Below are 72,089 nucleotides of genomic sequence, written 5' to 3' on the forward strand. Positions count from 1 at the left end.
CCCTTGTTATCTCTATTTCTACGAAGTCCATAGGGTTCCACAGGATACCTTGGGTATAGGTGTGACGTCAGTCGCAGGGCACCAAAGAGTTAAGCTTTCAGCCTCCCAGGATGCACTAGGTCCCCCTCCTATACCCCGCCACCGGGCCAAGGCACCTCAGTTAGTTACCAAGCCATAGGCCGGAGGAGGAGAAGGAAGAGAGAGAACAAAGATCTGGACACATACAAGAATCACATTATCACCAGAGGGAGACGGAAAACCGGTGACCAGAGCAAAGCCCATCTGCAGCACAGGTGCGACAGGGCGGGAGTCCTGTGGCACCCTATGGACTTCGTAGAAATAGAGATAACAAGGGTAAGTTCTTACCATATCTCATATTTTCTACTTCAGGGTCCATAGGGTATCCACAGGATACCTTGGGGATGTCCCAAAGCAGTATCCTTTAAGGGTGGGGACGCTCCTGTGCAGAAAGGAGAATCCGCCGCCCGAAGGAAGCATCCTGAGAGGCGAAGGTGTCAAACCTGTAATACCTCACGAAGGTATGGACAGAAGACCACGTAGCAGCCTTGCAGATCTGAACTGCCGAGGCACCACGTCGAGCTGCCCACGAAGGACCCACAGACCTAGTGGAATGAGCCTTCAGAGAAGGAGGGACCGGTAGGCCTTCATGAAGATAAGCTTCAGAAATAGCCATACGGATCCAGGCTGCCAAAGTTTGCTTTGAAGCAGGCCAACCCTTTTTACGGAAGCCATAGAGGACAAACAAAGCGTCCGACTTCCTAAACGAAGAAGTGCGGTCAACATAAGTCCTTAAGGCCCGCACAACATCCAAAGAGGCCTCACCCACGGAAAGACCCGGTGAGTTAAAGGCCGGAACAACTATTTCCTCGTTAACATGAAACTGGGAAACAACTTTGGGAAGAAACTCGGGCCGAGTGCGGAGCACTGCCCTGTTCCCATGAAAAACCAAGAAAGGGGGTCTACAAGAAAGAGCCCCTAACTCAGAAACACGTCTGGCCGAAGCAATGGCCAGAAGGAAAACAGTCTTAGCTGTTAGCCATTTAATATCCACTGAGCCCAGTGGTTCAATCGGCGGTCCTTGGAGAGCCCTCAGGACCACAGCCAAATCCCAAGGCGCCACAGGTGGAACAAAGGGCGGCTGAATACGGAGAACACCTTGCATAAAGGTGCGCACATCCGGGATTGTAGCAATCCTACGGTGAAACCAGACAGATAGGGCCGAAACCTGTACCTTCAAAGAAGCAAGGCGAAGCCCATGATCTAGTCCCGCTTGCAGGAAGGCGAGAATCCAAGACAGACGAAACTCCCGCGGTGCATAACCTCTCGGTCGACACCACTGGAAGAACGTATGCCACACGCGACGGTATATCCTCGCGGAAGATGGTTTCCGAGCTCGTAACATGGTACGCACCACAGAGCTGGAAAACCCCCGGGACCTCAGCATGGCCGTCTCAACAGCCACGCCGTCAAAGACAGCCGAGTCAGGTCCGGGTGAAGACAAGGACCCTGAGACAGAAGGTCCGGTCGTAGCGGCAACCGCAGAGGACTGTCTACGGACAGACCCTGAAGGTCTGAGAACCAGTGCCGTCTGGGCCACACGGGAGCTATCAACAGGAGCGTCCCTCCTTCCTGTTTGAATTTCCGGATTACCCGTGGAAGAAGGGAGACCGGAGGGAACAGGTATGCGAACCGGAACGTCCACCGGACGGACAGAGCATCCACCAGAGACGCCTTCGTCTCTTGTGCGAGACCCGTACACCGGCAACTTGTTGTTGTGCCGGGACGCCATGAGGTCGATTTCTGGAAGACCCCACCTGTCCACCAGTAGTTGAAAAACGTCCGGGTGCAGGGACCATTCCCCCGGATGAACGTCCTGGCGACTTAGAAAGTCCGCCTCCCAATTTAGCACTCCCGGGATGAAGACCGCTGATATGGCCGGAAGATTGCGCTCCGCCCAAACCAGGATCCGGAGACCTCTACGAGAGCCGCCCGACTGCGAGTTCCTCCTTGCCTGTTTATGTAGGCCACGGTGGTAGCGTTGTCCGACTGGACCTGCACCGGGCGACCCTGGAGAAACCGCTGTGCCTGCTGGAGAGCATTGAAGACCGCACGGAGTTCCAAGATATTTATTGGAAGCTCCGCTTCTGTCGGCGTCCACCTGCCCTGGAACAAGTGTGGACCCGAAACTGCTCCCCAGCCCCGAAGACTGGCGTCCGTTGTCAACAGGACCCAATTTGGAACCCAGAACGGACGTCCCTTGTTGAGGTGGGTCATCTGTAACCACCACGCAAGGGACAGGCGAACCTCCGGGGTGAGCACAATCGTCTGGGACTTCAGAGACTGAGGCAGCCCGTTCCACTTGGACAGGATTAGGTGCTGCAGAGGTCTGGAGTGAAACTGGGCGTATTCCACCATGTCGAACACCGACACCATGGAGCCCAGTAACCTCATCGCCGAGTGTAAGGACACCCGGCGGCTGTGCAGGCAACTGCGCACCCTTGACTGTAAAGCAGAGATCTTGTCCTCCGTCACGAAGATCCTTTGCTGTCCCGAGTCCAATAAGGCTCCAAGATGCAGAATCCTCCGAGACGGGATTAGAGTGGACTTCTGCCAGTTGATTAGCCAGCCGTGCCGTTGCAGCAGTGCAATGGTCAGGTCCAAGTGGCGTAACAGGAGCTCTGGAGATCCTGCCACCAATAACAGGTTGTCCAAATACGGCAACATGCGGACTCCCTGCAGCCGCAGAGAAGCCGCCATGACCGCCATCACCTTGGTGAAAACACGTGGTGCTGTTGCCAGGCCAAAAGGTAACGCCCGAAACTGGAAGTGGTCGCTGCGGATTGCAAACCTGAGGAACTGTTGATGGCGCAAAATAATAGGGACATGCAGGTAAGCGTCCTGTATGTCCAATGACACCATGTAGTCCCCAGGTTCCAGCGCCAGAATGATGGACCGTAGGGTCTCCATCCGAAACTTCGGGACCCGCAAAGACTTGTTGAGTGCTTTGAGGTTGAGAATCGGACGATATGACCCATTGGGTTTCTGTACCAAAAATAGATTTGAATAGAAACCCTGGCCCCTCTGGGAGAATGGAACAGGCACTATAACTCCAGCCTGGAGCATAGTGTGCAATACTTTCCGCAGCTCCGTAGCCTTGTTCCGGTCTGATGGTAGACCCGTGGTGAAGAAGCGAGCCGGGGGTCTGTGCCGGAAGGAGAGAGCGTATCCGTGGGAAACCACCTCCAGAACCCAAGTGTCTGTCGTAGTGATCGACCAACACTGGGCGAACTGTAGCAGGCGGCCTCCCACCCTGGGATCCCCCAAAGGGAGGCCCGGACCGTCAGGCCGCAGGTTTGTCATCTGGCTTGGGGGCCGGACGTCTGGTACTCCATGCCTGCTTCCGGGGCTTGACCGATTTCTTAGGGCCAGCCTGTCGAGGAAACGACTGTGGTTTGGGCCTGCCCTGGGCCCTAGATGACCGAAAGGACGATGGTCCAGAACCAGAAGGAGCAGCGGCCGACGGGAGACAAGCAGATTTGGCTGCCGCCAGCGTGGCCACAATCTTATCCAGATCCGGACCGAAGAGAACTTCTCCGGTAAACGGCAACGCTTCCAGACCTTTCTTGGAATCTGCGTCCGCCTTCCAGGATCACAGCCACAAGGTGCGACGAGCAGCTAACGCTGCTGAAGAAATTCTAGACACCAGAGTACTAATGTCTAGAGCCGCCTCGTTGATGTAGGTGGCCGAATCACGGAGATTGCCAATCAACTCCGCCTGTTCGGCCGGACAGTCGGATTCAAAAGAAACCTCTAATGAATCCGCCCAGCGCTCCATCGCTCTGGCAACCCAGCAAATGGCCATAGCCGGCCGTGCTGCCCCCCCTGCAAGGGAATAAGCGGACTTCAGGCAGATTTCTACCTTGCGGTCCGTAGTATCCTTAAGGGAGGACATGGATGGCATCGGCAATGTGGCACTACGGACAAGACGGGTCACGTGAGAATCCACCTGTGGAGGGGATTCCCACTTAGCAAAATAATTATCCGCGAACGGATAAGCCACCGCCAGGCGTCTCTGCGGCTGGTATCTTTTGCCAGGTTGTTTCCACGCCTCCTCTAAATGGTCCACCAACTGACCCGAAAGAGGAAAGACTGTGGCATCGCCCTTCACATCTTTGAAAAAGGCATACTTAGATTTAGCCGCTGGGGGAACTTCGTCCTCAATCACCAAGGCTGTGCGGACCACCCGAATAAGTCCAGGAATATATACTTTGGACTTAGCATCAGCGTCCTTAGTATGGAGAGGTTCCTGATCGTAAGGATCCAGAATCTCCCCATCATCAGACGTCCCTTCGTCATCCTCATAAGGAGCGGACAGAGACGCCACCGGCCTTTTATGAGGCCGCATCACAGACTCCCCTTGCAACACATCCGACAAGTGCTGTACAGAACTCGTCAGGGAGTTAACCCACGCTGGCTCCTGAGAACCCGGGAGCGGGGGAAATAGGGAGACTGTGGGGTACCACCAATTGTCGTGGGAACCCATGCATGGGTGACGACACCACAGACTGCTGGGACAAACCCATCGGAGTAAACGCGGGCTGCGGAGCTAACTGGCCCACTAAAGCTGTTAACGCCTGAGCGAAACAAGCCCAGGGCGGCTCCTGTACCGGTGCTGTAACCGTAAGAGGCCGCGCCATGGACAAACACTGCCGGCAAAGGCCCTCCGCGCTACCCTCCCCCTCCGCTAACGGTACTTTGCACGTGGTACACTGTAGCCGGAGGGGAAAATCACTTTCAGACATGATGGCACCACGTATGTGACCTCTCTCACCAATTAAGTATTAAATAGGCGAGAGACCACCCTGCAGCACCGCACCGCAAGGGCTTTAGCAGAAAGAACAGGGACAGTAATAAAGCTGACAGTTTAGAGAAGAAAAGTTACAGGCAGCAGCGCTAGCACAGTCACATACAATGCAGAGAAATAACAATTCCTGCACTAACAGCGCTGATCACTCAACTACACAGACACAGGGCCTGGTAGGACACAGCGCTGCATACACAGACCTGAGCCACAGCGGAGGAGAGGTATGCGGGGGGACCCAGACCACGATGCTTCCATCCAGCGCTTCCAGCAGCGTTCACCATGCGTTCTGGAGAAGATGGCCGCCGAGGAGCAGAGAGGAGGCTGGCCTGGGGGAGGAGCGCTGCCACAGGACCAGTCGGCAGCATGCAGAGAGGGCTGTGTGCAGCGGGGGAGGCGCCGGCTGTAAGACAGGGAAGGCGCGCTCCCCTGGCATGCATTTAACCCCAGGGACGCCGCAGCGCTACCGCTCTGCTGCGGTCCGCTGTCCCAGGGGGTAGTGGAAAGCGCAGGTTGGTCGCCTGGCTCCACGCTGCAGCCAGTCCCCAGGGAGCCCCCTGCCTGGGGACTTAGGACCATGTGACCAGCGGGGACCCACCGCGGGACCCCGCTGCTTACCTTTGTCCCCCTTGGATCCGGCCATGGTCCGGAACATCTGGGGTCACCGCTAGCTGTGACCCCAGATGCTCACCAGCATCCCCGGATCGGTACCGGCGTTCTGGTACCGGCGGGGGTGTAGGGAAGACAGCATGGACGTCAGGACTGACTGTCCATGCTGTACATCCAGATGTGCAGCCACAGCTGCACTGAAGAAAGCTTCAGGGGCTCTTCTAGCCCCCACTCCGACAGGTGCACCCGACGCTGGCCGGGCACCAAACTAAACTGAGGTGCCTTGGCCCGGGGGCGGGGTATAGGAGGGGGACCTAGTGCATCCTGGGAGGCTGAAAGCTTAACTCTTTAGTGCCCTGCGACTGACGTCACACCTATACCCAAGGTATCCTGTGGATACCCTATGGACCCTGAAGTAGAAAGTAAGGTGACCCCTGATCTCAGCACTGTACACACCGACCAGACACACAGACAGGGACCGGGTAATAGTAATGTGACCCCTGATCTCAGCACTGTACACACCGACCAGACACACAGACAGGGACCGGGTAATAGTAAGGTGACCCCTGCGCTCAGCACTGTACACACCAACCAGACACACAGACAGGGACCGGGTAATAGTAATGTGACCCCTGATCTCAGCACTATACACACCGACCAGACACACAGACAGGGACCGGGTAATAGTAAGGTGACCCCTGATCTCAGGTACACACTGACCAGACACACAGACAGGGACCGGGTAAAAGTAAGGTGACCCCTGATCTCAGCACTATACACACCGACCAGACACACAGACAGGGACCGGGTAATAGTAAGGTGACCCCTGATCTCAGCACTATACACACCGACCAGACACACAGACAGGGACCGGGTAATAGTAAGGTGACCCCTGCGCTCAGCACCGTACACACCGACCAGACACACAGACAGGGACCGGGTAATAGTAATGTGACCCCTGATCTCAGCACCGTACACACCGACCAGACACACAGACAGGGACCGGGTAATAGTAAGGTGACCCCTGAGCTCAGCACTGTACACACCGACCAGTCACACAGACAGGGACCGGGTAATAGTAACGTGACCCCTGATCTCAGCACCGTACACACCGACGAGACACACAGACAGGGACCGGGTAATAGTAAGGTGACCCTGGAGCTCAGCACTGTACACACCGACCAGACACACAGACAGGGACCGGGTAATAGTAAGGTGACCCCTGATCTCAGCACCGTACACACCGACCAGACACACAGACAGGGACCGGGTAATAGTAATGTGATCCCTGATCTCAGCACCGTACACACCGACCAGACACACAGACAGGGACCGGGTAATAGTAAGGTGACCCCTGAGCTCAGCACCGTACACACCGACCAGACACACAGACAGGGACCGGGTAATAGTAAGGTGACCCCTGCGCTCAGCACCGAACACACCGACCAGACACACAGACAGGGACCGGGTAATAGTAATGTGACCCCTGCTCTCAGCACTGTACACACCGACCAGACACACAGACAGGGACCGGGTAATAGTAATGTGACCCCTGAGCTCAGCACCGTACACACCGACCAGACACACAGACAGGGACCGGGTAATAGTAATGTGACCCCTGCGCTCAGCACTGTACACACCGACCAGACACACAGACAGGGACCGGGTAATAGTAATGTGACCCCTGATCTCAGCACTGTACACACCGACCAGACACACAGACAGGGACCGGGTAATAGTAAGGTGACCCCTGCGCTCAGCACCGTACACACCGACCAGACACACAGACAGGGACCGGGCAATAGTAAGGTGACCCCTGCGCTCAGCACCGTACACACCGACCAGACACACAGACAGGGACCGGGCAATAGTAAGGTGACCCCTGATCTCAGCACCGTACACACCGACCAGACACACAGACAGGGACCGGGTAATAGTAAGGTGACCCCTAATCTCAGCACCGTACACACCGACAGGGACCGGGTAATAGTAATGTGACCCCTGATCTCAGCACCGTACACACCAACCAGACACACAGACAGGGACCAGGTAATAGTAATGTGACCCCTGATCTCAGCACCGTACACACCAACCAGACATAGATAAGAGGGGGAGCCCGAAGTGCTGAACAGAGGTATTTATAGACTGGATTCGGGTGGGTGGCAGAGCCCTCAGCCTAGGGGCAGTCTGTACCCAACATCTCATGCCCATATGGGCCCTTCACTGCTGTCGGGCACTGGATGATAGATGAAAAATGAGCCCCAACCCCCGAGAGAAGGAGGAAGCAGGGGTTACAGCTGAGGGGCAGCCATGAGGGTCTGTAATTAGTGCGCCACATGCAGAGGGCTGTGTAATGTCCAGTGACATGCCACAATGCCAGTCTCGTCCCCAAGGGTTTAATGCTGCATAATCAGGGCCTGTAGCAATCTGCCAAATATCTACACAGACCGGGAGCTCGTCCTGGGCTCAGGGAGACAACAAAGAGCAGGTCTGAAAATCCCGAACACTGTAGTAATCAGCAGAGAGGCGCCTGGCACAGCAACGCTATCACATTCAGGTTTGCTCATGTTTAGCAGAGAGGCGGCTGGCACAGCAACGCTATCACATTCAGGTTTGCTCATGTTTAGCAGAGAGGCGCCTGGCACAGCAACGCTATCACATTCAGGTTTGCTCATGTTTAGCAGAGAGGCGCCTGGCACAGCAACGCTATCACATTCAGGTTTGCTCATGTTTAGCAGAGAGGCGGCTGGCACAGCAACGCTTTCACATTCAGGTTTGCTCATGTTTAGCAGAGAAGCGCCTGGCACAGCAACGCTATCACATTCAGGTTTGCTCATGTTTAGCAGAGAGGCGGCTGGCACAGCAACGCTATCACATTCAGGTTTGCTCATGTTTAGCAGAGAGGCGCCTGGCACAGCAACGCTATCAGATTCAGGTTTGCTCATGTTTAGCAGAGAGGCGCCTGGCACAGCAACGCTTTCAGATTCAGGTTTGCTCATGTTTAGCAGAGAGGCGCCTGGCACAGCAACGCTTTCAGATTCAGGTTTGCTCATGTTTAGCAGAGAGGCGCCTGGCACAGCAACGTTATCAGATTCAGGTTTGCTCATGTTTAGCAGAGAGGCGCCTGGCACAGCAACGCTATCACATTCAGGTTTGCTCATGTTTAGCAGAGAGGCGCCTGGCACAGCAACGCTATCATTCAGGTTTGCTCATGTTTAGCAGAGAGGTGCCTGGCACAGCAACGCTATCACATTCAGGCTTGCTCATGTTTAGCAGAGAGGCGCCTGGCACAGCAACGCTTTCACATTCAGGTTTGCTCATGTTTAGCAGAGAGGCGCCTGGCACAGCAACGCTATCAGATTCAGGTTTGCTCATGTTTAGCAGAGAGGCGGCTGGCACAGCAACGCTATCACAATCAGGTTTGCTCATGTTTAGCAGAGAGGCGCCTGGCACAGCAACGCTTTCAGATTCAGGTTTGCTCATGTTTAGCAGAGAGGCGCCTGGCACAGCAACGCTTTCACATTCAGGTTTGCTCATGTTTAGCAGAGAGGCACCTGGCACAGCAACGCTATCATTCAGGTTTGCTCATGTTTAGCAGAGAGGCGCCTGGCATAGCAACGCTATCACATTTAGGTTTGCTCATGTTTAGCAGAGAGGCGCCTGGCACAGCAACGCTTTCAGATTCACGTTTGCTCATGTTTAGCAGAGAGGCGCCTGGCACAGCAACGCTTTCACATTCAGGTTTGCTCATGTTTAGCAGAGAGGCGCCTGGCACAGCAACGCTATCACATTCAGGTTTGCTCATGTTTAGCAGAGAGGCGCCTGGCACAGCAACGCTATCAGATTCAGGTTTGCTAATGTTTAGCAGAGAGGCGCCTGGCACAGCAACGCTATAACATTCAGGTTTGCTCATGTTTAGCAGAGAGGCGCCTGGCACAGCAACGCTATCAGATTCAGGTTTGCTCATGTTTAGCAGAGAGGCGCCTGGTACAGCAACGCTTTCACATTCAGGTTTGCTCATGTTTAGCAGAGAGGCGCCTGGCACGGCATCGCTATCAGATTCAGGTTTTGCTCATGTTTAGCAGAGAGGCGCCTGGCACGGCAACGCTATCAGATTCAGGTTTGCTCATGGTTTAGCAGAGAGGCGCCTGGCACAGCAACGCTTTCAGATTCAGGTTTGCTCATGTTTAGCAGAGAGGCGCCTGGCACAGCAACGCTATCACATTCAGGTTTGCTCATGTTTAGCAGAGAGGCGTCTGGCACAGCAAACGCTTTCAGATTCATGTTTGCTCATGTTTAGCAGAGAGGCGCCTGGCACAGCAACGCTATCACATTCAGGTTTGCTCATGTTTAGCAGAGAGGCGCCTGGCACAGGCAACGCTATCAGATTCAGGTTTGCTCATGTTTAGCAGAGAGGCGCCTGGCACAGCAACGCTATCAGATTCAGGTTTGCTCATGTTTAGCAGAGAGGCGCCTGGCACAGCAACGCTATCAGATTCAGGTTTGCTCATGTTTAGCAGAGAGGCGCCTGGCACAGCAACGCTATCACATTCAGGTTTGCTCATGTTTAGCAGAGAGGCGCCTGGCACAGCAACGCTATCATTCAGGTTTGCTCATGTTTAGCAGAGAGGCGCCTGGCACCACCAACGCTATCAGATTCAGGTTTGCTCATGTTTAGCAGAGAGGCGCCTGGCACAGCAACGCTATCACATTCAGGTTTGCTCATGTTTAGCAGAGAGGCGCCTGGCACAGCAACACTATCACATTCAGGTTTGCTCATGTTTAGCAGAGAGGCGCCTGGCACAGCAACGCTTTCAGATTCAGGTTTGCTCATGTTTAGCAGAGAGGCGCCTGGCACAGCAACGCTATCAGATTCAGTTTTGCTAATGTTTAGCAGAGAGGCGCCTGGCACAGCAACGCTATAACATTCAGGTTTGCTCATGTTTAGCAGAGAGGCGCCTGGCACAGCAACGCTATCAGATTCAGGTTTGCTCATGTTTAGCAGAGAGGCGCCTGGCACAGCAACGCTTTCAGATTCAGGTTTGCTCATGTTTAGCAGAGAGGCGCCTGGCACAGCAACGCTATCACATTCAGGTTTGCTCATGTTTAGCAGAGAGGCGCCTGGCACAGCAACGCTATCACATTCAGGTTTGCTCATGTTTAGCAGAGGAGGCGCCTGGCACAGCAACGCTTTCAGATTCAGGTTTGCTCATGTTTTAGCAGAGAGGCGCCTGGCACAGCATCGCTTTCAGATTCAGGTTTGCTCATGTTTTAGCAGAGAGGCGCCTGGCACAGCAACGCTTTCAGATTCAGTTTTGCTAATGTTTAGCAGAGAGGCGCCTGGCACAGCAACGCTTTTCAGATTCAGGTTTGCTCATGTTTAGCAGAGAGGCGCCTGGCACAGCAACGCTTTCAGATTCAGTTTTGCTAATGTTTAGCAGAGAGGCGCCTGGCACACCAACGCTATCAGATTCAGGTTTGCTCATGTTTAGCAGAGAGGCACCTGGCACAGCAACGCTATCACATTCAGGCTTGCTCATGTTTAGCAGAGAGGCGCCTGGCACAGCAACGCTTTCAGATTCAGGTTTGCTCATGTTTAGCAGAGAGGCGCCTGGCACAGCAACGCTTTCAGATTCAGGTTTGCTCATTTAATGTAACAAAAAACACTTTTTCCACCCAGAGAATTGTATTTAGTAACTTGCATTGCACAGGCAGCAGATCTGAATGTACGTACACCAGGACCTGGTCTCCGAGGTAGCTTTACAACACGTGCTAAGAGAGGGGTGAAACCAGACTGGGTGAGAGGGACATCACAAATCATCATCCAGCCTCTCAGGGGTCAGGTGGTGTCTCGCAGCTCTACGAGCAATGTAACTGGAAGGGGTTAATGTGATACACACTGGAAGGTGCCTGCTAGAGACTCCTAGACAGACAACTAGCCATTCACCTCGAGTGACCAGTGTCTGACTGAGCGCCCTGCAAACCCTAAGCTTCCTCTCCAGTGGTCTCGTTCAGCATGAGGAGGGAACCGGTAACCCCGATGCCCCCAATACAAAGCCCCTCCACTTGCAGTGAAATAACTGTAGACGCCAAGTCATATTACTCAGGAAACACAAAATTAAGACTGGTAACAGCCCAGAACGCTGACTCTTGGCATCATAACTTAAAACGTCCCTGGAAATTGGTCATAAAAACAGAAAGAAAAGAGGTGTGTCGGGGATATTGCTGCTTCAAGAGAGGAGGTGTCCTGTGGCTGGTGCGTACCCTGTAACATAGCACTCCATCTCATCCAATCACAACTAATAACTGGCTTACCGGGGACCCCTAACGTCATTCATATCTACAGCTGGGCTCCGCTCACCCTGGTTACACCTGACAACCCTACAAGGAAGCTCTGTCCAAAAGGCAAAGGGTTAAATCAAGGTACACAGAAGCTTCCTGTCCTCGGGCATAACAAAGGGCAAGAGGAGAGGGGGACTGAGGTTTGGGCCCCCAGGTATCAACCATGGCTGTTTCGGCCTCGTGGGGGCTGTGTCAGGGATAGCCTGTCCATCGCAGTGTCTCAGTAAAATAAGGGGTACTGGGTTCTGGAGCCGCTGGGATCAGCAACATAAACTGTCCTCGTACTGTCCACATCCACTGCGGCCGATACCGGGAGGTGCTCCAGTGCGTACGCCTGGTTCTGCTCACGGACACAAGATGAAAACAGCAGCGGCGGCGTCCTGCAGACGGGGAGAAGGGCAGAGCGTCAAATCTCAAGCTACGCTCACCTACTGCGCACTATTATATACTCCAGGGCTCAACACATTTTTCTAAAACCTAGGAGCCAGACCCCCCCCTTCCCCCGGGACATTACTGAGCACCTACGCCCCAGGCAACCAACCCCCATGGCCACACCACTAACGGGGTACCCCAGGTAAACCTCCCTCCCACAGCCACATTATTGAGCAGCTAACCCGCCTCCCCAGGCTACCAACCCCCAGAAAGACCACCCCTCCGCAGCCAAAAAACCCTGGGCAAGCAAAGCCACCGCCGGCAGTGGCCGAACTAGAGAGTGGTGGTCCCAAATGCAAGAATATGCTTTGGGCACCCCTATGCAGTTCCACCAGTAGTAGTCCCTCCTCTGCAGTGCCCCCAGTAGTGGTCCCCCCTATACAGTGCCCCCAGTAGCAGTGCCCCTATGCAGTGCCCCCAGTAGTAGCAGTCCCCCTATGCAGTGCCCCCAGTAGTAGTCCCCCCCCTGTGCAGTCCCCCCCTATGCAGTGCCCCCAGTAGTAGTCCCCCCCAGTGCAGTGCCCCCAGTAGTCCCCACTATGCATTGCCCTTAGTAGTGCCCCCCTATACAGTGCCCTAGTAACACCCCCCTCCCTTATATAGTGCCCCAATAGCGGCCGCACCCCCTGTACAGTACCCCCCGTAGCGGCCACCCACCCTATGCAGTGCCCCCAGTAGTGGTCCCCATATATAGTGCCCCCAATAGTGGTCCCCCCTATGAATTGCCCCCACTATGAATTACCCCCAGTAGTGGCCCCCCCATACAGTGTCCCCAGTAGCGGCCACCCCCCCTATGCAGCGCCCCCACAGTGTCCCTAGTAATGGCCATTCCCCCCCCCTATGCAGTGCCCCCAGTGTCCCTAGTAATGGCCATTCCCCCCCCCCCGCCCTATGCAGCGCCCCCACAGTGTCCCTAGTAATGACCAGTCCCCCTCCCCCTATGCAGCGCCCCCAGTAATGGCCATTCCCCCTCCCCCTATGCAGCGCCCCCACAGTGTCCCTAATAATGGCCATTCCCCCCCCGTATGCAGCGCCCCCACAGTGTCCCTAGTAATGGCCATTCCCCCCCCTTATGCAGCGCCCCCACAGTGTCCCTAGTAATGGCCATTCCCCCCCCTATGCAGCGCCCCCAGTGTACCCAGTAATGGCCATTCCCTCTCCCCCTATGCAGCGCCCCCACAGTGTACCTAGTAATGGCCATTCCCCCCCCTATGCAGCGCCCCAACAGTGTCCCTAGTAATGGCCATCCCCCCCCCATGCAGCGCCCCCACAGTGTCCCTAGTAATGGCCATTCCCCCCCCCCATGCAGCGCCCCCACAGTGTCCCTAGTAATGGCCATTCCCCCTCCCCCTATGCAGTGCCCCCACAGTGTCCCTAGTTATGGCCATTCCCCTCCCCCCCCCTATGTAGCGCCCCCACAGTGTCCCTAGTAATGGCCATTCCCCCTCCCCCATGCAGCGCCCCCACAGTGTCCCTAGTAGTGGCCATTCCCCCTCCCCCTATGCAGCGCCCCCACAGTGTCCCTAGTAATGGCCATTCCCCCCCCCATGCAGCGCCCCCACAGTGTCCCTAGTAATGGCCATTCCCCCTCCCCCATGCAGCGCCCCCAGAGTGTCCCTAGTAATGGCCATTCCCCCTCCCCCTATGCAGCGCCCCCACAGTGTCCCTAGTAATGACCATTCCCCCCCCCCCATGCAGCGCCCCCACAGTGTCCCTAGTAATGGCCATTCCCCCCCCCCCCATGCAGCGCCCCCAGTGTCCCTAGTAATGGCCATTCCCCCCCCTATGCAGCGCCCCCACAGTGTCCCTAGTAATGGCCATTCCCCCCCCCCTATGCAGCGCCCCCACAGTGTCCCTAGTAATGGCCATTACCCCCCCCCTATGCAGCACTCCCACAGTGTCCCTAGTAATGGCCATTCCCCCCCCCGCCCTATGCAGCGCCCCCACAGTGTCCCTAGTAATGGCCATTCCGCCCCCCCCATGCAGCGCCCCCACAGTGTACCTAGTAATGGCCATTCCCCCTCCCCCTATGCAGCGCCCCACTAGCGTACCGCCGCTGTCCGCTCCTCCTGGCCGCTCTGACGTCTCTCCCATCACCTGCCTCGGGCTGAGCCGGTAGGTGGAGCTTATGAGTGAGCTCCAGCCGGCTCACTCTGTGGACGACGCAGCAGCCAATGAGAGTCTGACAGACTCTCATTGGCTGCTATAACACACACACAGGTGCCGCTGACGGCTGTATGTTTGTAACTCTGCAGTGTGGACGGCGCTCGCGACCTGGCCCCCGGGTTTTGTCGAGCCCTGATATACTCCTATAACGTACAGATACACTATCACTCCGTATCAGGCCTACACGTGGCACTGTGATGCTACTCGTGGCCCACCCCCACCATTATTAGATTCTTACCCACAATCCCCAGTCCTCATCGAGCTGTCGACAGGCTTCCAGGGAGCAGATTGCCGTCAGTCTGAGTCTGCTGCTCCTTTACTACTGGATCTGCGGAAGAAGCACGGGATCCGATCAGCGTACAGCCATAATGACACGGGCAGCTGCCAGAGGAGAACCTACCGAATCTGAGACATTACAGACAGGTACAACACACAGACCCTGAGCGCTCCCCCCCCACTTCCTCCCATGACAAACACAGAGTAACGGATTATGGACGCCATCGCCGCTTCAGCTGGTCACGTGACAGAAATGCCGACAAGTAAATGTACACACGGAGACAGGGACTCACAGAAGTAGGGATGTTCCATGGCTTCGCGCGCGGTCAGCCTCTGCTGATGGTCATAGCGCAGTAACTTATCCAGCATGTCCAGAGCCTCCGCACTCACCAGATGGCGATTTTCACTGTGCAGGAAATTCTCCCAGCGCTTACGAGAGTGTCTGAGGGTCAGAGAGAGCATAGAGAGGACACTTAGTGATTACGAATGACATTTCTATCAGCTCAATGCTGGCGCGGGGGGGGTGGGGGGGGGATTAGACTATCATGTTATGTACGTTTATACTCACTGTCCCAGGATGTCATTGAAATGAGGATCCAGCTCTATGTGATACTTCTTCAAGTATCCAAACAGGTCATCGGTGCCCAGAACCTTGGCAATGCGTACCAGCTGCAAACAGACAACATTACCCTGAGCAAGTCCCCCAGCTGCAAATAGACATCATTACCCTGAGCAAGTCCCCCAGCTGCAAATAGACATCATTACCCTGAGCAATTCCCACAGCTGCAAACAGACATTACCCTGAGCAATTCCCACAGCTGCAAACAGACAATATTACCCTGAGCAAGTCCCCCAGCTGCAAACAGACAATATTACCCTGAGCAAGTCCCCCAGCTGCAAACAGACAACATTACCCTGAGCAATTCCCACAGCTGCAAACAGACAACAGTACCCTGAGCAATTCCCCCAGCTGCAAACAGACAACAGTACCCTGAGCAATTCCCCCAGCTGCAAACAGACAACATTACCCTGAGCAATTCCCACAGCTGCAAACAGACAACAGTACCCTGAGCAATTCCCCCAGCTGCAAACAGACAACATTACCCTGAGCAATTCCCACAGCTGCAAACAGACAACAGTACCCTGAGTAAGTCCCCCAGCTGCAAACAGACAACATTACCCTGAGCAATTCCCACAGCTGCAAACAGACAACATTACCCAGAGCAATTCCCCCAGCTGCAAACAGACAACATTACCCTGAGCAATTCCCCCAGCTGCAAACAGACATTACCCTGAGTAAGTCCCCCAGCTGCAAACACAACATTACCCTGAGCAAGTCCCCCAGCTGCAAACAGACAACATTACCCTGAGCAAGTCCCCCAGCTGCAGAACACCATCACCCCCTCCCTGATACATCCCAGCTGCAGGACACTACACCCCTTGAGTAAGTCCCAGCGACACTACACCCACTGAGTAAGCCCCAGTATAACCAATGTTACCAAATGCTGTGGTGACCAACCTAACATTGGCTGTTTCCTATGTGTAAATGGATCTATACACTGCACATACTGTACTTACACATCGGGCTATATACTAGACACCCTATGCCGGATAAAGGACAATAGTGGTGCATGGAAAGATATGTATGACTGAAATGTATACTGGCCATTGCTGGATACTGGTGACGAATGAGGAATATTGTGGGCATTACATACAGTATATTACTGGGTGTGATATGTTATGCCGTGCCCTGCAGCCAGACGTCCATGTAAGAATATCATTACACCCCCTCCCCCCAAACAAAAATAAGATATGGTAAGAACTTACCCTTGTTATCTCTATTTCTACGAAGTCCATAGGGTTCCACAGGATACCTTGGGGTATTGGTGATGACGTCAGGCATCGGACACGAGTGTTACATTTTCATCCTCCCAGGATTCACTGGGGTCCCTCTCCTATACCCCGCCCCCGAGACAAGGTATCTCAGTTTCGTAACCAGCCAAAGGCCAGAGGAGAACAAAGAGAGAAGAAAGTCTGGAACACACAAGAATCACATTCTCACCAGAGGGAGACGGAAAAACCGGTGACCAGATAAAAGCCCATCTGCAGTACAGGTGCGACAGGGCGGGAGCCCTGTGGAACCCTATGGACTTCGTAGAAATAGAGATAACAAGGGTAAGTTCTTACCATAGCTCTTATTTTCTACATCAGGGTCCATAGGGTATTCACAGGATACCTTGGGGATGTCCCAAAGCAGCCTCCTTTAAGGGTGGGGACGCTCCTGTGCTGGAAGGAGAATCCGCCACCCGAAGGAAGCATCCTGAGAGGCGAAGGTATCAAATGCATAATACCTCATAAGGTAATGGACAGAAGACTACGTGGCTGCCTTGCACAGCTGAACTGCAGAGGCACCACGGCGGGCTGCCCACGAAGGACCCACAGACCAAGTAGAGTGAACTTTAAGAGAGGACGTCACAGACAGGCCCTCATGAATGTAAGCCTCAGAAGGTTTACTTAGTGGCAGGCCAACCCTTCTTATGGAAACCATAGAGGACAAACAGAGTCCGATTTCCTAAATGAACGGGTACGGTCAACATAAATCCTAAGAGCCCATACCACATCCAAGGAGGCCTCACCAGCAGATAGGTCTGGGGAATTAAAGGCCGGTACTATAATTTCCTCATTGATGTGGAAACTGGATACCACCTTAGGTAGGAAACTAGGGAGGAGCGCGCAGCACTGCCCTGTCCCTATGAAAAATTAGAAATGGGGGGGCGACATGAAAGAACCCCTAAATCTGACACTCTTCTGGCCGAGGCAATGGCCAGAAGAAACACAAGTCTTCGCTGTGAGGCATTTTAAATCCACTGAGCCCAGTGGTTCAAATGGCGGTCCTTGGAGAGCCCTAAGGACCACAGACAAGTCCCAAGGAGACACAGGTGGAACAAAGGAAGGCTGTATGTGAAGTACACCTTGCATAAAGGTGTGGACATGAGGAAGTGTAGCAATCCTACGCTGAAACCATACTGACAGGGCAGAAACCTGCACCTTCAGAGAAGCAAGGCAAAGACCGTGATCTAAGCCCGCTTGTAGGAAAGCCAAAATCCTGGATGTCCTAAAAACCTGAGGATCATAGCTTCTAGGTCGACACCATTCAAAGAAAGTATGCCACACTCGGTGGTAAATTCTTGCAGAAGCCGGCTTCCGAGCTCTGAACATGGTGTTAACAACAGAGCTGGAAAAACCCCTGGACCTCAAGAGGGCAGTCTCAACAGCCAAGCCGTCAAAGACAGACAGCCCAGGTCCGGGTGATGGCAAGGACCTTGAGAAAACAGGTCTGGATGTAGAGGCAACAGCATCGGAGCGTCTATGGATAGGCTCCTGAGATCTGAGTACCAGTGCCGTCTGGGCCACGCTGGAGTTATCAGCAGGAGCGTGCCGCCTTCTTGCTTGAATTTGCGAATCATTCGAGGAAGAAGGGATCACGGAGGGAAGAGGTACGCAAACTGGAAGGTCCACCGGACCGACAGAGCGTCTACCAGAAGTGCCTCTGTGTCTCTTGTTCTTGACCCGTACACAAGAAGCTTGTTGTTGTGTTGGGTGGCCATGAGGTCTATCTCTGGAAGGCCCCCCTTGTTCACCAGTAGCTGAAACACCTCCTGGTGAAGAGACCACTCTCCTGGATGCACATCTTGACGGCTGAGAAAGTCTGCTTCCCAGTTGAGGGCTCCTGGTATGAACACTGCCGAGATGGCAGGGAGATTGCCTTCCGCCCATGCTAGAATACGGGACACCTCTGTCAGGGCCGCCTGACTGCGGGTTCCTCCTTAGCGGTTTATGTAAGCCACCGTGGTGGCGTTGTCCGACTGCACCTGCACAGGCTTTCCATGGAGGACATGTCATGCTTGTTGGAGAACTTTGAATACTGCCCTTAGTTCCAAGATGTTGATTGGAAACGCAGATTCTGCTGGCGTCCACCTTCCCTGGAAGAAGTGTGGATCTGACACTGCTCCCCAACCTCGAAGACTGGTGTCCGTCGTCAGAAGGACCCAGTCTGCAACCCAAAAGGGGCGCCCTCTGTTCAGGTGAGTAGTATGTAGCCACCAGGCTAACGACAGACGTATCTCCGGTGACAGCACACATTGTCTGTGTCTTTATCCGGTGGGGCAACCCTTCCATCTGGAGAGGATCAACTTCTGCAGAGGTCTGGAGTGAAACTGGGCAAATTCCACCAAGTCGAACATAGACACCATGGATCCCAGTACCCTCATCGCTGAGTGAATAGACACTCGGCGACTCTGCAGGCAACTGCGTACTTTTGCCTGTAATGCAGAGATTTTTACCTCCGTCACAAAGATCCTCTGTTGTTGGGAGTCCAACAGGGCTCTGAGATGGAGCATCCTCTGTGATGGCAAAAGGGATGACTTCTTCCAGTTTATCAGCCGTGAGCCTGCAACACAGAGACTGTCAATTGCAGATGGCGCTGAAGGATCTCTGGAGACCGTGCCAACAGCAGGTGGTCATCCAGATAGGGCAACAAGCGGACCCCCTGCATCCGCAGGTGGGCTGCCATGACTTTGGTAAACACTCAAGGCGCTGTGGCCAGATCAAAGGGCAGTGCTTGACATTGGAAGTGTTGGTCTCCTACTGCAAACCTGAGGAAACGCTGGTGTGCTGAGACAATGGGAATATGCAGGTAAGCATCCTGAATCTCTAGCGACACCATAAAATCCCCAGGCTCTATTGCCAAATGATGGAACGCAGGGTCTCCATCTTGAACCAAGGAACCCTCAAGAATTTGTTGAGTGATTTGAGGTTGAGGATGGGCCTGTAAGACCCATTGGGTTTCTGTACCAGAAAAAGATTGGAGTAATACCCAGATCCTCTCTGGGACAACGGGACCGGCACTATGACCCCAGCCTGGAGCATAGAGTGGATCACCTTCCAGAATTCCAGGGCCTTGTCTTGGGCTCACTGAAGGCACGTGGTGAAAAACCAGCCGGAAGAAGAGGGCGTACCTTTGAGAGACAACTTCTCTTACCCAAGTGTCTATGGTTGTGTGACACCAGCACTGGGCGAACTGAAGAAGCCGGCCTTCCACTTTGGGGTCCCCCAAGGGGAGGCCCGTCCAGTCAGGCTGAGGGCTTATCGTCCGACTTGGGAGCTGGATGTCTTGTACTTCAAGCCTGCTTCTTTGGCTTGGCAGATTTCTTGGCCCCTGCCTGTCTAGGAAAGGACTGCACTTTGAAGTTACCCTGGGCCCTATAGGGCCGAAAGGACGAAGTACCAGACCCTGATGGGACTGTCGCCGATGGTAGACACGCAGACTTAGCTGCTGCCAGAGTGGCCACAATTTTGTCCAGATCAGGGCCAAACAGGACCTGTCCATTAAAGGGCAAGCATTCCAATCCCTTTTTGGAATCTGCGTCTGCTTTCCAAGAACGCAACCAGAGGGTGCGGCGCACAGCCACTGCTGCTGAAGAGATTCTGGAAGTGAGGAGCCCTATATCTAAGGCTGCCTCATTAATGTACGTAGCGGAGTCTCTGAGGTTACCCACTAACTCCACCTGCTCAGGTGATGAGTCAGCATCTAGAGACGTCTCCAAGCTATCAGCCCAACGCTCCATGGCTCTGGCCACCCAGCACACGGCCATAGCCAGTCTAGACGCCCTCCTCCCCGCAAGGGAATAAATGGATTTCCGGTATATTTCCACCTTGCGATCCGTGACATCCTTTAAGGAGGACATGGGCAATGTAGCAGTCCTCACTAGGCGTGTTACATGAGAATCCACCTGTGGAGAGGTTTCCCATTTGGAAAAATAATTATCCACAAAGTGGTATGCAAAAGCCAAAAGTTTTTGAGGCTGGTACCGCTTACCCGGATATTTCCACGCCTCCTCTAAATGATCCACTGACTGACCAGATAGAGGAAATACAGTGGCATCACCCCCCTTAATATCCTTAAAGAAGGCATATTTAGATTTGGCCACGAGGGGGGAGGGGGATCGTCATGTGGCCAGGTATATATATATTTTAGACTTTGACTCCACCTCCTTAGTACGAGGGAGCTCCTGGTCTGAGATGTCAAAAATCTCCCCGTCATCAGACGTTATGTCATCCTCATCATAATGAGCTGAGACACTAAAGGCCGCTTAGCGGCCGCAATGATGACTCCCCCTGTAAAACGTCCATCAGGTGCTGCACCGTATTGGACAATGAGTTTACTTATGCAGGTTCCTGGGAGGGCGAAAGTGGGAGACACTGGGGTACCATCAGCTGTCTAGGGAACCCCTGCATGGTTGATGACCCTACCGACTGCTGCGGTAACCCCATTTGGGGAAACGCAGGGGGGTTGCCAGCTGGCCCACAAGGATTGTAAGTGCTACAGCAAAAAGGAGAGGGGGGGGGGGGGGAGCAGGTGCACAGTATAAGCACTAAGAACACAAATGATCAAAATATCTATGATAGACTGCAATAATTAACATGGTTTTAAATGTAAGGTTTCTTAGTACATGTTTGGCCAAAGATGTTTGCCCACCTACCACGTCACGGTGAACCTTATACAGGTGGGTCCCTAACATCTCTAATACTAACACACTAATTAATTTATCTAGGTCTTACCTATCATAGAGCCCATTAGATGTGTGTACTGCAATGCAAGGACCCATACCAGTTAAAATCACCTGGGGCAGGCAGGAAGAGTGCTAGCCCAAAGAAGGGGTCTGCTCCCCCCCCCCTCTCCTTTTTGCTGCAGAACTACTGGTCTCAGCATGGTAGCACCTATTATAATGTTTTAATATTAGGATGTGCAGCCACAGCTGCTTGTAGAAAACTTCAGGGGCCATAACAGCCCCCCTCTATTACAGGTGCTCCGACTCCGAGCCGGGCACCTACGAAACTGAGTTGCCTTGGCTCGGGGGCGGGGCATAGGAGGGACCCCAGTGCATCCTGGGAGGATGAAAATTTAACTCTGTGGTATCTGACGTCATCACCTATACCCCAAGGTATCCTGTGGAACCTCATGGACCCTGATGTAGAAAAACCACTGATAATAGATGAGCCGCGTGCAAGAAAATGATCAGGATCATCAGAATAATTTTCCACCCTCATGTTTCAAAAATGAATATTATGGGCCTGATCCTACTTACTAATGCAAGAATCTGCCCGTGTACGCCAAGGTTCTGTGCGTCTGCACGTGGAAGCCTATCCCACCCACTGATCTTACGTCTGTCCGTGTACGCCAAAGTTCTGTGCGTCTGCACGTGGAAGCCTATCCCACCCACTGATCCTACGTCTGTCCGTGTACGTCAAGGTTCTGTGTCTGCACGTGGAAGCCTATCCCACCCACTGATCTTACGTCTGTCCGTGTACACCAAGGTTCTGTGCGTCTGCACGTGGGAGCCTATCCCACCCACTGATCTTACGTCTGCCCGTGTACGCCAAGGTTCTGTGCGTCTGCACGTGGAAGCCTATCCCACCCACTGATCTTACGTCTGCCCGTGTACACCAAGGTTCTGTGTCTGCACGTGGGAGCCTATCCCACCCACTGATCTTACGTCTGCCCGTGTACGCCAAGGTTCTGTGCGTCTGCACGTGGGAGCCTATCCCACCCACTGATCTTACATCTGCCCGTGTACGCCAAGGTTCTGTGCGTCTGCACCTGGGAGCCTATCCCACCCACTTATCTTACGTCTGCCCGTGTACGCCAAGGTTCTGTGCGTCTGCCCGTGGAAGCCTATCCCACCCACTGATCTTACGTCTGTCCGTGTACGCCAAGGTTCTGTGCGTCTGCACGTGGGAGCCTATCCCACCCACTGATCTTACGTCTGCCCGTGTACGCCAAGGTTCTGTGTCTGCACATGGGAGCCTATCCCACCCACTGATCTTACGTCTGTCCGTGTACGCCAAGGTTCTGTGTCTGCACGTGGGAGCCTATCCCACCCACTGATCCTACGTCTGTCCGTGTACGCCAAGGTTCTGTGTCTGCACGTGGAAGCCTATCCCACCCACTGATCCTACGTCTGTCCGTGTACGCCAAAGTTCTGTGCGTCTGCACGTGGAAGCCTATCCCACCCACTGATCTTACGTCTGTCCGTGTACGCCAAAGTTCTGTGCGTCTGCACGTGGGAGCCTATCCCACCCACTGATCTTACGTCTGTCCGTGTACGCCAAGGTTCTGTGTCTGCACGTGGGAGCCTATCCCACCCACTGATCTTACGTCTGCATCACTGGCACCTTCACACATTGGATGAAGTTTTGTTTAAAACAGGCGACCCATCTCCGTCCACACGCTACGACTAAGCATGGACGCCGTCTTACACGCCCACAAGACAGAACAGTTCTGTGAGATCGCATCGCTGCTGCCCATTTCAGGAATAGGGAGCTGCTCGTTCCTGAACATGCGCAGTTGCAGATCCCTTACTTTGGCGCCTGTGCGGTATACTCGGGATCAGGCCCCGTCTGTCGCTGACGTAGCGGCACAGAAACACGTACTCACCTGATCGTAGTTGTCCTGACCGTGGAAAAAAGGCTCCTTGCGGAAGATCATGCTGGCCAGCATACAGCCGAGGCTCCACATGTCCAGGCTGTAATCATACATCTGCGGAGGAGAGAACGGCGCGTCAGCCACACGGGGGGACAGAGGGACCATGGACCGTTCTTCATCTCTCACTTACCTGGTAATCAACCAACAATTCAGGACCCTTAAAGTATCGAGAGGCGACACGTACATTGTACTCCTGTGCCGGATGGTAAAACTCCGCCAATCCCCAGTCTATCAACCGAAGCTGGAAGACAGGACAAACATGGAGAACGGGAATGAGGGGGCGGCTGCAACTACGAGGACAGGCGCAGGTCAGCGCCACTTTCCTACCGTGTTCTAGCTCCTGTATCCAATTTGTCTTATGATCTACGGAGCTGAGCATATTATCAAACTTATACATAGAAAGAAGAACAACTAATCGCCATGCAGGAACGGAAACCCAAGAGGACAGGAACAGAGATAAATGCCAGGTGAACGCTCCCATTACCTTCTTCTGCTGGTGATCAATCATGACATTATGAGGCTTCACATCTCGGTGCATCACTCCCTGACTGTGGCAGTAATCCAGCGCCTGTCACAGAGACAAGGAGACATGTCATTATATATGTACCCGTCAGGGGGCGCGCGGACACTCAGGGGGGGGGGGGGGGGCATGGTCACAGTCAGACCTGCAATGTTATTCCCCCCGCTGCGCAGTCTGCTATGCTGACAGCACTAGGCCCAAACCCTCAGGAAGAGACTCCCGGACACACGACCACATCGAATTCTGACCAAATTCAGGAGAGTAATAATGAACCAGAGAAACTCACCTTCAGTAGCTCATACATGTAGTAACGGATGTCGTAGTCCGTCAAGATCTGATATAACTGCTGTATGGAAACAGACAACACATTCACTAGAACAAGAACTGCTCAAAATCTGAGACAACAAATCCCTACAGCTGTTCCGACAAAAGCAGATCCGATCACTCACATCTAACGCGATCCAGACATCCAGGGCTGAGTGACTGGACAAGGACCACCTTACACTGAGGCCGATAAATCAAATGGAACCATTAACAAAAACCCACCTCTCACTGCCCGACATTCACACCAACACCCAGACACTAATACCCACCTCTCACTGCCCGACATTCACACCAACACCCAGACACTAATACCCACCTCTCACTGCCCGACATTCACACCAACACCCAGACACTAATACCCACCTCTCACTGCCCGACATTCACACCAACACCCAGACACTAATACCCACCTCTCACTGCCCAACATTCACACCAACACCCAGACACTAATGCCCACCTCTCACTGCCCGACATTCACACCAACACCCAGACACTAATACCGACCTCTCACTGCCCGACATTCACACAAACACACAGGCACTAATACCCATTTCCTACTGCCCGACATTCACACCAACACTAGTACCCACCTCTCACTGCCCGACATTCACTTCAACACACAGACACTAGTACCCATCTCTCACTGCCCGACATTCACTTCAACACACAGACACTAGTACCCACCTCTCACTGCCCGACATTCACACCAACACACAGGCACTAGTACCCACCTCTCACTGCCCGACATTCACACCAACACACAGACACTAGTACCATCTCTCACTGCCCAACATTCACACCAACACACAGACACTAATACCCACCTCTCACTGATCGACATTCACACCAACACCCAGACACTAATACCCACCTCTCACTGCCCGACATTCACACACACACACAGGCACTAGTACCCATTTCCCACTGCCCGACATTCACACCAACACCCAGACACTAATACCAACCTCTCACTGCCCGACATTCACACCAACACCCAGACACTAATGCCCACCTCTCACTGCCCAACATTCACACCAACACCCAGACACTAATACCCACCTCTCACTGCCCGACATTCACACCAACACACAGACACTAATACCCACCTCTCACTGCCCGACATTCACACCAACACACAGACACTAATACCCACCTCTCACTGCCCGACATTCACACCAACACCCAGACACTAATACCAACCTCTCACTGCCCGACATTCACACCAACACCCAGACACTAATGCCCACCTCTCACTGCCCAACATTCACACCAACACCCAGACACTAATACCAACCTCTCACTGCCCGACATTCACACCAACACCCAGACACTAATGCCCACCTCTCACTGCCCGACATTCACACCAACACACAGACACTAATACCCACCTCTCACTGCCCGACATTCACACCAACACACAGACACTAATACCCATTTCCCACTGCCCGACATTCACACCAACACACAGACACTAATACCCACCTCTCACTGCCCGACATTCACACCAACACCCAGACACTAATACCCACCTCTCAGAAAAAGAAGAAGCACAAAAACTATTGTCAACCTACTTTGAAGTCTGTATTATTGATGTATTCGAACACTAGAGCTGGAGTCTTCGACTGTGGAAATTAATTGAAAATGTACAGTAATCAGAATTCAATAAAGTTTTTTATTTTTTATAGCTTTCCAAAACGGTCATTGTTGTGGTTGAATTTCCTGGACACCTTCCCCTCTCAGTGTGAGCCCCCCACCTGCAGACAGACCTACCTCACTTTCTTACCACGCATCTTAGTGTAGAATAGGGGGGGGGGTTAAGGGCGACCCTAAAGAATGACTGTCACCATGTCTCCTACAAAGCCTTTTACACATCAAAACTTAAAAAAACAATGTTTTTTTACTTCACTTGTAACAGCTCAAAAAGAAAATGATAGTTATGATAAAACTTACCCTTGTTAACGCTCTAAGTCCATAGGGTCCACAGGGAGACAATGGGGTGTAGGTGGGACTTGGAGGACCGAACAGCAACAGAATGCTCCGGTCCTTCCCCCTATACCCTGCCCACAGCCTGAGGGCAACTCAGTTTTGTTAACAAGCCCCAAGGCAGGAGCAGGATAGGAGAGAAGGAAGACTGGTACACTGAGGAATCACACTCTCACACAGAGAAGGAAACCAGTGACCAAGATAAGAAACCCATAGAAGCTAGGAGCGTCAGGGCGGGTGCCCTATGGACCCTATGGACTTTGAAGAAAGAGTTAATAAGGGTGAGTTTTACCATAACTCATTTTCTTCTTCAGGGTCCATAGGGCTCCACAAGGAGACAATGGGGATGTCCCAAAGCAGTTGTTCAAGAGCAGGAACGTTCCTGAGCTGAGAGGAGAACCCGGAACCCGAAGGAAGACTTCTGAGGCGCAAATGTATCAAAGGCATAAAACCTAAGAAAGGTGTGGACAGAAGGCCACGTAACCGCCTTGCATAGCTGTTCAGCAGAGGCGCCACGCCGAGCTACCCACGAGGGACCCACAGAGCGAGTAGAATGAGCAGATACTGAAGCCAGCACAGGAAGGCCAGTCTGCGTGTCAGCCTGTGAGATAGTCATGCAAAGCCATCTGGCTAGAGTCTGTTCATTTAGCTGGCCATCCCTTCTCATGAAGTCCATAGAGGATGAAGAGGGAGTCCGATTTCCTGATGAAACTAGTACGGTCCATGTAGATCTTCAGAGCATGGAACACATCCAGAGGGGCCTCCTCACTGGCCAAGAGGTCTGGTGATTGAAAGGTTGGAACCACAATTATCTCACTTAGGTTAAAACGAGAAACCACCTGCGGAAGGAAGCCTGGGAGCTTTCTCATAGCAGCCCGGTCTTAATGAAAGATTAAAAAAGGGGATCAACATTAAAGCCCCTAAATCCGATACGCTACGGGCAGATGCTATAGCCAGAAGAAACAGTCTTCGCAGTGAGCCACTTGACATCCACTGATTCCAGGGGTTCGAATGGAGGTTCCTGAAGCACCACTGACAAATCCCATGGAGCCACCGTAGGGACAGAGGGAGGTTGTATAGATAGAACACCCTGCAGGAAGGTGTGAACATCCGGTAAAGGAGCAATTCTGCTCTGCAACCAGACAGACAAAGCAGAGACCTGCACTTTCAGAGATGCTAGGTGGAGACCTAGATCCAATCCAGCCTGAAGAAAGGCAAGAATTCTATAAACTTTAAAAACTTGGGAGTCAGATTCTTGGAGCACACCATTGGAAATATGCCATATTCTGTGATAAATTCTGTCCGGTTTACGTGCTCTGAGCATGGTCTGGACCACAGAGCTAGAGAAACCCTTAGCCGTTAGGAGGGATTTCTCAAGATAAGATAACACAAGAAAACAGAATATACCTGGCGCCAATCTTGTTAAAAAAACTTAGATTAAGAAAACAATCAATTAATAATTGCTGATTCTGCTGCCCTCTATATGGGAGATCTACTCAAAACCTCCTAACCTTATAAAAGTGAAAAAAGAAAAAAAAGAGAGCACTGAAATCAGCAATATTAAAAATAATTTAACAAATTTCTAAAATGGCATAAAAAAAATGTAATTACAATTAACATGTACCAGTTGCCGGCCAGCAATATTATAATCCAATAATTATAAGTCTCCATCAAATTGTAAATACCACACACAATGATTCATATATATATAAAAGAAAAAAACCTCTAGAAGAGTCAACGTGATAAAAACACTTTGTAGATCTAAAGAATAATTTATACCAAATCAGACAATTGCTGTTATAGATGAATATCACTAATTACCCAGAGAAAATGATGTATAATCAAGTTTAGCCATAATGATAGTGCAACAGGTATGCGAGTAGTATCCACTAGCTGTTCACTTATAAAGATACTTTTGTAGCAATAGATATTTCTTTTTACTCTGAGACAAACTGATACAGTGTCTTTAGCTCCTGCTGTTTGGGCTGATATAGAGCCATCATCACATTCGTTCTCCGTGTGATATTATTCCACTGCTTCACCTGTGGAGCAGCTTAGAGCAGCTTGTTCAATCTTATATTGTTCTCGTTTTTTGCTTAGATAAGCATAATATGCATATATAAAGAAACTGTTAGTAGTCTTTTAGTTTTTATATATGAATAGCTGTTTAGCTGTATATTTGCCAGAGATATATATATTTTTGGATTTCCTGCATTATGCAGTTTTAGCAAGTGTCCCTCATGGCCATGTGGTATTTAAAAAAAAGAAAAAATAGATTATTCTTTTACCGGGATGTTGAGTCGGCAGTTTCTGGGGATCCACCGGACAGTTGGCTCGCTAGTTATGCTTGTAGCTCTGTCGCTCGTCTCTAGGGGTTGGAAAGCACCTGTTCCCTTTGAGCGTGTGATCGGTAGATGTGGCTCAGTATCTGCCGGCGTCACTTGGTAGCCAGACTGTTAGCCCGCTATTAGCGCTAGTTGCTATATCGCTCGTCTCTAGGGGTTGAAAGGCATCTATTCCCTTTGAGCGTGTGGCCAGTAAATGTGGATCAACATCAGCCGGCGTCACTTAGTAAAACGCGTTTCTCCGCCTAGAAGTTCGGCGGCTTCCTCAGTCAGCATGTCAGTTGAAGCCGTTAGGAGGGATGTCTCAAGAGCCAAGCTACAAAAGACAGAAGGGCCAGGTCTGGATGTAAACACGGAAACCCAGAGACAACAGGTCTACTCGTAGAGGAAGTTGAAGAGGAACTTCTAGGAAGCCGAAGCCATCAACAGGACTGTGCTCCCTTCCTGCTTGAATTTTCGAAAAACTCGAGGAAGCAGGGATATTGGGGGGGGTTGGGGAAAAGAGATATGCCAAATGGAAGGTCCACTTCACTAACAATACGTCCACAAAAACTGCATCAGAGTCCCTTGTCCTGGCTCCATACACTCGAACTTTGTTGCTGTGTCTTAAGGCCATGAGATCCACATCCAGTAGACCCCATTTGTCCTCCAGGAGCTGAAAAACTTCTGGATGTAGAGACCACTCTCCTGCATGCACGTCGTGACGGGTGAAGAAGTCTTTTTTCCCAATTGAGAAGTCCCGGGATGAATTCTGCAGAGATGGCGTTCGGTCCATGCTAGAATGTGGAACACTTCTGCCACTGCTGCCCAACTTCGAGCGCATCCTTGGTGATTGAGGTAGGCCACTGCCGTGGCGTTGTCGGATTGTACTTGTACTGGCTTTCCCTGAAGAATATCCTGAGCCAGAGTGAGAGCTCTGTAGATGGTTCGAAGTTAAAGGACGTTAATAGGTAATACTGCTTTGACTGGGGTCCAGCGGCCCTGGAAGAAGTGCTGGCTGGTCACTGCGCCCCACCCTCGGAGGCTTGCATCCGTGGTGAGGAGAGCCCAGTCCGTAAACCAAAATGGGCGACCCTTGTCTAAATGGGATGTCTGTAGCCACCAGGCTAGGGACATGCGAACATCATCTGGGATCCGAGTAGATGGGGTAGCCCGTTCCACCTGGAAAGAATCAGTTGTAGGGGACTGGAGTGAAACCGAGCGTACTCCACCATGGACTGTATGGCATTCTGGAGCAGCAGGGCCGTGCTTGGGTCTGATGGAGGTCTGGTGCAAAAGAACTGCTTGGGGGGGGTAGCCTAAGGAATGAGAGGCCGTATCCGTGGGAGACCACTTCCCTTACGCAGGCATCTGACGTGGTTTGATGCCACAACTGGGAGAATTTAAGAAGTCGGCCTCCCATCCTGGGAGCCCCCAGGGAGAGGCCCGCCCCGTCATGCTGTAGGCTTGTCCTCAGATTTGGCAGGGGGACGTCTAGTAGCCCAGGTCTGTTTAGTCCTAGGCTTGGAGGCCTTAGTTGATGCCTTGGAAAGGACTGACCTTTGGTTTTCCAGAGTACGAAAAAACCGAAAGGATGACATCCGTGGCTTCGCGCTATATGCAGCAGGCAGGAACGCAGTCTTGGAAGCTGCAAGGTCGTCACAATGTTATCCAATTCCAGGCCAAACAGGATATTTCCAGAAAAAGGCAGAGATTCCAGAGCCTTCTTAGAGTCTGGATCTGCTTGCTAGACAATACGGCGGGCCACTACCGAAGAGGCAGATATCCTGGAGACTAGAAAAGCCGTATCCAGAGCTGCTTCACCTAAATAGGAGGCTGCATCTCTAATGTGAGATATGTAGGACAGCTGTTCCCTCGAAGCATCAGAGGGAAATGTCTCTTCTAGGGCCTCTGCCCAACTCTCAATGGCTTTTGCCACCCAGGACACAGCCCTAGCAGGACGAGTAATAGCTCCTATAAGAGAGTATATAGCATTCTTGACCAGACAAGTTACATGAGAATCCACTGCTGGAGGAACTTCCCATTTATACCCCTTTTACACCAAACAAATAACCCGGTTATTGCCAGGTCGATCCGCGTTGAGGCTCTGTGTGAATGGCTCCCAAAAAAATAACCCGGGTCGATTTACCGGGCAATCTTACTCGTGTTCAGAGCAGGGTTGAAAACGGGTTGTTCCCGGGTCATGAGGCAGTGTAAACGGGTGCTACCCTGCTTATTTGACCCGGCTAGCTCTGAAAGATGCTGATTGGAGCTTCTGGGGCACCGGCAGATGATGTAATTTGTCAGTGCCCTGCAGAGAGAGACGCACATGAAGCCATTGCTTGCCTGCCTAACCTCCTGCACCACAGCAGCCTGGCCAGCAGCCACAAAAGCAGGCAGGCACACAGCCTGCCATACCCAGACCAGCAGCCACAAACACAGGCTAATACACAGCCTGCCATACCCTGACCAGCAGCCACAAACGCAGGCTGATACACAGCCTGCCACAGCCAGAACAGCAACCACCCCTCTCTTTTGTTGCCTTTTGTGACCATCTTTGTCAGACCTTAAAACAGACCATTTTTAATGACCTATAGAGCAGGGATTACCCGGGTTCAGTGTAAACGGGGCAAACCCGGGAATAACCCGGGTCGAGTTGCAGTGTAAACGGGGTCTGAAGTCGAGTTCGACCCGGGATTGACCAGTGTTCAAATTCCAGGGTCGAACCCGGGATTTTGGTGTAAAAGGGGTATTAGTGCAATCAGTAGCGGAAAGAGGGTAAAAGGAACTTAACGTTTTGGTACCTGAAACCTTTTACCAGCCATATTCCATGCGTCAGTCATGTGATCAGACAGCTGGTCAGAGTGAGAAGACTCTGGTAAAATGACCTTTTGTCGTTTATACAGCGGCTGTTTTATCTTAGGAGCGGGTTCATCCTCTTCTATTTGTAGATTAGACTTTACAGCTCTCACAAGAGCAGGTATATTTAATTTAGAGGGGGCTCCTCGTCTCCTGATAAGGAGTCAGAGTGAGAGGCGTCTGCGTCTCCGAGATGATAACTCAGAATCTGATAACTGGGAGGACTGGGAAAATATCACAGCACACTTCAGTGGCAAACGCAGGATTCTTCAGGGGGGGGTTTCAAAATGCCTGATTTTAGAGTGAGTGTGGCCAGTCCATGAAGAGGGCATAATTAGCACTTATCCAGCTTTGCGTCATACAAAGTGTATTGTGTGTCATAATTCCAGCACACAGTACACAGGACCAACTATCACAGTAAGCCATTACATGCGGCCATCCTGCCTTAGCTGAATGTTGTTGTTTCAGATGTGGGCACCATTCCAGAGTATGGGAGCAAGTACCGGAGTCTGGGGGAGCAGCAGAAAAAAATATCACAACCCTGGACATATATGTACATATTGATCTCATTATGCACTGGATAGAGAATTATTATCCAGTATTAATAATTAAGCCTATAGATGGTCTATAGCAGTGCACCCCTAACAACAAGAGATATGGTAAGAACTTACCTTTGTTATCTCTGTTTCTACGAAGTCCATAGGGTCCACAGGGTTGACCTTGGGGTATAGCTGGATCTGGATCCACGGGCACCACGCAGTTAAAGCTTTGCTGCTCCCAGGATGCACTTGGGTCCGTCCTCCTCTATACCCCGCCCCGGCCACAGGCACCTCAGTTGGTAAGCAGCTAAGGCCGGAGGAGGAGACTAAACAGAGAGAAGGAAGACTGGAACACACAAGAAACCATACTCACAGAAATGGGAGACGGAAAACCGGTGACCAGCCACACAGCCCATTTGAAGCCAGGTGCGTCAGGGCGGGCGCCCTGTGGACCCTATGGACTTCGTAGAAACAGAGATAACAAAGGTAAGTTCTTACCATATCTCTTGTTTTCTACTTCAGGGTCCATAGGGGGTCCACAGGGTTGACCTTGGGGATGTCCCAAAGCAGTTCAACTAAGGGCGGGGACGCTCCTGTGCTGAAAGGAGTACCCGGCGCCCAAAGGATGCATCCTGAGAGGCGAAGGTGTCAAACGCATAAAACCTCAAAAACGTCTGAATTGAAGACCAAGTAGCCGCCTTACACAGCTGAACAGCGGAGGCGCCACGTCTAGCAGCCCAAGAGGGACCCACAGAACGAGTGGAATGAGCCTTAACAGAGGCTGGCACAGGTAAACCCTCCTGCGCATAAGCCTCACAAATAACTGAACGAAGCCAACGGGCTATCGTTTGCTTGTTGGCAGGCCAACCCCTCTTGTGAAAACCGAAGAGGACAAACAAAGAATCCGACTTCCTAACCGAAGCAGTCCGGTCCACATAGATTCTAAGTGCCCGGACCACATCCAAGGAAGCCTCACCAGCAGAAAGATCAGGTGACTGAAAAGCTGGCACAACAAGTTCCTGATTAATGTGGAACTTTGAAACCACTTTGGGCAAAAACTCAGGACGCGTGCGGAGCACTGCCCTGTCCTGGTGAAAAATCAGAAAAGGAGGGCGACAGGAAAGCGCCCCCAATTCTGAAACCCTCCTGGCCGAAGCAATTGCCAGGAGAAAAATGGTCTTAAACGTCAGCCACTTGAGCTCCACCGACTCAAGCGGCTCAAAAGGAGGACCCTGCAAGACCCTCAGTACCACCGTCAAGTCCCACGGAGCCACCGGAGGCACGAAGGGAGGCTGGATCCTGAGAACACCTTGGAAAGAGGTGTAAACATCTGGCAGTGTAGCAATCCGTCGCTGAAACCACACGGACAAAGCAGACACATGAACCTTCAGAGAGGCCAGGCGTAAGCCGAGGTCCAAACCCGATTGAAGAAATTCCAAGATTCTGGAAACCCGGAACACCTGCGGATCATAGTTTCTGGATTCACACCATTGAAAATAAGTGCGCCACACCCTGTGGTAAATCCACGCGGAGGCAGGCTTGCGTGCCCTAAGCATGGTACCAATCACTGAACTGGAGAAACCCCTAGACCTCAAGACGGCTGTCTCAAGAGCCACGCCGTCAAAGACAGCCGACCCAGATCCGGGTAAAGGCAGGGCCCCTGAGACAACAGGTCCCGACGCTGAGGAAGAAGGTACGGAGCGTCGATGGAGAGGCACCTCAGATCGGAGTACCAAGGACGTCTGGGCCACGCCGGAGCCACCAGCACGAGCGTGCCGCCGTCCTGCTTGAATTTCCGCAGAACCCGAGGAAGTAAGGATATCGGAGGAAACAGATACGCCAGGTGAAACGTCCATTTCACCGACAGAGCGTCTACCAGACAGGCGCCTGCGTCTCTTGTCCTTGACCCGTAAACGGGCAACTTGTGATTGTGACGGGAGGCCATCAAGTCCAGCTCCGGCAGCCCCCACCTGTCCACGAGTAGCTGAAACACCTCTGGGTGAAGCGACCATTCCCCGGGATGCACATCGTGACGGCTGAGGAAGTCCGCCTCCCAATTGAGGACTCCGGGAATGAAGACTGCCGAGATCACTGGAACATGACACTCCGCCCAAGCAAGAATGCGAGACACCTCCGACATTGCTGCCCGACTGCGAGTTCCCCCTTGGTGGTTGATGTACGCCACCGTGGTGGCGTTGTCGGACTGCACCTGAACCGCCCTTCCGTGAAGAGCGGGGCCGGACGACTGCAGGGCCCTGTACACAGCCCGCAGTTCCAGGATGTTGATGGGGAGAAGTGCTTCTTCCGCGGACCAACGACCCTGAAGCGATAATGAGCCGGTCACTGCCCCCCAACCCCGAAGACTGGCATCCGTCGTGAGCAGGACCCAGTCCGGGATCCAAAAGGGGCGCCCCTCGACCAGATGCACCGTCTGAAGCCACCAAGCCAAAGACTGCCGAACCTCCGCGGACAACACCAGCATCTGAGAGCGGATCCGGTGAGGTAACCCGTTCCATTCCGATAGAATCAGCCCCTGCAGGGGCCGGGAATGGAACTGGGCAAATTCCACCATGTCGAATGTCGACACCATGGACCCCAGAACTCTCATAGCTGAATGGACCGACAGGCGGCAACTGCTCAGGCAACTGTGTATCCGCAGCTGCAGGGAGGAGACCTTCTCTGGAGTCAGGAAAATCCGCTGCTGACGAGAATCCAGCAGGGCTCCCAAATGAACCATCCGCTGTGATGGAATCAGGGAGGACTTCTTCCAGTTTATCAACCACCCGTGTGCTTGAAGACAAGCAATGGTCAGGTGGAGATGTCGAAGAAGCACCTCCGGGGAGCTCGCCAGCAGCAGAAGATCGTCCAGGTACGGCAACAGACGTAGACCCTGACCCCGAAGGTGGGCAGCCATAACCGCCATCACCTTGGTGAACACCCTCAGAGCCGTGGAAAGGCCAAAAGGCAACGCCCGAAATTGGTAGTGATGTTTCAGGATAGCAAACCTCAGATACCGCTGATGTGCCGGTGCTATGGGCACATGGAGATATGCGTCCTGGATATCGAGGGAGACCATATAATCCCCGGGTTCCATCGCCAGAATGATGGAACGTAACGTTTCCATCCTGAACCTGGGAACTCTGAGGTATCTGTTCAGAGACTTCAAATTCAGGATAGGGCGATGAGAACCATTGGGTTTCTGTACCAGAAACAGAGTAGAATAGTACCCCGTCCCGCGCTGAGACTGCGGAACGGGAACAATGACCCCTGCTTGTAGCAAGGATTCTATAGCTACCTGAATCTGACCAGCTTTGGTCTTGTCCAGAGAAGGACTCGTACAGAAAAACTGGTGGGGCGGCCTGAACCGAAAAGACAGGGCGTACCCCTGAGAGACTACTTCTCGAACCCAGGCATCCGTGGTGGTATTGTGCCAACACTGGGCGAATTGGAGAAGTCGGCCTCCCACTCTGGGGTCCCCCAGAGAGAGGCCCGTCCCATCAGGCAGCAGGCTTATCCTCCTGCTTGGAAGAAGGGCGCCGAGCACTCCATGCCTGCTTCTTGGGCTTGGGTGCGGCCTTGGTCGCCGAATGTCTCGGGAAGGACTGGCCCTTGGCCTTACCCTGAACCCGAAAGGACCGAAAGGCAGAGCTCCTCACCTTAGCCGGCGCAGAGGCCGAAGGGAGAAAAGCCGACTTGGACTTAGCCAAAGTATCCACTATTCTGTCCAAATCCGGACCAAATAGTAAATCACCATTAAAAGGCAAAGCCTCCAGACCCTTTTTTGAATCTGCATCAGCCCTCCAGGACCTCAGCCACAGGGAGCGCCGAGCAGATACCGCTGCAGCCGACACCCTAGAAGTGAGCAGGCTGGCATCCAAAGACGCTTCCCCAATATAGGAAGCTGCATCCCGCATCTGTCCCACTAACGCTCTCTGGATATCCGGAGCCTCATCAGGAAAGGTATCCTCCAAGGCATTGGCCCATGCCTCAATGGCTTTAGCCACCCAGGAGATAGCCATGGACGGGCGAGCCACCGCCCCGGAAAGAGAATAAATGGACTTTAAACAAGTCTCCACCTTCCTGTCCGTGGGATCCTTCAAAGAGGAGATAGACGGCAATGGCAACGTCGCGCTTTTGATCAAGCGGGTAACGTGGGAATCCACCGCCGGCGGAGTTTCCCATTTCCTGCAATGAGCTTCAGGAAAAGGATAGTTCGCCGCCAACCTTTTCTGTGGATGGAACCTCTTACTAGGTAATTGCCAGGCCGCCGCCATATGATCCGATAATTGATCAGACAGGGGGAACACAGTTGAGGTCACCTTGGCCTTTTTAAAATTAGGAAACTTCGACCTAGGAGCCGGCGCATCATCCTCAACATGTAGGATAGCCCGCACCGCCCTAACTAAGGCTGGAACATTAATGGAGGACTTAGCTTCCACCTCCTGCCCCATGACATCAGAGTCAGAGTCCTCATGGATTTCTCCATCATCTGAGGACACTTCTGAGTCCGACAACTGCGCAGCTAGTGAACTCACAACCGGACGTTTAGACACCCTTGGTGGCACATCACCTTGCAACATAGACTGAAACGCCGAGGATGAAGCCGCCAGACTCTGTACGGAGCTGGATAGAACATCCACCCAAGGCGGAGGAGCCGTCGGAGCAACACTCTGCAAAGGCACTACAGACTGACACGTCCCTGGGGAAGACTGCACATACACAGGCAGTCCCGAGTAAGGACCCACAGTCTGGGCCCCGGGGGAAGACCGCAACATTTGTGGAACCCTCGGGGAATGGGAGATGGTGGGCTGCGGTAACGCCCTAGAAGGGACCGCTGATGGGACCGATAACCGGTCCGCAATAGACGCCAGCACCTGTGAAAACATCGCCCAAGGAGGGTCCTGTGATACAGGGGGGTTGGAGGGGCCCGGTACCAGCTGGCACCGCCCGCACAGACCATCCTGAGATAAGTCCTCCCCATCAACTCCAGCAGCACAGCGTCTGCAGGAAAATAACACAGGAGCCACAGAGCGCTCAGTCTCCTCATCCGACATGATACCGTAAATACACAAGAAATAGGTATCACCAGAGGAATTACGGTTTTAACACCCGCGCACTCACCAGTATGCGAAACAACAGCCCAGAAATGGTACTGTGTAGCACACAACAGTATGTGACTGACCCCACAAATACGTGTTTTATATATGTGAGGGTCTCAGAAAAACGCCCTTCCCCCACACACCTGCCGGGCCGTAGGAGAAGGAAAGGGATAGTTATAAGCTGACAGTAAGGAGAATAAGTCACAGACAGGCAGCACTAGCAATAGTCACATACAATGCAGAAAAGTTATACTCACTGCACCTTCCGCTACAATCAACCGCCCAGATTCAGTGTCTGGGAGGGCTATAGCGCTGTGTACACTGTCCTTTAGCAGGGGAGAGGTACACAGGGGGACCGGTCCACTTGATACCGCCTGGGAGTCTGCGATGTGCCAGTAAAGATGGCCGCCGGAGACCTCAGAGGAGGAGTGGCCGAGAGATAAGAGCAGCTCAGCGACGCCAGACTGCGTGTTGAAAGGCGCGCTGAGCTGAGGGGAGGAGCCGCTAGACAGGGAAGGCTGCCTCCCCTGGCTAGCAATTAACCCCCGGGTTGCCGGTCCCGCTACCAGCCTGATACCCTGGTGGTCTAGCGGACACGCAGGGTATTCCTCAATTGAGGGGGAGCCCGCCGCCGCCGCTAGCGCCTCCGGTCTGTCCCCAGAGACCGGAGGCTCCTGACTGCATTAAAGTATCCGCGGGCCGCCGCACGCGGCGACCCGCGGCTTACCTGATCCCTGTCGCGTCCGGCAGCAGTCAAGGGAGTCCCCAGAGCCCGGCTAGTACAGGCTCTGGGGTCCCGCCGCGATCCCCAGAGCTGTACTGGCGTCGCGGCGCCAGCGGGGAGAAGGAGCGGCAGCGTGGACGTTCTAAAGGACAGTCTGATGCTGCCGCTCTAAAAGTGTAAAAAAAGAAGAAAAAAATAAAAAATTTCTCTTTTAAAATAAAGCTTAGGGGCTGCTCCTGCAGCCCCACTGCGACAGGGTGATCCGACTCCGGCCGGGCACCAACTAAAACTGAGGTGCCTGTGGCCGGGGCGGGGTATAGAGGAGGACGGACCCAAGTGCATCCTGGGAGCAGCAAAGCTTTAACTGCGTGGTGCCCGTGGATCCAGATCCAGCTATACCCCAAGGTCAACCCTGTGGACCCCCTATGGACCCTGAAGTAGAAAGTGCATGTTTTCCAGATCTCCTAGTTGGTGCATAGGTGTATTACTGCCTGACACATGTTAAAAGTTCCACAGGTGGTACCAATTATTTAATTTGTGATACTGAGAAGAACATGCAGCGCTAGTAAAATACTATTATATTATTCTTTCTATTGTGGTCATCGTGTGGGCTGGGGAGAGGGGTTTCCAAGGCAACCGGAAACCCCCCCCTGTGTTTGCCTATGCACTTAGTAGGTTACTAGGTAAGGGTCTCTCTTTTTGCAGCATTTCCTAAAAAACTGTAGGAGGTATTTGCCAAACTCTGTACTGAGGTAGATAGTACGTCTACCCATGGGGGAAGCAAAGGTTTTGTAGGGAGAACCTGCTGTGTCCATCCCATAGGGGGAGCTACCACAGGGACCGCTGAGAGGTCCGCAATATTCTGCCAGTACCTGTGAAAAGGTAGCCCAGGGTGGGTCCTGAGGAGGAGACACCGGAGCTCAGGGCGGTATAGCAATTTGTAATAAGACCATCCTGACTGAGGTCCTCTGGAGCTAATCCCGCTGAGCAGGACGTACAGGACACCATAGTAGGAGCAGTAGCATCAGGCTGCTTGTTCTTTCCTCTGCCAGACATAGCCACAGGGATAATAACATACACAGTACGATACAGTGCAGTGTGAAATATGGCACAGTGTAGTGAGCAACCGTGCTATATAGTATGTGATAGCCCTCACAATTACATGGAAGATGTGAGGTACAATGAATCCCCTATACCTTAGTATGTCAGGGTATAGTAGAATAAAGGGAAAGGTATAAGAGGACAGTATAGAAAGTAGAGATCAGCGCTAGCACAAGTCACATACAATGCAGAAAAACCCTGTATATATATATATATATATATATATATATATATATATATATATATCTATCTATCTGCAATGGGCACCAAAATCACTTACACAGAGCGCAGTGGCTGGTAGGACATAGCGCTGTATAACCTGGCCTGCGGGAGAGGTATACAGGAGACTGGACCCAGCGTTCGCGGAGATCTGCTTGCCAAAAATGTCTGCCGTGCGTCTCTGAGGGGGCGGAGGGTGAGAGAGGAGCAGCTCAGGGAACACCAAGACCACAGTGGAATGGCGTCCCGAGTTGGGGGAGGGGCTGCAGGGAGAGCGCCTTTTCCACTGGCTGGCGTTAACCACCGGCTCCCCTGGCCTGCAGAATATGCCTCTGCGCCAGTATTATATACGCCCCGGTGGTGGAGTCGTGGGCGCACCAGTGGCCACATCAGCGCCTCCGATCTGTCTCCTGTTACAAGAAGCTAGACTGCATAAAGACGCGGGACGTCGCAGGCGGGGACCCGCCTTACCTGTCCCCTGGATTACGGGCTGCAGTCTGGGAGCCTTGCTAGCTAGGTCCCCCTCCGAGCCCCACTGGGAGTACCTAGCTGGGGGCTGGTATCACGGCGCCGCGGAGGGGAGATGGAGCAGCAGCGCATACGTCTCGTGCTGCAGCTCAATAGTAAAAATACTATAAATAACAATAAGCTTGGGCTGGTGTGGCCTAGCAGGCAAGCAGGACGGTCGAGGCTTTAGTGAGCTCCTGGCTTGCCTCTCTATTAGTTCCCTAGCTCCTGATTTTTAATCACCCCAGGCCCGTCACCCACCTTGGGTACCCAGCTGACCTTGGGGACGAGGTGGTGTGGTCGCGGAATCGGGGGTCAACTCCAGAGACTTTGCGGATTGCAGCCTCCACCTCCTTCAGAAGCACCGGGCTCGCATGCTGCCGCTGCCGGGTTGTGTGCAGAGGGACGAACGCGGCTCCTCTCCGTGGATTGAGGGGCGGTTGTTGCTCACCCCACCAACGCTCCTGCGCCCTGACTACGACCCAGCACTCCGGAACTTGGCTGTTCTCACTGACGCTGGCCCATCCCGTCTGCTGACCCACGTGCATTGAAGGCTGGAAGTCGGCTGCCTCCTAGCTGTCTCCTGTGCGGTGAGCTCTGGTTCTTAACTCCCTGCTGGGGGGTCCTCCTGTGCCAGGCTCTAGTCTATTGGCTCCAATTAATAGACCTGTCCTGTCCATCTCCGGGGTGGGGCTGTGCGGATCAGGTTGGCAACTTGCCTCCTTCATTCTCACTTCTGGCGTGCTGGGGACTCAGAGTCTTGTGGGGTATAATTTACCATCCTGCCCACCTACTGCTTGCCCCATTACACCAAGTCCCACCTGATATTGGTGATATTAGTGGTGCTTTATAAAGCAGGTTAACCCCCCTCCTGGTTACATTCATTATTTATTCTAAGACCCTGCTATTTTTCTGATGGCCAGTTAAGGTGCAGGCCGTCAGTCCCCTGGGTGTCTTGCCCCCTGTTCTCCCCTGCAGCGCAACTTCCCTTTGCCCTGGTTACGCTAATTAGCTATATTGCGAATTTTATCCTGCCCCTGGTGACCTCTATTCACCCATAGGGGTATTGTTCCATCCTGTAACACTTGCTCGGACCTTATATTCCATGCAGAGGTCCACTGCTAAAGTACTAAAGCAAGGGGGAGGTGATATTAACCAGCACTTCACAAGGGGAACCAAATCCAGTTAACTCAGGGGTCCTCCCCTCTCCATCTTTGATTGATATGGATAAAACAGGTTCCTCTCCCCCCAACCCTTCTACAAAAGGAGGACATTCTGGCTCTTCGATGCTTAATCACGGATTTTAAGGACTCTCTCGAAACTAAGCTGGATGGCCGTGGCCTCGATTAAATCTGACATATCCACCTTTGCCTATAGAACGACTGGGCTGGAGTCTTGACAAGATAATCTACACAACCTTTTTTCATTTCTATTGCCGGTTCTCGGTACCCGGGAGCTCCTGTTGGAACGGGCACACCGTGCTCTCCGTCCCAAGCCTAGGGACAATGAACGGCCCCGTGATGTGGTAATGCACTCTCTCAGCTACAAGGACAAGGAACTTGTTCTGGCCCCCACTAAGGGGAAACCCTATATACTCTTTAATAATGCCAAACTTCAATTCTACCAGAACTTGGCACCTTTAACAATTGCTAAACGTAGAGACTTCCGGGACCGGGGCATCAGATATCGCTGGGGTTTCCCCTTCAAGCTTATCGTAGACCTCAATGTCAAGTCTGTCCTCACCTAGGACATCCGGGAATGCAAAGATCTACTGACACACTTGGAGGAATCTGGTCCCTCCCCTGAAGGGGTTGTCAACGCATCGTGAGTAGCCCACTATACCTGTCCGGTGGTCCTGTTCTCATGACACCATTCTCATAGTTTAAGATCACATATTCTAATTATAGTTTATCACTCTATTTGCTTTTCAGAACTAGTTTTCGGTGTTTTATTACTCACACGTTATCTAGATATCGTATTGCAAGTTAGGGTCTGTTTTCTCTATTTTTGAGCCCCTAACCAACTGTCCCTTTTGATGATTATTATTATATTTGTTAACTATCCTCATGTAATTCTCTGCAACTACTGTTGTATATATTAGGTTTTTCTTTGCGATATGTTGTGGGGTTCCTGTGGATGGGTTTGACCCCATCTTTCTCTCCTGTGCTGCTGATCCCACCACATAGGCCTCTAGTCAATATGGATCGGTCTCTGCTTGGTATCCCCAATAGTCTTATAGTTTTATTTTCGGTAATCTTTATTACTGGGGAGCTCAATTAGTTTCTGCTATTTCATTTGTATTTCTCAATATTCAGTGATGACTCCGATTCTCCTTTTGTGAATCCCTTTTCGGACTCGAACTTTATCCCTTTCTTCTCCTGTTTCCTCACTCCCCCGTTACACCCAGGGGACTCTCTCGCAGACTCCAGACTCTTTTTTTCAACGTTATTCTCCCCATTTCTTTGTTCTTCTTAACAGTTTTACTTTGCCTCGGTTTTCTGTCTGCGCTGTGCTCTACTTCTTCACAATTTTTATATTTCCCTTTGTTGTTTTATTGTTTGAGGTGTTTCCGGCTGTAGCACCTACACACCTCTCTTTGGACTTCTGTGTCCCATTTTGTGTGTGCGTTTTCCTTCGCATACAATCCTTCTCCTCCTTCACTCCCCCTTTCTTCTCTCTTTTCCTTCTCAGGCGAGCTGGGGATTATTTTTCCCAGTTCCATCCCCCAATATTTAGGATGGGATTGCCAACGCCATGCCTGTGACTATAGCCTCTATGAATGTACGGGGCCTAAATACCCGGCAGAAACGCTCACATCTATTTCGTACTATTCGAAGCCTTAGGGCAGATATTGTCTTCTTACAAGAAAAACTCATTTCCGAAACCCCAGTCACCCAACGCTGCTCTCTAGGAGCTTTTCCACCATGTTGTATTCTTCTAGTAACACTAAACACAATGGGGTTGCTATAATGATACATAAGAGGATAGCCTTTATACAGCGTTCCGTATATCCTGACTCGGATGGTCGTGTTGACTGGCAGCCTGGGTCACCTTGATGTCACTTTTGCTAAGCATATGCTCCTAACACTGGCCAACAACGCTTTTTTCAAGTCTTTCTTTAAAGTACTTTATAAGCGGCGCGAGGGATTTCTCTTTCTAGAGGGAGACCTTAATAGTGTCATGGATCCGACTTTAGACCGCACAGACTCACATTCTCGCTCAAGTAATTGCCCACTCTCTCCTGCTCTTGTTAAACATATAAAGGAGGCCGACCTCATCGACACCTGGCGGGGTCTCAATCCCTCCTCCAGAGACTACACCTTCCATTCCAGCCCTCACCGCACATACTCTAGGATTGATCTGCTTTTCTGTGGTCGCTCGGCATCCAAACATCTCACCAATGCCTCAATCCTCCCTAATATTTGGTCTGATCACTCTATCATTACATCGTCCTTTAATTTGCTAGATGCTCCGGTCTATCAGCCAACTTGGCGCCTCAACGAGACCAAGATGAAAACGATCTTGAAAGGTTATTTTTCCTTAATGTTCAGTCACCTGGCTGCTCCCCCCTAGTGTGGGAAGCCCATAAATCTGTTCTTCGGGGTCATATTATTAGCTATGCCTCTCACAGAAACAAAGAACATAAACAACACCTACAAACTCTCACAGCTCAGGCCCATGCACTAGAATCCCAACATAAACACACGGACACTATTTATGGATGGCTCACGATCGCAAAATTGTCCCTCAATGCAATCTTATCCGAAAAGATCGATAAGTCTCTGAGGCGGCTTAATTAGCGCTTCTGTGAGAAAAGCAATAAGGCCGATTCTCTCCTGGCCAATCGTCTCAGAGCTCGTAAGGTGCCTCTGCCATCTCGGCAATTATAGATTCATCGGGCTCCCTTCATTATAGCCCTTCCAAAATCAATTCTGTTTTCAAAGACTATTATAGCCGTCTCTATAACGCCCGATTGCTCTAAGCCTCCCCATTACCGTGGAGGAAGTTTCCAACACCCTCAAGACTCAAAAACCTTCAAAAGCGCCGGGTCCGAACGGCCTTCCAGGCGTCGCTTATCCACCATCTCTCCGATACCTTTAATGAAATCCTGGAAGGGAAATTTTTCCATCCCGATACCACAAGGGCAAAGATAACAGTCCTACCGAAACTGGGCAAGGACCCCCAGCTGGTTACCAACTACTGCCCAATCTCTGTTAAATACGGATCTTAAGCTTTTTGCTAAAATTCTCGCAATCCAGCTTAATCCCACCCTCCCCTCACTTATACACCCGGACCATGTGGGCTTTGTACCCACTCGCCAAGCTTTAGATAATACCAGACGCACAGTGGATTTAATCCACCATATTAATGTTGTCAAATTACCTTCCCTTCTCTTAAGCCCTAGGTGCTGAAAAAGCATTCGACAGGGTTGCTTGGCCTTTTATGCTTGATACACTCCGACATTCTGGTTTTGAAGGCAAATTTTTGCAGGCTATACAAGCTCTGTATCACAAGCCCTCCACATCAGTTCTGGCAGGGGGACTTGTATCAGACTCTTAATATTTCAAATGGGACCAGGCAAGGGTGCCCTCTTTCCCCACTTATTGTTGCCGTAGTCATCGAGCCCCTTGCATGTCGGATACGGACCAATCCTGATATTACTGGTGTCATTATTGGAAGGTCTCATTACAAAATCTCTCTTTTTGCCAATGACGTACTTCTTACCCTGTCCAACCCACTGATCTCCCTTCCGAACCTTCGTCAGGAACTGTCCAAATATGGGTTCTTTTCAGGATACAAAGAAAACGACAAATCTGAAGCGCTGCCCCTACACATCCCTAAAACGACAATTGCTCTTCTCCAACTAAACTTCCCATTCACTTGGCGGAAGGATTCCTTAAAGTACCTTGGTATTCATTGGCCTAAATCATATGAGCATTTATATAATGCTAACTTTCCCCCCTCATTAGAGCTATTGAACATGACTTGTCTAGATGGCACAAAGACTTCATCTCCTGGATAGGACACATAAATGCACTCAAGATGAATATCCTCCCTAAATTGTTATACCTATTCCAAACCCTCCCGGTCGCAGTTCCTGCTCGTGTGCTCGCTTCCCTACAAACCTCCTTCGGGAAATTTGTCTGGAATTCTCAGAAGCCGCGTCTTCGAAGGGAAATTCTCTCCCCGAGATCTTCCGATGGTGGCCTGGGCCTGCCATCCATCTCCAAATATTACCAGGCCACAAGCCAACTGGTGGCTTGGCACTCTCCCACAGGTACTAAACGATGGGTGGACTTGGAAGGCGAACTTGGAGGAGTGGAAGCAATATCTTACCAACCCTGGCAGATTTGCTCCTCAATCTTTTGCAGAAAGTCAAGAGAGACATCCTATACCGTGCTCTAGTTTTTTTCAATACCTTCAAATACGGAGCTGTGTCAATTCATCCCTTTCTTCTTGTCTCCCCAGCGTCCCCACACCAATGGAGCATTTTTGTATCTATCGTTCTTTGGACAGAGGCGCTATTTCCCAATTGTATCATTCCATTTTAAGCGTAAATCGCTCATCCATGGCAGCCCATGAACTATCCTGGGATGAGGATCTTGGATCCCCCCCTGACACCTGGGAGAAAGCTCAATCTAACATTGGGAAATGCTCGATCAGCATTGCTATCAAAGAGAATTCATATAAGGTGTACTCACTCTGCTACCTAGTCCCAGACCGTCTTCACCAAATGTTCCCCAGTGTCTCCCAGTTATGTTGGTGCCAGTGTGGCCAGGTTGGTACCTTTTTCCACATTTGGTGGACTTGCCCACTGATGGCATCCTTTTGGTCCATGGTTAATTCGCTTATAGCTTCTATAACACCTGCTCACCCCCCACCCCCCTCAATTCTCTTGTGTGTCCCAGTCTGCCAATTGTCTAAACATGCCAACAAATTAATTCTGCATGTCTCTTGTGCGGCTAAATACCAGATTGCTAGAGCTTAGAAACAATCTTCTCCACCCTCTCACCAGGAACTAATAAATAGGATTTAGTACATATCCAAGATGGAATTTCTGACTAGCCTACAAAACAACAAGGTGGATCAGCTTCATGCGGCGACCTTGGTATGACCTGTATAACGCTCCCCTCCCTGCTCTGGAATAGTGGTTTATCTATTATTTTTAGTTTTCCTTTTCTGTATACATCCCCATGCTCGCCCCCCCCCCCCCCACCTCTCTTTTTTTTATCTTTCTTCCTAATACAATTCTCCTATCTGTATTACCTCATATATTGCTCATATTTCTATTGATTTATATTGTGTCTGTATATTCTTATTACTGTATATGCAGACATGGTTACAACTTTAATTGTTACCTACTCAATAAAAATTTTTGTGATTTAAAAAAAAATAAAATAAGCTCGTGCTGCTTAATATCAGCCCCACTGTCTAACGGTGACCCCGCTCCTGCCGGACACCAACGACGCTGAGTTACCCTCAGGCTGTGAGCGGGGTATAGGGGGAAGCACCGGAGCATCCTGGGATTGAAAAGCTTTGCTGTTGGTGTCCGGTCCTCCAGGTTCCACCTACACCCCATTGTCTCCCCTGTGGAGCCCTATGGACCCTAAAGAAGAAAGCAGCTTTTATAACCCTGCACATATGGCAGAAATGCTCTCTAACCCAGTGCAATGGTAATATACAATGGTGGCCACGGGTGACAGTCTGTGCCCACATACCAGTGACTACATGGGCAACCAGAAATGTCCTCTTTTCGGAATCAAGTCCAGAGACCTAGAAGGTGGTCAGGGGATGGGGCAGTGACCTACGGCTACACGTGGATGGTAGATATAATTGCCCCTGGTTAGCTCTGTCTATATAAGGGGAGAGATCCGCTACCCCGAGCTTTGGATTGGATGACCCTATGGTGTGTGTGAAACCCTGAGCACCGTGATCTCATCCAGCCCTAGAGAATAATCTGCCCCCGATCACTCAGGACAAAGCTGGGTGATGGAACACAGAGCCCTGAGCCCCAGACTCCACAGCACTCACCACGGGGTCTTTTATAGTGTCCAGGAGCCGGATGATGTTTGTGCCGCCGCGCAAGTTCTCCAAGATCTTCACCTCCCGCTTTATTTTCTTCTTTTTCACCGGCTACAAAAATACCAGATATTTACTTTATTTCATTCCTTTGGGGAGGTCAGAAGCAAGAGAAAGAGGGGAGGGGGTCAGATAGAGAAACAAGAGGGCCAGAAGACAGACAGAGCGGGCAGAAGACAGAGCGGGCAGAAGACAGAGCGGGCAGAAGACAGAGCGGGCAGAAGACAGAGCGGGCAGAAGACAGAGCGGGCAGAAGACAGAGCGGGCAGAAGACAGAGCGGGCAGAAGACAGAGCGGGCAGAAGACAGAGCGGGCAGAAGACAGAGCGGGCAGAAGACAGAGCGGGCAGAAGACAGAGCGGGCAGAAGACAGAGCGGGCAGAAGACAGAGCGGGCAGAAGACAGAGCGGGCAGAAGACAGAGCGGGCAGAAGACAGAGCGGGCAGAAGACAGAGCGGGCAGGAGGGCAGAGGATGGGGAGCTGGTCACCTTAAGGATCTTGACCACGACTCTCTCGTTATTAGTGATGTTTATAGCCTCAAACACTTCGCTGTATTTGCCGCGTCCCAGCTTCCTCACAAGCTGATAGTCCTCCTGGTTCCTATGAAGCAGACAGAGCTACAGTCAGACCAAACCACCCGGCTTCAGCAGTTACAGGTGTCCGGGGACTTTATATTGTCTCATGTGATTGTAACGTATGGAAACAATTATAACTGTCGGGGGAGGGGGGGCTGATCGTTATCTAGTCTGGAACAGCCGTTGTCCTACACAACATTAAGGAAAGATGAGCAATAATGGGCACACACTTCACCCACCAATTCGCCGTCTGAGTGGACGATCGGTAAGCTATACACACTTACCAACTGACCTCAGATATATCGGCTGAGCTGCAGAAATACACAGGTGTACACAGCTACCGATATATCGCTCATCGATCGACGAACAATATATGGACAAGTGTGTACCCAGCAGACAGAGGCTTGGAGGGGAGGAGTGTATATTAGTGAGTAGCCAGCACCTGCTGCAGTATACATTAGTAGGGGATGGAAAGCTAATTGTGTTCTTTGTTATGTGTAGGTGACGGTTTCTAACCTACCAACTTGTGGGATTGGAGACCTAGATGAACCAAATCAATTAAAAAGAATCCAACCTCCCATGTAGCTCCACAGTACCTCCAACCTCCCCTCTCCATGCAAGGCGCCGCCAAACTACTGACTCACTGCACCTCGCCCCCAACCTCTCCTCTGTTTACAGCACCTCCAACCTCCCTTCCTTATTTACAGAACCACCAAACTACCCATTCACTGTACCACGCCTAAACCTCCCCTCTCTATTTACAGTACCACGAACATCCCCTCTCTATTTACAGTACCACCAAACTACCCATTCACTGTACAACGCCTCAACCTCCCCTCTCTATTTACAGCACCTCCAACCTCCCCTCTCTATTTATAGCACCTCCAACCTCCCCTCTCTATTTACAGTACCACCAAACTACCCATTCACTGTACCACGCACCCAACCTCCCCTCTCTATTTACAGTACAACCAAACTACCCGTTCACTGTACCACACCCAAAACCTCCCCTCTCTATTTACAGTACCACCAACCTCCCCTCTCTATTTACAGAACCACCAAACTACCCACTCACTGTACCACGCCCCAACCTCCCCTCTATTTACAGCACCTCCAACCTCCCCTCTCTATTTACAGAACCACCAAACTACCCATTCACTGTACCACGCCCAAACCTTCCCTCTCTATTTACAGAACCACCAAACTACCCATTCACTGAACCACGCCCAAAACCTCCCCTCTCTATTTACAGCACCTCCAACCTCCCCTCTATTTACAGAACCACCAAACTATCCATTCACTGTACAACGCCCCAACAACCTCCCCTCTCTATTTACAGCACCTCCAACCTCCCCTCTCTATTTACAGAACCACCAAACTACCCATTCACTGAACCACGCCCAAAACCTCCCCTCTATATTTACAGCACCTCCAACCTCCCCTCTATTTACAGAACCACCAAACTATCCATTCACTGTACAACGCCCCAACAACCTCCCCTCTCTATTTACAGCACCTCCAACCTCCCCTCTCTATTTACAGAACCCCCAAACTACCCACTCACTGTACCACGCCCCAACCTCCCCTCTCTATTTACAGTACCACCAAACTACCCATTCACTGTACCACGCACCCAACCTCCCCTCTCTATTTACAGTACAACCAAACTACCCGTTCACTGTACCACACCCAAAACCTCCCCTCTCTATTTACAGTACCACCAACCTCCCCTCTCTATTTACAGAACCACCAAACTACCCACTCACTGTACCACGCCCCAACCTCCCCTCTATTTACAGCACCTCCAACCTCCCCTCTCTATTTACAGAACCACCAAACTACCCATTCACTGTACAACGCCCCAACCTCCCCTCTCTATTTACAGCACCTCCAACCTCCCCTCTCTATTTACAGTACCACCAAACTACCCATTCACTGTACAACGCCCCAACCTCCCCTCTCTATTTACAGCACCTCCAACCTCCCCTCTCTATTTAAAGTACCACCAAACTACCCATTCACTGTACAACGCCCCAACCTCCCCTCTTTTTACAGAACCCCCAAACTACCCACTCACTGTACCACGCCCCAACCTCCCCTCTCTATTTACAGTACCACCAACCTCCCCTCTCTATTTACAGTACCACCAAACTACCCATTCACTGTACCACGCCCCAACCTCCCCTATTTACAGTACCACGAACCTCCCCTCTCTATTTCCAGCACCTCCAAACTCCCCTCTCTATTTACAGAACCAAACTACCCACTCTCTGTACCACGCCCCCAACCTCCCCTCTCTATTTACAGCATCTCCAACCTACCCACTCTCTGTACCACACCCCAACCTCCCCTCCCTATTTACAGCATCTCCAACCTACCCACTCTCTGTACCACACCCCAACCTCCCCTCTCTATTTACAGCATCTCCAACCTAGACTCTCTGTACCACGCCCCCAACCTCCCCTCTTTATTTACAGCATCTCCAACCTCCCCTCTCTATTTACAGCATCTCCAACCTACCCAGTCTCTGTACCACGCTCCCAACCTCCTCTCTCTATTTACAGCACCTCCAACCTACCCACTCACTGTACCACGCCCCAACCTCCCTCTCTATTTACAGCACCTCCAACCTACCCACTCTCTGTACCACGCTCCCAACCTCCCCTCTCTATTTACAGCATCTCCAACCTACCCACTCTCTGTACCACGCTCCCAACCTACCCTCTCTATTTACAGCAACTCCAACCTCCCTCTCTATTTACAGCACCTCCAACCTACCCACTCTGTACCACATCCCCAACCACAGCACCATCATCCTCCCCTCTCTACCATGACCCCACCATATACTCTCTCGGGGTACAGACACCGCCCAATCCCCCGTCTCTCTTGGGGAACAGACACCCCTATCCTCACCCCTCTCTCTCGCTCTGGGTACAGACATCCCCCCCCCCTATCTCTCTCTGGGTACAGACATCCCCCATCCTCCCCCCCCTATCTCTCTCTGGGTACAGACATCCCCCATCCTCCTCCCCCCCTCTCTCTCTCTCTCTCTCTCTCTCTCTCTCTCTCTGGGTACATGCACCCCCATCCTCCCCCCTCTCTCTCTGGGTAGACATCCCCCATCCTCCCCCCTCTCTCTCTGGGTACAGACATTCCCCCATCCTCCCCTCTCTCTCTCTGGGTACAGACACCCCCATCCTTGCCCTCTCTCTCTGGGTACAGACATCCCCCATCCTCCCCCCTCTCTCTCTGGGTACAGACATTCCCCCATCCTCCCCTCTCTCTCTCTGGGTACAGACACCCCCATCCTTGCCCTCTCTCTCTGGGTACAGACATCCCCCATCCTCCCCCCCTCTCTCTCTCCGGGTACAGACACCCCCCATCCTCCCCCCTCTCTCTCTGGGTACAGACATCCCACATCCTCCCCCCTCTCTCTGTGTACAGGCACCCCCCCATCCCTCTCTCTGGGCACAGACACCCCCCATTCTCCCCCCTCTCTCTCTCTGGGTACAGACACCCCCCTTCCTCCCCCCTCTCTTTCTCTGGGTACAGACACCCCCCATCCCTCTCTCTCTCTGGGTACAGACACCCCCCATCCCTCTCTGGGTACAGACACCCCCCATTCTCCCCCCTCTCTCTCTCTGGGTACATACACCCCCCATCCTCCCCCCTCTCTCTCTCTCTGGGTACAGACACCCCCCATCCTCCCCCCTCTCTCTCTCTGGGTACAGACACCCCCCATCCTACCCCCTCTCTCTCTCTGGGTACAGACACCCCCCAGACTCCCCCCCTCTCTCTCTCTGGGTACAGACACCCCCCCATACTCCCCCCCTCTCTTTCTCTGGGTACAGACACCCCCCATCCCTCTCTCTCTCTGGGTACAGACACCCCCCATCCTCCCCCCTCTCTCTCTCTGGGTACAGACACCCCCCCATCCTCCCCCCCCCTCTCTCTCTGGGTACAGACACCCCCCCATCCTCCCCCCCCTCTCTCTCTGGGTACAGACACCCCCCATCCTCCCCCCTCTCTCTCTGGGTACAGACACCCCCCATCCTCCCCCCTCTCTCTCTCTGGGTACAGACACCCCCCCATCCTCCCCCCTCTCTCTCTCTGGGTACAGACACCCCCCATCCTCCCCCCTCTCTCTCTGGGTACAGACACCCCCCATCCTCCCCCCTCTCTCTCTCTGGGTACAGACACCCCCCATCCTCCCCCCTCTCTCTCTGGGTACAGACACCCCCCATACTCCCCCCTCTCTCTCTGGGTACAGACACCCCCCATACTCCCCCCTCTCTCTCTGGATAGACATCCCCCATCCTCCCCCCTCTCTCTCTCTGGGTACAGACACCCCCCATACTCCCCCCACTCTCTCTCTCTGGGTACAGACACCCCCCCATCCTCCCCCCACTCTCTCTCTGGGTACAGACACCCCCCATCCTCCCCCCCACTCTCTCTCTGGGTACAGACACCCCCCATCCTCCCCCCACTCTCTCTCTGGGTACAGGCACTACCATCCTCCCCCCTCTCTCTGGGTACAGGCACCTCCATCCTCCCCCTCTCTCTCTCTGGGTAAGTACACCCCCCATCCTCCCCCTCTCTCTGGGTACAGACACCCCCCATCCTCCCCCATCTCTCTCTGGGTACAGACACCCCCCATACTCCCCCCTCTCTCTCTGGGTACAGACACCCCCATACTCCCCCCCTCTCTCTCTGGATAGACATCCCCCCATCCTCCCCCCACTCTCTCTCTGGGTACAGACACCCCCAATCCTCCCCCCACTCTCTCTCTGGGTACAGACACCCCCCATCCTCCCCCCACTCTCTCTCTGGGTACAGACACCCCCCATCCTACCCCCACTCTCTCTCTGGGTACAGACACCCCCCATCCTCCCCCCACTCTCTCTCTGGGTACAGGCACTACCATCCTCCCCCCTCTCTCTGGGTACAGGCACCTCCATCCTCCCCCTCTCTCTCTCTGGGTAAGTACACCCCCATCCTCCCCCTCTCTCTGGGTACAGACACCCCCCATCCTCCCCCATCTCTTTCTGGGTACAGGCACCCCCCACCCTCCCTCCTCTCTGGGTACATACACCCCCATCCTCCCCCCACTCTCTCTCTGGGTACAGGCACTACCATCCTCCCCCCTCTCTCTGGGTACAGGCACCTCCATCCTCCCCCTCTCTCTCTCTGGGTAAGTACACCCCCCATCCTCCCCCTCTCTCTGGGTACAGACACCCCCCCATCCTCCCCCATCTCTCTCTGGGTACAGGCACCCCCACCCTCCCTCCTCTCTCTCTCTGGGTACATACACCCCCATCCTCCCCCCTTCTCTCTGGGTACATACACCCCATCCTCCCCCTTCTCTCTGGGTACAGACACCCCCATCCTCCCCCCTCTCTCTGGGTACAGGCACCCCCATCCTCCCCCCTCTCTCTGGGTACAGACACACCCATCCTCCCCCCTCTCTCTGGGTACAGGCACCCCCATCCTCCCCCCCTCTCTCTGGGTACAGGCACCCCCATCCTCCCCCACTCTCTCTGGGTACAGGCACCCCCATCCTCCCCCCTCTCTCTGGGTACAGGCACCCCCATCCTCCCCCCTCTCTCTGGGTACAGGCACCCCCATCCTCCCCCCTCTCTCTCTGGGTACAGGCACCCCCATCCTCCCCCCTCTCTCTGGGTACAGGCACCCCCATCCTCCCCGGTTACAGACACCCCCATCCTCCCCCCTCTCTCTCTGGGTACAGACACCCCCATCCTCCCCCCTCTCTCTCTGGGTACAGACACCCCCATCCTCCCCCCTCTCTCTGGGTACAGGCACCCCCATCCTCCCCGGGTACAGACACCCCCATCCTCCCCCCTCTCTCTGGGTACAGACACCCCCATCCTCCCCCCCTCTCTCTCTGGGTACAGACACCCCCATCCTCCCCCCTCTCTCTCTGGGTACAGACACCCCCATCCTCCCCCCTCTCTCTGGGTACAGACCACTCCCATCCTCCCCCCTCTCTCTGGGTACAGACCACCCCCATCCTTCCCCCCTCTCTCTCTCTGGGTACAGACACCCCCATTCTCCCTCCTCTCTTTCTCTGGGTACAGACACCCCCCATCCCTCTCTCTCTCTGGGTACAGACACCCCCCATCCTCCCCCCTCTCTCTCTGGGTACAGACACCCCCCATCCTCCCCCCTCTCTCTCTGGGTACAGACACCCCCATACTCCCCCCTCTCTCTCTGGATAGACATCCCCCATCCTCCCCCCTCTCTCTCTCTGGGTACAGACACCCCCCATCCTCCCCCCACTCTCTCTCAGGGTACAGACACCCCCCATCCTCCCCCCACTCTCTCTCTGGGTACAGACACCCCCCATCCTCCCCCCACTCTCTCTCTGGGTACAGGCACTACCATCCTCCCCCCTCTCTCTGGGTACAGGCACCTCCATCCTCCCCCTCTCTCTCTCTGGGTAAGTACACCCCCATCCTCCCCCTCTCTCCGGGTACAGACACCCCCCATCCTCCCCCATCTCTTTCTGGGTACAGGCACCCCCACCCTCCCTCCTCTCTGGGTACATACACCCCCATCCTCCCCCCTCTCTCTGGGTACAGGCACCCCCATCCTCCCCCCTCTCTCTGGGTACAGGCACCCCCATCCTCCCCCCTCTCTCTGGGTACAGGCACCCCCATCCTCCCCCCTCTCTCTGGGTACAGACCACACCCATCCTCCCCCCTCTCTCTCTGGGTACAGACCACCCCCATCCTCCCCCCTCTCTCTCTGGGTACAGACACCCCCATCCTCCCCCCTCTCTCTCTCTGGGTACAGACACCCCCATCCTCCCCCCTCTCTCTCTCTGGGTACAGACACCCCCATCCTCCCCCCTCTCTCTGGGTACAGGCACCCCCATCCTCCCCCCTCTCTCTGAGTACAGGCACCCCCATCCTCCCCCCTCTCTGGGTACAGGCACCCCCATCCTCCCCCCTCTCTCTGGGTACAGGCACCCCCATCCTCCCCCCTCTCTCTGGGTACAGGCACCCCCATCCTCCCCCCTCTCTCTGGGTACAGGCACCCCCATCCTCCCCCCTCTCTCTGGGTACAGGCACCCCCATCCTCCCCCCTCTCTCTGGGTACAGGCACCCCCATCCTCCCCCCTTTCTCTGGGTACAGGCACCCCCATCCTCCCCCCTCTCTCTGGGTACAGGCACCCCCATCCTCCCCCCTTTCTCTGGGTACAGGCACCCCCATCCTCCCCCCTCTCTCTGGGTACAGGCACCCCCATCCTCCCCCCTCTCTCTGGGTACAGGCACCCCCATCCTCCCCCCTCTCTCTCTGGGTACAGACACCCCCATCCTCCCCCCTCTCTCTCTGGGTACAGACACCCCCATCCTCCCCGGGTACAGACACCCCCATCCTCCCCCCTCTCTCTCTGGGTACAGACACCCCCATCCTCCCCCCTCTCTGGGTACAGACACCCCCATCCTCCCCGGGTACAGACACCCCCATCCTCCCCCCTCTCTCTCTGGGTACAGACACCCCCATCCTCCCCCCTCTCTCTCTGGGTACAGACACCCCCATCCTCCCCCCTCTCTCTCTGGGTACAGACACCCCCATCCTCCCCCCTCTCTGGGTACAGACACCCCCATCCTCCCCGGGTACAGACACCCCCATCCTCCCCCCTCTCTCTCTGGGTACAGACACCCCCATCCTCCCCCCTCTCTCTCTGGGTACAGACACCCCCATTCTCCCTCGGTTACCCCCAGTTGGGGACGTGCGCCTCGTAGTCCCAGTATTCGCGGCTCCTCAGGCTGTTGACATCGGCATAGACCCGGGCTCTACTCCCGGCCTGCGGGCCCGGCATGACTGCAGGAAGGCGGGAGGTCAGGCCCCGCAGCCCCGGGCTAGGGAGGCGGCGGAGAGCCGCACACAAGAGGTGGGGGGCGGCTGCACACAGCACAGCCAGGCCGGGCCGGGATCACAGGCTTCCGGGGCAGAGTGACGGGGAGGGACCGGGGCAAGCAGCGCACAGCGACACCAGGTGGCTGGGAGGAGGCAGCGCAGCTCGTACTACAGTACATCACACACAGTACTACATACACTCAGCAGCGCCCCCACCGGTCACTGGCGGCAACTCACCACCCACTCTCCTCACACGCATAGATAGCTAGCTACATAGATATTTGTATATATAGATATATATATATATACAGTTTTGAGAATGACACAAGTATTGGTTGTCACAAAGTCTGCTGCTTCAGTTTTTATGATGGTAATTTGCATATACTCCAGAATGTCATGACCATTAACTTAATCCCAAAAACAATATTTCCACTGCATTTCAGCCCTGCCACAAAAGGACCAGCTGACATCATGTCAGTGATTCTCTCGTTAGCACAGGTGAGAGTGTTGACAAGGGCAAGGCTGGAGATCACTCTGTCATGCTGATTGAGTTAGAATAACAGACTGGAAGCTTAACAAGGAGGGTGGAGCTTGAAATCATTGTTCTTCCACTGTTAATCATGGTTACCTGCAAGGAAACACGTGCGGTCATCATTGCTTTGCACAAAATGGGCTTCACAGTCTACAATATTGGTGCTAGTAAGATTGCACCTAAATCAACCATTTATCGGTTCATCAAGAACTTCAAAGAGAGAGGTTCAATAGATGTGAAGAAGTCTTCAGAGTGCCCAAGAATGTCCAGCAATCGCCAGGACCAACTCCAAAAGTTGATTCAGCTGCAGGATTGGGGCACCACCAGTGCAGAGCTTGCGCAGGAACACCAGTGCAGAGCTTGCGCAGGAATGGCAGCAGACAGGTGTGAGTGCATCTTCATGCACAGTGAGGCGAAGACTTTTGAAGGATGGCCTGGTGTCAAGAAGGGCAGCAAAGAAGCCACTTCTCTCCAGGAAAAACATCAGGGACAGACTGATATTCTGTAAAAGGTACAGGGATTGGACTGCTGAGGACTGGGGTAAAGTTATTTTCTCTGATGAATCCCCTTTCAGGTTGTTTGGGGAATCTGGAAAAACGCTTGTCCGGAGAAGGAAACAGTAACGCATCCTGAGACCATTCATGTGTGGGGTTGCTTCTCAGCCGAGGGAATGGGATCACTCACAATTTTGACAAAGGACACAGCCATGAACATAGAATGGTACCAAATCATCCCCCAAGAGCAACTTCTCCCAACCATCCAAGGACAGTTTGGTGATGAACAATGCCTTTTCCAGCATGATGGAGCACCTTGCCATAAGGCAAAAGTGATAACTAAGTGGCTCGGGGAACAAAACATCAAAGTTTTGGGTCCATGGCCAGTAAACTCCCCAGATCTTCATACCATTGGGAACTTGTGGTCAATCCTCAAGAGGCGGGTGTACAAACATAAACCCACAAATTCTGAAAAACTCCAAGCATTGATTAGGTAAGAATGGGCGGCCATCAGTCAGTATGTGGCCCAGAAGGTGAGTGACAGCTGCCAGGGACAATTGCAGAGGTCTGGAAAAAGAAGGGTCAACACTGCAAATATTGACTCTTTGCATAAACTTAATGTAATTGTCAATAAAAGCCTCTGACACTTATGAAATGCTGTAATGTTACCTCAGTATACCATAGTAACATCTGACACTGATGTAATGCTGTAATGTTACCTCAGTATCCCATAGTAACATCTGACACTTATGTAATGCTGTAATGTTACCTCAGTATACCATAGTAACATCTGACACTTATGTAATGCTGTAATGTTACCTCAGTATACCATAGTAACATCTGACACTTATGTAATGCTGTAATGTTACCTCAGTATACCATAGTAACATCTGACACTTATGTCATGCTGTAATGTTACCTCAGTATACCATAGTAACATCTGACACTTATGTCATGCTGTAATGTTACCTCAGTATACCATAGTAACATCTGACACTTATGTCATGCTGTAATGTTACCTCAGTATACCATAGTCACATCTGACACTTATGTCATGCTGTAATGTTACCTCAGTATACCATAGTCACATCTGACACTTATGTCATGCTGTAATGTTACCTCAGTATACCATAGTCACATCTGACACTTATGGAATGCTGTAATGTTACCTCAGTATACCATAGTAACATCTAACAAAAAGGTCTAAAAACACTGAAGCAGCAAACTCTGTGATAACCAATACTTGTGTCATTCTCAAAACATTTGGCCACGGCTGTACATATACACAGGCCTACCGTACTACACCTTTATATACGAAGGCTTACCATACTATCCCTATATTATTATTATTATTACTATAATTTATTTATATGGCGCCACAAGTGTTCCGCATCGCCTTACACAGTACATAAACAAATTGTTGACAAGCGACTTACAGAACAATACAATACAGGACCAGGACATGGATAATATATATGGCTACATTAGCGACCATAACACCCAGATAAACAACAGAGCATAAGCAGCTAAGTGTCAGGTGACCTAGTGAGGGGTAAAGTAGGGAGAAGCACAAGAGGGTAGAGGGCCCTGCTCGTAAGAGCTTACATTGTAAAAGGGAGGGGAAGACAAATAGGGGTGACACAGATGGGGAGGAAGGAGCAAGTAGCTGGGAGTAAGAATGACAGCTGGAAGGCTTTGATGAAGTAGTGGGTCTTGAGAGCCCATTTGATATACATAACCATACTACCAACCCTTTATATATACATAGGCTTACCATACTATCCCTTTATATATACATAGGCTTACCATACTATCCCTTTATATATACATAGTCTTATCATACTATCCCTTTATATATACATGGGCTTACCGTACTATCCCTTTATATATACATAGGCTTACCGTACTATCCCTTTATATACATAGGCTTACCATGCTATCCCTTTATATATACACATAGGCTTACCATACTATCCCTTTATATATACATAGTCTTACCATACTATCCCTTTATATATACATAGTCTTACCATACTATCCCTTTATATACACATAGTCTTACCATACTATCCCTTTATATATACATAGTCTTACCATACTATCCCTTTATATATATATATATATATATATATATATATATATATATACATAGGCTTACCATACTATCCCTTTATATATACATAGGCTTACCATACTATCCCTTTATATATACATAGGCTTACCAAACTATCCCTTTATGTATATATATACATAGGCTTACCGTACTATCCCTTTATATATACATAGGCTTACCGTACTATCCCTTTATATATAAATAGACTTACCGTACTATCCCTTTATATATACATAGGCTTGCCGTACTATCCTTTTATATATACATAGGCTTACCATACTATCCCTTTATATATACACAGGCTTACCGTACTATCCCTTATATATACATAGGCTTACCATACTATCCCTTTATATATACATAGGCTTACCATACTATCCCTTTATATATACAGAGGCTTGCCGTACTATCCCTTTATATATACATAGGCTTACCATACTATCCCTTTATATATACACAGGCTTACCATACTATCCCTTTAAATATACATAGGCTTACCAAACTATCCCTTTATATATATATATATATATATATATATATATAGGCTTACCATACTATCCCATCCCTTTATATATACATAGGCTTACCATACTATCCCTTTATATATACATAGGCTTACCATACTATCCCTTTATATATACATAGGCTTACCATACTATCCCTATATATATATATATATATATATAGGCTTACCATACTATCCCATCCCTTTATATATACATAGGCTTACCATACTATCCCTTTATATATACATAGGCTTACCGTACTATCCCTTTATATATACATAGGCTTACCGTACTATCCCTTTATATATACAGAGGCTTGCCATACTATCCCTTTATATATACAGAGGCTTGCCATACTATCCCTTTATATATACAGAGGCTTACCATACTATCTCTTTATATATACATAGGCTTACCATACTATCCCTTTATATAAACAGAGGCTTGCCAGACTATCCCTTTATATATACATAGGCTTACCATACTATCCCTTTATATATACATAGGCTTACCATACTATCCCTTTATATATACAGAGGCTTACCATACTATCCCTTTATATATACATAGGCTTACCATACTATCTCTTTATATATACACTGGCTTACCATACTATCCCTTTATATATACACAGGCTTACCGTACTATCCCTTTATATATACACAGGCTTACCGTACCATCCCTTTATATATACACAGGCTTACCGTACCATCCCTTTATATATACATTGGCTTACCGTACCATCCCTTTATATATACATAGGCTTACCGTACCATCTCTTTATATATACATTGGCTTACCATGCTATCCCTTTATATATATATATATATATACATAGGCTTACCCTACTATCCCTTTATATATACATTGGCTTACCGTACTATCCCTCTATATATACATTGGCTTACCGTACTATCCCTTTATATATACATTGGCTTACCGTACTATCCCTTTATATATACATAGGCTTACCGTACTATCCCTTTATATATACATAGTCTTACCGTACTATCCCTTTATATATACATAGGCTTACCGTACTATCCCTTTATATATACATTGGCTTACCGTACTATCCCTTTATATATACATAGGCTTACCGTACTATCCCTTTATATATACATTGGCTTACCGTACTATCCCTTTATATATACATAGGCTTACCGTACTATCCCTTTATATATACATAGGCTTACCGTACAATCTCTTTATATATACATTGGCTTACCATGCTATCCCTTTATATATACATAGGCTTACCATACTATCTCTTTATATATACATTGGCTTACCATACTGTGGGGCCCATTTATTAAGGAACGCATTTTGCAATGCAATCAGGGCATGCAGTACCGCCCATGATCGCATTACAAAATGCGATCATACCGGCCGAATGTATGACCCGGCACATGCAGGGAGACGGGCTCCGAAAAGAGCCCGTCCCTGCGATGTGTCCGGAGCGCATTCCGGGCTGCTGCGCATGCGCAGTCCCACGGACTGCACATGAGCGGCGCCCATTGCAGATCCCTCCGCCAGCTGAAATGCGGTAAGTGCCCATAGGGGACAGCGGCTAACGCTATCTTCAGATGGCGTTAGTTGCTGGGGTCAATATTGGGAATGCTTTGCATTCCCGATATTGATACATTTGGCAGCATCGCATCCCCCATAGAAACCTATGGGGGAGGCGGCTGCCGGCGGCAATGTAGGGATCGCAGCAGGTATTGGAGATACCTGCTGCGGTCCCTCCTTCATACATCCGGAGGATACTTAGTATTTGAGGTAAACCCCCGAAAACAGGTGTTTTTGGGGAATTTACCTCAAATGCAGTTTGATAAATGGGCCCCTACACCTTTATATACATAGGCTTACCATACTATCTCTTTATATATACATAGGCTTACCATACTATCTCTTTATATATACGTAGTCTTACCATACTATCCCTTTATATATACATTGGCTTACCATACTATCCCTTTATATACATAGGCTTACCATAATATCTCTTTATATATACATAGTCTTACCATACTATCCCTTTATATACATAGGCTTACCATGCTATCCCTTTATATATACATAGTCTTACCGTACTATCCCTTTATATATTCATAGGCTTACCATACTATCCCTTTATATATACATAGGCTTACCATACTATCCCTTTATATATACATAGGCTTACCATACTATCCCTTTATATATACATAGGCTTACCGTACTATCCCTTTATATATACATAGGCATACCATACGATATCTTTATATATACATAGGCTTACCATACTATCCCTTTATATATACATAGGCTTACCATTCTATCTCTTTATATATACATAGGCTTACCATACAATCCCTACATATATATATACATTGGCTTATCATACTTTCCCTTTATATATACATAGGCTTACCATACTATCCCTTTATATATACATAGGCTTACCAGACTATCACTTTATATATACATAGGCTTACCATACTATCCCTACATATATATACATTGGCTTACCATACTTTCCCTTTATATATATATATACATTGGCTTACCATACTTTCCCTTTATATATATATACATAGGATTACCGTACTATCCCTTTATATATACGTAGACTTATCATACAATCCCTTTATATACATAGGCTTACCATACTATACCTTTATATATACATAGGCTTATCATACAATCCCTTTATATATACATAGGTTTAGCATACTATCCCTTTATATATATACATAGGCTTACCGTACAATCTCTTTTTCTATACATAGGCTTACCGTACTATCCCTTTATATATACATAGGCTTACCATACTATCTCTTTATATATACATAGGCTTACCATACTATCTTTTTATATATACGTAGTCTTACCATACTATCCCTTTATATATACATTGGCTTACCATACTATCCCTTTATATACATAGGCTTACCATAATATCTCTTTATATATACATAGTCTTACCATACTATCCCTTTATATACATAGGCTTACCATGCTATCCCTTTATATATACATAGTCTTACCATGCTATCCCTTTATATATACATAGGCTTACCATACTATCCCTTTATATATACATAGTCTTACCATACTATCCCATTATATATACATAGGCTTACCATACTATATCTTTATATATACATAGGCTTACCATACTATCCCTTTATATACATAGGCTTACCATAATATCTCTTTATATATTCATAGTCTTACCATACTATCCCTTTATATACATAGGCTTACCATGCTATCCCTTTATATATACATAGTCTTACCATGCTATCCCTTTATATATACATAGGCTTACCATACTATCCCTTTATATATACACAGGCTTACCATACTATCCCTTTAAATATACATAGGCTTACCAAACTATCCCTTTATATATATATATATATATATATATATATATATATAGGCTTACCATACTATCCCATCCCTTTATATATACATAGGCTTACCATACTATCCCTTTATATATACATAGGCTTACCATACTATCCCTTTATATATACATAGGCTTACCATACTATCCCTATATATATATATATATATATATATATAGGCTTACCATACTATCCCATCCCTTTATATATACATAGGCTTACCATACTATCCCTTTATATATACATAGGCTTACCGTACTATCCCTTTATATATACATAGGCTTACCGTACTATCCCTTTATATATACAGAGGCTTACCATACTATCTCTTTATATATACAGTCTTACCATACTATCCCTTTATATACATAGGCTTACCATGCTATCCCTTTATATATACATAGTCTTACCATGCTATCCCTTTATATATACATAGGCTTACCATACTATCCCTTTATATATACACAGGCTTACCATACTATCCCTTTAAATATACATAGGCTTACCAAACTATCCCTTTATATATATATATATATATATATATATAGGCTTACCATACTATCCCATCCCTTTATATATACATAGGCTTACCATACTATCCCTTTATATATACATAGGCTTACCATACTATCCCTTTATATATACATAGGCTTACCATACTATCCCTATATATATATATATATATATATATATATATATATATATAGGCTTACCATACTATCCCATCCCTTTATATATACATAGGCTTACCATACTATCCCTTTATATATACATAGGCTTACCGTACTATCCCTTTATATATACATAGGCTTACCGTACTATCCCTTTATATATACAGAGGCTTGCCATACTATCCCTTTATATATACAGAGGCTTGCCATACTATCCCTTTATATATACAGAGGCTTACCATACTATCTCTTTATATATACATAGGCTTACCATACTATCCCTTTATATAAACAGAGGCTTGCCAGACTATCCCTTTATATATACATAGGCTTACCATACTATCCCTTTATATATACATAGGCTTACCATACTATCCCTTTATATATACAGAGGCTTACCATACTATCCCTTTATATATACATAGGCTTACCGTACTATCCCTTTATATATACAGAGGCTTACCGTACTATCCCTTTATATATACAGAGGCTTGCCATACTATCCCTTTATATATACAGAGGCTTGCCATACTATCCCTTTATATATACAGAGGCTTACCATACTATCTCTTTATATATACATAGGCTTACCATACTATCCCTTTATATAAACAGAGGCTTGCCAGACTATCCCTTTATATATACATAGGCTTACCATACTATCCCTTTATATATACATAGGCTTACCATACTATCCCTTTATATATACAGAGGCTTACCATACTATCCCTTTATATATACATAGGCTTACCATACTATCTCTTTATATATACACTGGCTTACCATACTATCCCTTTATATATACACAGGCTTACCGTACTATCCCTTTATATATACACAGGCTTACCGTACCATCCCTTTATATATACACAGGCTTACCGTACCATCCCTTTATATATACATTGGCTTACCGTACCATCCCTTTATATATACATAGGCTTACCGTACCATCTCTTTATATATACATTGGCTTACCATGCTATCCCTTTATATATATATATATATATATATACATAGGCTTACCCTACTATCCCTTTATATATACATTGGCTTACCGTACTATCCCTCTATATATACATTGGCTTACCGTACTATCCCTTTATATATACATTGGCTTACCGTACTATCCCTTTATATATACATAGGCTTACCGTACTATCCCTTTATATATACATAGTCTTACCGTACTATCCCTTTATATATACATAGGCTTACCGTACTATCCCTTTATATATACATTGGCTTACCGTACTATCCCTTTATATATACATAGGCTTACCGTACTATCCCTTTATATATACATAGGCTTACCGTACAATCTCTTTATATATACATTGGCTTACCATGCTATCCCTTTATATATACATAGGCTTACCATACTATCTCTTTATATATACATTGGCTTACCATACTGTGGGGCCCATTTATTAAGGAACGCATTTTGCAATGCAATCAGGGCATGCAGTACCGCCCATGATCGCATTACAAAATGCGATCATACCGGCCGAATGTATGACCCGGCACATGCAGGGAGACGGGCTCCGAAAAGAGCCCGTCCCTGCGATGTGTCCGGAGCGCATTCCGGGCTGCTGCGCATGCGCAGTCCCACGGACTGCACATGAGCGGCGCCCATTGCAGATCCCTCCGCCAGCTGAAATGCGGTAAGTGCCCATAGGGGACAGCGGCTAACGCTATCTTCAGATGGCGTTAGTTGCTGGGGTCAATATTGGGAATGCTTTGCATTCCCGATATTGATACATTTGGCAGCATCGCATCCCCCATAGAAACCTATGGGGGAGGCGGCTGCCGGCGGCAATGTAGGGATCGCAGCAGGTATTGGAGATACCTGCTGCGGTCCCTCCTTCATACATCCGGAGGATACTTAGTATTTGAGGTAAACCCCCGAAAACAGGTGTTTTTGGGGAATTTACCTCAAATGCAGTTTGATAAATGGGCCCCTACACCTTTATATACATAGGCTTACCATACTATCTCTTTATATATACATAGGCTTACCATACTATCTCTTTATATATACGTAGTCTTACCATACTATCCCTTTATATATACATTGGCTTACCATACTATCCCTTTATATACATAGGCTTACCATAATATCTCTTTATATATACATAGTCTTACCATACTATCCCTTTATATACATAGGCTTACCATGCTATCCCTTTATATATACATAGTCTTACCGTACTATCCCTTTATATATTCATAGGCTTACCATACTATCCCTTTATATATACATAGGCTTACCATACTATCCCTTTATATATACATAGGCTTACCATACTATCCCTTTATATATACATAGGCTTACCGTACTATCCCTTTATATATACATAGGCATACCATACGATATCTTTATATATACATAGGCTTACCATACTATCCCTACATATATATATATACATAGGCTTACCATACTATCCCTTTATATATACATAGGCTTACCATTCTATCTCTTTATATATACATAGGCTTACCATACAATCCCTACATATATATATACATTGGCTTATCATACTTTCCCTTTATATATACATAGGCTTACCATACTATCCCTTTATATATACATAGGCTTACCAGACTATCACTTTATATATACATAGGCTTACCATACTATCCCTACATATATATACATTGGCTTACCATACTTTCCCTTTATATATATATATATACATTGGCTTACCATACTTTCCCTTTATATATATATACATAGGATTACCGTACTATCCCTTTATATATACGTAGACTTATCATACAATCCCTTTATATACATAGGCTTACCATACTATACCTTTATATATACATAGGCTTATCATACAATCCCTTTATATATACATAGGTTTAGCATACTATCCCTTTATATATATACATAGGCTTACCGTACAATCTCTTTTTCTATACATAGGCTTACCGTACTATCCCTTTATATATACATAGGCTTACCATACTATCTCTTTATATATACATAGGCTTACCATACTATCTTTTTATATATACGTAGTCTTACCATACTATCCCTTTATATATACATTGGCTTACCATACTATCCCTTTATATACATAGGCTTACCATAATATCTCTTTATATATACATAGTCTTACCATACTATCCCTTTATATACATAGGCTTACCATGCTATCCCTTTATATATACATAGTCTTACCATGCTATCCCTTTATATATACATAGGCTTACCATACTATCCCTTTATATATACATAGTCTTACCATACTATCCCATTATATATACATAGGCTTACCATACTATATCTTTATATATACATAGGCTTACCATACTATCCCTTTATATACATAGGCTTACCATACTATCTCTTTATATATACATAGTCTTACCATACTATCCCTTTATATACATAGGCTTACCATGCTGTCCCTTTATATATACATAGGCTTACCGTACTATCCCTTTATATATACATAGGCTTACCGTACTATGCCTTTATATATACATAGGCTTACCGTACTATCCCTTTATATATTCATAGGCTTACCGTACTATCCCTTTATATATACATAGGCTTACCATACTATCCCTTTATATATGCATAGGCTTACCATATTATCTTGTTATATATACGTAGTCTTACCATACTATCCCTTTATATATACATTGGCTTACCATACTATCCCTTTATATACATAGGCTTACCATAATATCTCTTTATATATACATAGTCTTACCATACTATCCCTTTATATACATAGGCTTACCATGCTATCCCTTTATATATACATAGTCTTACCATGCTATCCCTTTATATATACATAGGCTTACCATACTATCCCTTTATATATACATAGTCTTACCATACTATCCCATTATATATACATAGGCTTACCATACTATATCTTTATATATACATAGGCTTACCATACTATCCCTTTATATACATAGGCTTACCATACTATCTCTTTATATATACATAGTCTTACCATACTATCCCTTTATATACATAGGCTTACCATGCTGTCCCTTTATATATACATAGGCTTACCGTACTATCCCTTTATATATACATAGGCTTACCGTACTATCCCTTTATATATACATAGGCTTACCGTACTATCCCTTTATATATTCATAGGCTTACCATACTATCCCTTTATATATACATAGGCTTACCATACTATCCCTTTATATATACATAGGCTTACCGTACTATCCCTTTATATATACATAGGCTTACCATACGATATCTTTATATATACATAGGCTTACCATACTATCCCTACATATATATATATATACATAGGCTTACCATACTATCCCTTTATATATACATAGGCTTACCATTCTATCTCTTTATATATACATAGGCTTACCATACAATCCCTACATATATATATACATTGGCTTATCATACTTTCCCTTTATATATACATAGGCTTACCATACTATCCCTTTATATATACATAGGCTTACCATACTATCACTTTATATATACATAGGCTTACCATACTATCTCTTTATATTTACATAGGCTTACCATACTATCCCTACATATATATACATTGGCTTACCATACTTTCCCTTTATATATACATAGGCTTATCATACTATCCCTTTATATATACATAGGCTTATAATACTATCCCTTTATATATATATATATATATATATATATATATACATATGATTACCATGCTATCCCTTTATATATACATAGGCTTACCATACTATCCCTACATATATATACATTGGCTTACCATACTTTCCCTTTATATATATATACATTGGCTTACCATACTTTCCCTTTATATATATATACATAGGATTACCGTACTATCCCTTTATATATACATAGACTTATCATACAATCACTTTATATACATAGGCTTACCATACTATCCCTTTATATATACATAGGCTTATCATACAATCCCTTTATATATACGTAGGTTTAGCATACTATCCCTTTATATATATACATAAGCTTACCGTACTATCTCTTTTTCTATACATAGGCTTACCGTACTATCCCTTTATATATACATAGGCTTACCATACTATCTCTTTATATATACAATTATACATAGGCTTACCATACTATCTCTTTATATATACGTAGTCTTACGATACTATCCCTTTATATATACATTGGCTTACCAGACTATCCCTTTATATACATAGGCTTACCATAATATCTCTTTATATATACATAGTCTTACCATACTATCCCTTTATATACATAGGCTTACCATGCTATCCCTTTATATATACATAGTCTTACCATACTATCCCTTTATATATACATAGGCTTACCATACTATCCCTTTATATATACATAGTCTTACCATACTATCCCATTATATATACATAGGCTTACCATACTATATCTTTATATATACATAGGCTTACCATACTATCCCTTTATATATATAGGCTTACCATACTATCTCTTTATATATACATAGTCTTACCATACTATCCCTTTATATACATAGGCTTACCATGCTGTCCCTTTATTTATACATAGGCTTACCGTACTATCCCTTTATATATAAATAGGCTTACCGTACTATCCCTTTATATATACATAGGCTTACCATACTATCCCTTTATATATACATAGGCTTACCGTACTATCCCTTTATATATACATAGGCATACCATACGATATCTTTATATATACATAGGCTTACCATACTATCCCTACATATATATATATACATAGGCTTACCATACTATCCCTTTATATATACATAGGCTTACCATTCTATCTCTTTATATATACATAGGCTTACCATACAATCCCTACATATATATATATACATTGGCTTATCATACTTTCCCTTTATATATACATAGGATTACCATACTATCCCTTTATATATACATAGGCTTACCATACTATCACTTTATATATACATAGGCTTACCATACTATCCCAACATATATATACATTGGCTTACCATACTTTCCCTTTATATATATATATATATACATTGGCTTACCATACTTTCCCTTTATATATATATACATAGGATTACCGTACTATCCCTTTATATATACGTAGACTTATCATACAATCCCTTTATATACATAGGCTTACCATACTATCCCTTTATATATACATAGGCTTATCATACAATCCCTTTATATATACATAGATTTAGCATACTATCCCTTTATATATATACATAGGCTTACCGTACTATCTCTTTTTCTATACATAGGCTTACCGTACTATCCCTTTATATATACATAGGCTTACCGTACTATCTCTTTATATATACATAGGCTTACCATACTATCTTTTTATATATACGTAGTCTTACCATACTATCCCTTTATATATACATTGGCTTACCATACTATCCCTTTATATACATAGGCTTACCATAATATCTCTTTATATATACATAGTCTTACCATACTATCCCTTTATATACATAGGCTTACCATGCTATCCCTTTATATATACATAGTCTTACCATGCTATCCCTTTATATATACATAGGCTTACCATACTATCCCTTTATATATACATAGTCTTACCATACTATCCCATTATATATACATAGGCTTACCATACTATATCTTTATATATACATAGGCTTACCATACTATCCCTTTGTATACATAGGCTTACCATACTATCTCTTTATATATACATAGTCTTACCATACTATCCCTTTATATACATAGGCTTACCATGCTGTCCCTTTATATATACATAGGCTTACCGTACTATCCCTTTATATATACATAGGCTTTCCGTACTATCCCTTTATATATACATAGGCTTACCATACTATCCCTTTATATATTCATAGGCTTACCGTACTATCCCTTTATATATACATAGGCTTACCGTACTATCCCTTTATATATACATAGGCTTACCGTACTATCTTTTTATATATACGTAGTCTTACCATACTATCCCTTTATATATACATTGGCTTTCCATACTATCCCTTTATATACATAGGCTTACCATACTATCCCTTTATATACATAGGCTTACCATGCTATCCCTTTATATATACATAGTCTTACCATGCTATCCCTTTATATATACATAGGCTTACCATACTATCCCTTTATATATACATAGTCTTACCATACTATCCCATTATATATACATAGGCTTACCATACTATCCCTTTATATACATAGGCTTACCATACTATCTCTTTATAAATACATAGTCTTACCATACTATCCCTTTATATACATAGGCTTACCATGCTGTCCCTTTATATATACATAGGCTTACCGTACTATCCCTTTATATATACATAGGCTTACCGTACTATCCCTTTATATATACATAGGCTTACCGTACTATCCCTTTATATATTCATAGGCTTACCGTACTATCCCTTTATATATACATAGGCTTACCGTACTATCCCTTTATATATACATAGGCTTACCGTACTATCCCTTTATATATATATAGGCTTACCGTACTATCCCTTTATATATACATAGGTTTACCATACGATATCTTTATATATACATAGGCTTACCATACTATCCCTACATATATATATATACATAGGCTTACCATACTATCCCTTTATATATACATAGGCTTACCATTCTATCTCTTTATATATACATAGGCTTACCATACAATCCCTACATATATATATACATTGGCTTATCATACTTTCCCTTTATATATACATAGGCTTACCATACTATCCCTTTATATATACATAGGCTTACCATACTATCACTTTATATATACATAGGCTTACCATACTATCTCTTTATATTTACATAGGCTTACCATACTATCCCTACATATATATACATTGGCTTACCATACTTTCCCTTTATATATACATAGGCTTATCATACTATCCCTTTATATATACATAGGCTTATAATACTATCCCTTTATATACATATATATATATATATATACATATGATTACCATGCTATCCCTTTATATATACATAGGCTTACCATACTATCCCTACATATATATACATTGGCTTACCATACTTTCCCTTTATATATATATACATTGGCTTACCGTACTATCCCTTTATATATACATAGACTTATCATACAATCCCTTTATATACATAGGCTTACCATACTATCCCTTTATATATACATAGGCTTATCATACAATCCCTTTATATATACATAGGTTTAGCATACTATCCCTTTATATATATACATAGGCTTACCGTACTATCTCTTTTTCTATACATAGGCTTACCGTACTATCCCTTTATATATACATAGGCTTACCATACTATCTCTTTATATATACATAGGCTTACCATACTATCTCTTTATATATACGTAGTCTTACCATACTATCCCTTTATATATACATTGGCTTACCATACTATCCCTTTATATACATAGGCTTACCATAATATCTCTTTATATATACATAGTCTTACCATACTATCCCTTTATATACATAGGCTTACCATGCTATCCCTTTATATATACATAGTCTTACCATACTATCCCTTTATATATACATAGGCTTACCATACTATCCCTTTATATATACATAGTCTTACCATACTATCCCATTATATATACATAGGCTTACCATACTATATCTTTATATATTCATAGGCTTACCATACTATCCCTTTATATATATAGGCTTACCATACTATCTCTTTATATATACATAGTCTTACCATACTATCCCTTTATATACATAGGCTTACCATGCTGTCCCTTTATATATACATAGGCTTACCGTACTATCCCTTTATATATACATAGGCTTACCGTACTATCCCTTTATATATACATAGGCTTACCGTACTATCCCTTTATATATTCATAGGCTTACCGTACTATCCCTTTATATATACATAGGCTTACCGTACTATCCCTTTATATATACATAGGCTTACCATACTATCCCTTTATATATACATAGGCTTACCGTACTATCTCTTTATATATACATAGGCTTACCATACGATATCTTTATATATACATAGGCTTACCATACTATCCCTACATATATATATATATATACATAGGCTTACCATACAATCCCTTTATATATACATAGGCTTACCATTCTATCTCTTTATATATACATAGGCTTATCATACTATCCCTACATATATATACATTGGCTTACCATACTTTCCCTTTATAGATACATAGGCTTATCATACTATCCCTTTATATATACATAGGCTTATAATACTATCCCTTTATATATATATATATACATATGATTACCATGCTATCCCTTTATATATACATAGGCTTACCATACAATCCCTACAAATATATATACATAGGCTTACCATACTATCTCTTTATATATACATAGGCTTACCATACTATCCCTACATATATATACATTGGCTTACCATACTTTCCCTTTATATATAC

General features: G+C 48.6%; 1 protein-coding gene across 1 annotated transcript; it reads right to left on the reverse strand.

Moving 5' to 3' along the window:
* Positions 1 to 11,158: 11,158 nt before the first annotated feature.
* Positions 11,159 to 55,124, reverse strand: CSNK2A2 (casein kinase 2 alpha 2). The gene is made up of 12 exons (XM_088456855.1): positions 54,849 to 55,124; positions 47,020 to 47,131; positions 46,484 to 46,585; positions 25,668 to 25,718; positions 24,059 to 24,118; positions 23,737 to 23,820; positions 23,383 to 23,493; positions 23,205 to 23,306; positions 15,276 to 15,376; positions 15,001 to 15,149; positions 14,670 to 14,759; positions 11,159 to 12,213 (listed from the first exon to the last, which is right to left on the reverse strand). Exons 1-11 carry the CDS (start codon positions 54,950 to 54,952, stop codon positions 14,686 to 14,688), a joined length of 1,050 nt encoding a protein of 349 aa, XP_088312981.1. The 5' UTR covers positions 54,953 to 55,124; the 3' UTR covers positions 11,159 to 12,213; positions 14,670 to 14,685.
* Positions 55,125 to 72,089: the final 16,965 nt, after the last annotated feature.

The sequence above is a fragment of the Taudactylus pleione genome, unplaced genomic scaffold, assembly GCF_031769625.1.
Source record: "Taudactylus pleione unplaced genomic scaffold, aTauple2 ptg000724l, whole genome shotgun sequence".
NCBI classification, from domain to species: domain Eukaryota; kingdom Metazoa; phylum Chordata; class Amphibia; order Anura; family Myobatrachidae; genus Taudactylus; species Taudactylus pleione.

Coding starts and splice junctions, on each gene's coding strand:
- CSNK2A2 (XM_088456855.1), bottom strand. CDS start 54,952: ATGCCGGGCCCGCAGGCCGGGAGTAGAGCCCGGGTCTATGCCGATGTC. Junction 23,494..23,736: donor TTGATCACCAGCAGAAGAAG/GTAATGGGAGCG, acceptor CCTGTCTTCCAG/CTTCGGTTGATAGACTGGGG. Junction 23,307..23,382: donor AATTGTTGGTTGATTACCAG/GTAAGTGAGAGA, acceptor TCTCCTCCGCAG/ATGTATGATTACAGCCTGGA.